Source organism: Homo sapiens, chromosome 4, assembly GCF_000001405.40.
Source record: "Homo sapiens chromosome 4, GRCh38.p14 Primary Assembly".
Lineage (NCBI taxonomy): Eukaryota > Metazoa > Chordata > Mammalia > Primates > Hominidae > Homo > Homo sapiens.
In genome coordinates, this window is record NC_000004.12 from 132,024,014 (window position 1) to 132,096,102 (window position 72,089).

The 72,089-nt window shown below is 35.0% G+C and overlaps 1 long non-coding RNA gene across 1 annotated transcript; it reads right to left on the reverse strand.

Annotated features, from left to right (window-relative positions):
- Window positions 1-1,988: 1,988 nt before the first annotated feature.
- On the reverse strand, window positions 1,989-36,477 carry LOC105377428 (uncharacterized). The gene is made up of 4 exons (XR_939203.4): window positions 36,402-36,477; window positions 9,344-9,943; window positions 4,333-4,468; window positions 1,989-3,419 (listed from the first exon to the last, which is right to left on the reverse strand). It is a non-coding gene; the product is annotated as an uncharacterized LOC105377428 (long non-coding RNA).
- Window positions 36,478-72,089: the final 35,612 nt, after the last annotated feature.

Sequence of the window (72,089 nt, forward strand, 5' to 3'; positions counted from 1 at the left end):
TTCATTCCAACCACCAAATGTCTAATAGTGCATGTTACAAAACCATGAGTAAATTGTTGTAATAATTTTTGTAGAGAAAACTATGATGTCTAATATGTACAGCACCAATTTAATATTAGTTTTTCTACAGGAAAAATCAGTGTCTATTGAACTTCTAAAATTACAGATTAGTGGGTGAGAAATGTATGCATTTATTTTTTCATTAAGGACATTAATATGTAAAAGTAGTGGATTAATCCATTTAAATAAATACATTTTGATAAAAGTAGAAATAATACTTTTATTATACTTTGATCTAAACAATTTGAATACACACAAATAAACATTTTATTGATTCTGAATGGGAATAATGAGATTCCCATTATGGGATTCATGAGATGATATTGGGAGACAGGACCATGTGGTGATTCAAAGTTTCTAGGCGCATACAATGTTTTCCTTTAGCTTCATTATTTTATTCCTAGCTGTGAGATCTTGAGTTCTAAGGTTTGGTTTTCTCATATATAAAAATGAAAATGCAATCAGCTCAAATGGAGTAGTAGTAAGATTCAAATTAAACAATCCAATAATAGCTTTGTGTCAGTGCCTAGCATAGAGACCTCAAAAAACTATCAACTATGGTGATTATATAAATAAGAATAATTAGAATTACTGTGGGTATGCAATCCATTTCCTTAAATACTATACATAAGCATGTATACTGAATGAGAGGTATACATATAATTAGCATACCGTCTCTTCTAGCTCCATATTCAAATATCTCAGGTTAATCTAAAAAAATACAGAGGTATTTTATATTCCACATATATTTAAGTTCCTACATATATTTTATATATCCTATAAAATATATCCTATGTATACTAATATCCTACATATATTTTATATCTCTATAAAATATATATATATTTTATATCCTACATATTTTTTTTAACAAAACTTACAGAAGAACCAAATGAATCCCAATTTTTTTAGGATTGGATATAAAACATCTCTTAATAAACATGCTTATTTTTAATTTGATGCACTCTCATTTAGCAAATGTTACTTTACAATGATTTTATGCTTAGTGTTGGTCATTTGAATAATATATATGCATACATATAGGGAGAGAGAAAGAGAGCAAGTGCACAGCTGCATACACATTTACTACCAGTCTGAATACATCTTTTTGTTATTCACTAAAAAAGAATTAAAGTAAATTTTAAAAGTTTGGGGAATCAAAGTTAACATTACACAAGCATGTTTGTTTCCTGTCCTTTATGATTTTATAATAATTATAATATTATAATATTTAGGCTTTTTATCATTTTTTATGGTAATTGATCTTCTAAGATGGCTAATTGTTTAGGCCTGGGCTCTTCACAATTCTGATAATGTATATTTAGGAAAGTTCTTAAGGTTCTGTTCATTGCTAGTCCATGTGAACTTAAGGAGAAAATGTAGAGTGGCTCATGCACCACAGAGGAAAAATGGTCATATCTGCAAGAAGGTAAACCTGCACAAGGTGTTGCAACTCAAGCAGAGTGAAGACGGTGATTCCCTGCAGGGGAAGTCTGACCTGAGATGTCAGCATATAAGCAAGACGTGGAAGACTTACACCAGAAACATGGTCCAGAACACAGTGTCAGAACCCAAATGACTTAATAAAGACCCTCTTAAAAGAGGAGAGTCCAGCTTGTGGTTTTGGAAACAAACAGAATTAAAAGTATCTATTTAAATTACAAGATTCCCTTGTTCTTGAGACTATATCTCTGCAAGGCACCCAGTCAGTTTCAGTATACTGTATTCCAAAGTTGTTAACGTTATTTCTTCATGGAGAAAAGTCACCAATTCGATATTAGTCTATGGTTTGATTTTCTATTATTTAATTTTAGCATATATTTATTTCAGGCTCTATAATTATTTTATTTTTATTGTACTAATATTTACTGGGTTCAAAGTTTTAACACTATGTGGAAATTTATACTTAGTGAAATCTTTCTGCCGTCTCATCACATTTTCACCTCTCTGAATTTCATTTCTCTGACAGATACAAAAATAGTTGTCAAATTTTGGTTTATTTTTCTTGTATCTTTGTGTAAGAACCAAGCCATCACTTCAAAGCTCTTTACATGCTGGAGCTGAAACAGGAAGTTGTAATTTGCTTTTAGCCAACAGAATGTGGCACAGTGATTGATAGAACGTTACTTCCATGATAACATGATATACAATTTTACCTTCTATCTTACTAATTAACTCCGTCTCTGCTGTGGCCACTCCCTTTGCTTGCACACTTTGATGAAGCTAGGGGCTATATTCGAGGGGTCCAAATGACAAAGAACTCAGGCCTTCAGCCAACAGCTGGCAGGAAACCAAGTCTCTCAATCCTACCAGCTGCCAGGAATTAAATCCTGCCAACAACCATGTTAGTTTGGAAGGGGTAAGAGTCTCTCAAGTCTAATTTCGCATAAAAACCCAGTACTGTTCTATCTCCTCATGATAGCCTTGTGATAGACCCTGAAGCAGAGGATACAGTTAAGCCATAACTGGATTTCTGATGCAGAGAAGCTATGAGAGAATCATGTGTGCTGGTTTTTAGCTGCTGAGTTTGTTCTACTATATTATGCAGCAATAGATCACTTACATAAATATCATTTGGTAGAATGTTCACTACTTATAAAGGTGTGTCACTTCTTTTCCAGATTTTAAGGAGTCCTCAGAGCTTAAAGATCAGCAGAAATCCAAATATATTCAAGAGAAAACTAATTTGGGGGTTTCTCCTATCAGCTATTAGTACAAATCATGTCTAAGAGATAAAACTAAGAGTTTTATTCTCTTGTGCTGAGGTGATGGCAGGAAAGAGCATAATTGCATCACACTCTGGGATCGACATCCATTTATGATCACCTTATTTATCTGATATGATATCTCACTATTTCCAGTAATTAGCTGTTTAAATCACACTGTCTTCTGTCTCCTCTTACCCCATGAGTGTGCTTTTATAGCTCAGCAAAGATGTTATCATCTACAGAACAGTTTATAATAGCAACCTTCGTAATACTTTTACTTTGCCCCACCTCAGACAGATGTCATGGGATTTGACTTGTAAAAAATCATGGGACATGCAAATGTACGAAAGACAATTATTAGAAAATCGATTGAGACCATAGTAATAGATTAAATTTTTCTATATTTTAAAATTTTAATAACACAAAAAGCTAAAGACTTAAGAATTATTTGAAAAAATCAACATCAACTACTGATTAAAAAATAAATCCTCAAATAAGTCTCCCTCTCCCTCTGCCTCTCTCTTTTCCTTCTTGTTTCCCTTCATTCGTCTTGTCCATCTTTTTCCTTTGGACTTTCCATTACTCTCACTTGCTCTCTTGTTCTCTAGCTCTCATTCCTCCATCTTTCCACGGATAAACCTAAACTGAAATCTAAACATTGAAAAAACAGAAGCATAAATCAGTATTAAATCAAATTTAAACAAGCAGGTTCAAAATCACTAACATTATTTAACATATTTTTCTGGAGTTAGTAAATTCAATCATTCAACAGAAAGAAATCAATTAAAAATTATAGAAATGATACAAATTTATCATCATTTTATATAATGCGATTTAGTAGTTGGAAAATCAATACTAAAATCAAATGAAAAAATTAATGCATGCAATAACAATGTGTGTATGACTAGTTATAGGAATTTATATATAAATAACAATAGCTTTTCTCTGTATTAACAATAATCATCTCCAGCATTTTACAAAAGAAAACAATCTTAGTTATAATAGCAGTAAAAATGATAAAATTAATTACACACACAAGAAAGTCCTCCAAGAAATAATAAGAACTTTAGCAGAAAAGCCTTACAATTCTATTTGTTTAAACAAATTAAAAGGATTTAAGTATGTTAAAGAATGTGAAATGATTCCCTACAGGAAAAAGTCAATACTGTAAATATGTCAATTCTCATACTGATCAATTTACTTACAAACTTTTTAGAATATGGAAAATCATATTAAGTAGCTCATATAAAAGAAAGTACAGAAAAAGATAATAAGATAAAAAAGTGATAATTTTGGTTACTGGCACTGAAATAGGAATTGTTTAAGGAAATAGGATGATGCATACAGCAATTCAAATAGATGTAAAAATCTAGTCTACTATAGAAGTGGCAATATGAGGAAAAAATAAAAAATTAAATCAGTCACATTTTGACAAATTACTATTTGAAAACTAAAGGTTTGGAAATCTTCCTCATTCTAAACATAAAAATTAATTCTAAATTTATCCAGTAGTTCATTAATTTTAAAGAAGTAAAATTAAATATTCAGGTGCAGTGGCACTTACCTGTAGTCCCAGTTACTTGGGACGCTGAGGCAGGAGAAGCTCTTGAGCCCAGGATGTAGAGGTTGTAGCGTGCTATGATCATTTGTCAGAATCACCATTACACTCCAGCCTAGGCAACAAAGTGAGACCCCCATATCTAAAAACAAACAACAACAACCAAAAAAAAACCCACCAAAAACAAAATTACTAAAAATGTAAAATTAACAAAAAGCATTGGAATTATTTTTGTGATTTTAATTTTAGAGTGGAGAATTTTATTAAACAGACAATTCACAAAAGAAACATCAGAAAATAGTTAAAAAAGACCCTCAGCTTAGTTACTCACAAGAAATTATAAGTTAAACAACTAAATATCATGTTGGTTAATCTTTGCAAATACCTCAAAAAAAATGGATGGCATGTACAATTGGGTTTGACTATAGATAGGCAGCCACCTTTAAACACTGCATATATAAACTTAAGGGACTTCAATTTAATATTTACCAAATTTTAAAAATTCTGTCTTTTGACTTATTTCCACTCAAAAAAACTATCCTAAAGTAATATTCACACACACACACACATACACACACACACAGACATATAAAATCCTGGTCTTTAGAAACAATCTAAATACTTATAAGTTGAGAGCTGTCAAGAAAGGGGTCACTGATGAGATGTTATTTAAGTAGAGTGTTATTAGAAGTGAAGGAATAGAGCACACAGGTAACTGCAAAGAGAATTACAAGTTCAAAGGCTGTGAAGCAGAAGTATGCTTGATAAGTTCGGAAAACATCTTGGAGTACAATATGGTTGGATCATACTCACCAGGGAAGAGATTATTAAGAAGAGGGGGGTGGTAGAGGGATTCTACATCATAAGAATCTTTTAAAGACTACTTTACTTTTTACTCTGAGAGAAAATACTAATGACCTAAGTGTTTTGATTAATAATGTTAAGATATACCATTAAATACTCTTTCATGTCACACAAAATTATGTTTTTGACTTTATTTTATGGGTTTAGATATCTGGAGAAAAAAATTTAAATAATTTTAAACAAATGGTTTAGGTTAGCATTATATTATTTTTGGTTATATACTTTTAAATTATATACTTTTAAATTGCTAACAAAGATTGTATATAAGCATTAGTCTGTGAAGACAGGATATATACAGGAAAAATTAATTTAATTACTTTAAATTTTAACACAATTACCTACTACTCAACTTATCCATTTCACTCTATAATCAAAACTTAATAAGTTAATGCAAAATTGTGACTGATACAGTGTTTTGGTGCCCTAATAAATAAGCACAATGTATGCTGGGCAACTGGTCAACTGTATCCCCCATAATCTGGCTGTGGATATACAGTAGATGCTCAATAAATGTTGATGAGCTATAATTTATGGAGTAATGTTAAGATACGTATGAGGAAAATAAAGTACTTCTCAGACAGGCGTACTTGGGCACAGTGATTTATCAATTTCAGTTATAAAGAGCCAATGTTGTTTGGATATGTTTTCCTTATCACTATTCACAGAGAAGAAACAGAAAACCAAGGAAAGACAAACCACTGAAATTTAAGTTCTTGATCAGATGATGATTTCCATGAGCAAGAAACATTATCCTACATAAAAAAACTCTCTTATGAAGTATTGGTATTTTTCATTGAAGACAAAACATTTCATCCAATAAGTGAAATCTTGAGATAACTGGGAGATTTAATAAACTGGTATAAATTAATGTCAATTAAGCAATAATTAAAGTCAGAGGATGGTTTTCTTGTTTTATTTATTAGAGATGAGTTCTCACTCTGTCATTCAGGCTGGAGTGCAGTAGCGTGATCATAGCTTATAGCAGCCTTGAACTCCTGGGTTCAAGGAACCTTCCTTATTCAATGTCCCAAGTAACTGGGATTTTTTGTTTGTTTGTTTTATCTCTGTAACAGCGTATAAGCTAAAAGGCAGTGTGTTACTGTGATGAACTGGAACATTTCTCTTGATAACTCTGTCACAGACAAGCCTTTTTTGTGATTACAACACTTTTTGTTTTATTTTTGGGATTTTACCGTATTATTTTTACTATGTTATCACACTGTGTGATAAATAAAATGTAATTGATTCATAAAATCAATATAATCAATGCATATTAACTATCAACATTTCTAAATCATGAGAATATAGCAAATAATTTTGAAATTGTTACGGTACATAGAGCAACCTAGAAGACTATGTAACTGGAAATATTTCTTTGCACTTAAACTCTATATGATCCTCTTAATGATGTTTATTGTTAATTTAAGAAACTTATAAAGTTCTTCTGATCCATGAACATAGAATATATTTCCATTTATTTGTATCTTCTTTGATTTCTTTTTCTTTCCTTTTATTCCTTTCTTTTTTTTTTTTTTTTTTAGACGAAGTTTTGCTCTTGTTGCCCAGGCTGGAGTGCAATGGCGTGATCTTGGCTCACTGCAACCTCTGCCTCCCGGTTTCAACTGATTCTCTTACCTCAGCCTCCCGAGTAGCTGGGATTACAGGCACCCACCAAAACGCCCAGCTTCTTTTTGTATTTTTAGTAGAGATAGGGTTTCACCATGTTGACCAGGCTCGTCTCAAACTGCTGACCTCAGGTGATCCACCCACCTCAGCCTCCCAAAGTGCTGGGATTACAGGTGTGAACCACCGCTCCTGGCCCAATATTTTTAAATAGTTTTAAGCACACAGACTTTTCACCTCCTTGGTTAAATTTATTCCTAAGTATTTTATTTTACTTTTTGGTGCTGTCATAAATGGGACTGTTATCTTGATTTCTCTTTTGGCTAAGTTGTTATTTGTGTATAAAAATGGCATGGGTTTGTTGTATGTTGGTTTTATATTCTGCAGCTTTGCCAAATTTATCTAGTAGGTCTAACAGTTTTTGTAAAGTCTTCGGGAACTTACTACATAAATTTGGCTCATATCATCTGCAAGTAGAGATTAATTTACTTTTTCTTTTCAGATTTGGATACCTTTTCTTTTTCTTTGTCTAAATGCCCTTGTTGGTACTCCCAGTACTGTTGTGAACAGAAGTGATGAGAGTGGTCATCTTTGCCTTGTGACATTTTTTAAATTATCATTATGAAAAAATTTTACCTATATCTTTAAAAATATTTTTGGTTATTATACAATGTTTTGAGCAGGATCTAAAACAGCTGTATGTTTAAACCTTTTCCTGCTGATAAATCAACAAAATGAAGAATTTTATTGTCACATTTGTTAATACTGCTTCATTTAATTTGATTTATTATTACTTTCTTTAAAGAGTTTATGTGTGTCTCAGTATTATTAACATCATGTTTGCTAATTGTTCTAGATTTCTTAGCCATTGCTATTTCATTTTGTTTAGTTCCAAATGATTCCTGTTGCAAATGGCCAAAAATATGGCCAATTACCAAATAACTCAAAAATCCTCATTTTAATGGCTACATAGTAACTACATTGTGACACCTCTACTAATATGTTAGATCTAGGTTTAATTTGGTGCATAATTTGATGTATGTTTCATGGAGCACACCTCTAACCGCATCTACTTTGGTGAGATAATCTTCTAATCACATCGATAATTTTAAAAACATAATATTCAAAATAAGAAAGTTATTGAAGTGAAATATCTGGTAAAAATATTCAGCTTATAATAACTAATGATTATTGTTGGACTGGTCAGATAACTTTGAAGTTTACAAGATCATAAGATAGCACAGAGTAAGTCCAAATGTGTTATTGTCTGAGGATGTATTTTTTAAAATCTGTGAACTCCACACAAATGGTAATCATGTATTTGACATATGGGTGTATGCAAGGACTATGACAACATATTCATTCCTATCTGAGCTTTTAATGATAAAAAATGATGTAAAAAGGAAAAGAGAAATGTGAATTCAGCAAAGCCAAATGATTTCTGAAACTCACTTGATACATGCACATGTAATCAGAAAATAAACATTAATCTAACAGGTATATATTTGCATAGAAACATGTATTTCTTAATTAAAATATAAAATTCATATCTTTATAGTGTTTTGAGACTACTCCCATTTTCTAAATAACATTTTTCTTATTTAGTGAAATACAACTTTATTATAGTAGCATGTTTGGCTCTTTAAATATGAATAACATTTGACTACAATCAAATGAAAACTTGTTTTACCTATTTTTATTATTTAAAGTATATAAAACTTGTTTTATCTACTTTTATCTACTAGAGCCCATTGTGTAGAGTAGATCTTGTGGGAAAATATGTTACTTAGTATTTTGGACTCTGGGTTTTTGTTTTATTTTCCTAACCTTTTATTGAGATCTTAAGAGGCATGCATAAAAATATACAAATTAAATATCTATTTTTTAAGAATTTTCCTCCAAAGTAAACACACCTATGTAATCAGAACACAGAAAACAAACAAACAAACAAACAAAAACTTCACAAGAATCGAGAGCCTCTCCAAAACACCCTTTCAGGTATTTCTCCCACCAGTGGTAACCACCATTTTGACTCTTAGCAGTATTGATGAACTTTTCTTATTTAGAAACTTTCTAGAAATGTAATCATATAGTATGTATTTTTTGCGTGTCTGATTCTCTAAGTATTGTTTATGATAATCATCCATGTTGCTATGTGCTGTAGTTGTCTATCATCATTATTATATGATATGGCATTATATAAATATGCCACAACACATTTATCGATTCTAGTCTTCATGGACATTTGGAATAGTTTCTAGTGGTGCTTTAAATACATGAATACTAAAGGAGTCTCATATTTACATCTGCAACTAAGTACTTGTCTATGGCAGTGAGGGTGTCAGACAAATTTCTGTAGGACCTATACTTGCTAAAGCCCACTAAACAAAGACCATTAGCAACATACCTGCAGTTGAACAAAGTTGGATATATTGGTTTTTTGTAGCAGTGGAGAATGAAAACCAGGAGATCCATGAGGTAGAGCATGGAGGAGTCAGTGAAAGATACTTACAGAATATGGAGGACTTACCTTGGTTACAAGATTTGTCAGAATATGTCAACCAAACAAGTTACTCAAAGAAGCAGTTTTCTTATTTTCAAAAATATACTTCTGTATAGAGTTAATGTTAGTTCACTGTATTAATGGTGTCTTCTTGATATATGTAAATCTAAATACACTGTTGTTGAGTTTGAACTTAGTTTGTGTCTTAGATATTGATTTAGTATAATGCTTTCTTATTTTGTAAGTAACAGTAGCATTTGGAAAATTGTGGTTTCTGTTTCAGTTTTTAGTTTTCTGCTCACAGCCTTGCTTCTAGTAGGTTTTTTTTGTTTTGTTTTTTGACAGTCTTGCTCCATCTCCCAGGTTGGAGTGCGGTGCCGCTGTCTTGGTCCAAGCGATTCTCCTGCCTCAGTCTCCTGGGTATCTGGGATTACAGGCACGCATCACCATGCCCGGCTAGTTTTTTGTATTTTTAGTAGAGGCAAGGTTTCGCCATGTTTCCCAGGCTAGTCTCAAACTCCTGAGCTCAGGAAATCCACCCGCCTCGGCCTCCCAGAGTGCCAGGATTACAGGCGTGAGCCACTGCGCCCGGCAGGTCAGTTTTTAACTTTGCTGATTTTTATATGCCTTGGGAAGAAAATTGAAGCAGAGGTCAGTAGGCCGTAACTACTCAGTAATTTCCTGCTGCTGTAACTATTTTATTTTAATTTAATTTTTTTATTAAATCAAATACTTCTATAGACATTACTCCCAATACACTTAATTATAATTTGTAACGATAAATCTGTAGATCCTATTCAGAGAAAATAGAAATAAAAACAGGTGAAACATTACCATTTTAAACTTTTTCAAATCATGTTTCAGTTCAAAAGTTTGGAAATAATTATTTCTGGGCCAACTAGTTTACCAAAAGAGTAATTACTACCACCTACAAGAGTATAGACTCCAAATGAAGTGATTGTAGAACAATTATATATAGTGCTTCTTTGGAACACCCTCTACTGCTTCTCCATAGAAATTCTGTTGGCTAATAGTACAGAGAAAGATATTTACCAAAAAAAAAACACTATTATATCTAATACAAGGTACTAAACAACGTGATGGTCTTCACCAACAATTGTACTTGGTGAAGATCTTTCCTTTCTGTATTAACCATAGACGTAGGGACAAATCTTTATTCTAATCAATATGGGAAAACTAGTATTTTCAGGCAGTCAAGGTGAAGAAATGTCCTGCTAATACAGCTCTAAAAATATAACAATGCTTCCAATTGTAGATATTAAATAGGAAAAACTGGTAAATAAGAGGATGTGATTAGTTATCAAGAGTTCAAACAAGTAGTGGCTAATATCCTCATTGGTTTCCAGAAGAATTTAATTATGTCCTACCTGAATGTTTCACAGTCTACAGTTGTGTTTCCACAATTCTCACAAGTGCTTGAGCCGAAAACCTTCAACAATGTTTTAACAACAATTACCACATCCTGTAATTAGTTCATATGAGGCAGTGGGCTTATTAGCAAAAAAAGGTGACAATTCAATTCTGAAGGGGTCTACCTGTCTAAGGGCTTAGCAGGCACTGAAGCCCCTGTGCAAATTAGAAACCTACAAATCAAAACCACAATGAGATATCAATGCACACACTTGGATTACTAATATAAACTTAAAAAGGTAAATGTTGGTGAGGATATGAAGAAGTAGAAACCCTGTACAGTTGTACACTGTTGCTAGAAATAAATTGTGTAGCCATCATAAAAAACAATGTGGTAGTTTCTCAAAAAACTAAAAATAAAATTGCCATAAATTCCACTTTTGGATCTATATCCAAAAGAAGTAGAAACAGATCTTGAAAAGATATCTGGACTCCCAAGGTCATTGCAGAATTATACATAATAGCCAATATACGGAAGCAACCTAAATGTCCATTGGCAAATGAATGGATAAAAAATGTGGTATACATACCATAGAATATTATTCAGCCTTTCAAAAAAAAAAGGAAATTCTTCCATTTATGAAAAGATGGATGAACCTGAAGGACAGTATCTTAAGTGAAATGAACCAGTAACCGAAGGAAAAATACTGCATGATTCACCTGTATGAGCTATCTAAAACAGTCAATCTCACAGAAGTGGAGATTAGAATGGTAGTTCCCAGGGGCTTAGGGAAGGGGAAAATAGATAGTTGCTATTTAGTATGTATAAAGTTTCAATTACATAAGATGAATAAGTTCTGCAGCTCTCCTGTGCAACATTGTGCTTTAGCTAATAATACTGTATTGTGCATTTAAAAAATAAGAGGTCTTAAGTGTCATTTTCACAACAAAAATAAACGGAGAAAAAAGTAAAGGCCTTCATTTCTCAAAGTATTCTTGCCTTTCACTAGCACTCATGGTTTGGAGAATGGAGAACTTTTCCCTCCACTGCTGGCCATTCATTGTACAAATGTCAAACTTCACAATCTAGGCAACAATACAGCATCCACTCTTGCAGCCAATCCTGTTGGTTTTGTCTTCAAAATCTATTAAAATTATGACTACTCCTTATCTTCTCCATTGCAATCATCATGTGTCAAGCAACTGACATCATCTTTCACCTAGATTTACACTATTCCTCACCACTTGTCTTCCTGCTCTTGCTGTTGTACTCTTACCTGTTCTTCACACAGCAATTTATTATCTCAGTTCTTTTTAAGACCCTCCATTATCTTTCTATATTCCTTAGAATGAAATGCAAACACTTATAGTAATCGAAAAGGGTTTAATTGAATCTCTTTAATAATCTTCAAAAATATCAACTATAATTTGATTCAGACTTGAATACTTAATATCATCACAGTTTTTAAATGGTAAACTGAGTTTCGAAAGTGTTGAGCTACTTGCCTAGGAGCACACTGTTTAAGGCAGAGTAGAAAGTCAACTCTGTCACTCTGAATTAACATGCTCATGAGGATTATAAAGAACCTTCTAGTAAACTAGTCAACATGTTCTATCCTGATTAGTCCTTACATGTTATTTGACATGGTAGATGCTGCCTTTCTTCTTGAAACACATCCATCTCATCAGCATATAATTAGGAGCTGAAAATGAAAGATCCTAAAACTGCTTAATTTTCCAAATACTCTCTTACTTTCTCTGGCATTCTAATTATGAACACTATCTAATATTTTATGGATAATAGATTCACACTCTCTTTTGAATTTAAAATATCCTAATGTGTTTTCTGGTCCAATTTCCAAATTATATAAATACAGATGAAACTGGAACATACTTTTCCCTAGATCTCCACATTTCCTCTCCTTTCCTTAGTGGATGGAGGTGTTTCAACCCAGCCAATGCTGGTGCTCCCCTTAGGAAGCCCTTTCCTAGTGAGACTCTCCACTTCTGGATGTAGGAATGGAAGGTTATAGGATCAAAGGGCCCTTCCCCTTTACGTGTTTAGAAGAGGAAAGAAGATCTTAAGTCTTCAGAAACCTGCACTGTCCTGCACTGTCTTTAATGTTCCTTGTGTCTTACAATCAAATAATGATTCACAAATGGACGGTTCTGACTTCTCATTCAAGTACAAATATATATCTTCAATTGCACATTTAGTCTTGGATTACTAGCATATATTCTATTTCAATATGTGAATGCAGCTTCATAGTTCTCATTAGTCATTTATAGAAATTTCCCTTCCTAGTTTTCATTTGCCTTTTAATAGGAAAAAAAAATACTTTCCTGAAGGTACACACTAGACACCTCAGAGGATTTTTTTAAATCTCTTTAATTTTTACCCATCCACCATTCAATAACTTCTTTTCAGATAAGATTTATACTTTTATTTAACTTTTATTTACTCACTAATGCTTTTCTTGAAATGCAATGTACTAGTACTCTTTTTTTTCAATAATATTTACAGGTAATAATAAAAGATAGATAATTTAAAAAATGCTATTTAAGACATGCAAAGTAGATTTGATAGAAATAAAAATATTTAACCCATCCAAAAAAAGACAAGCAGAAGGTAATTGATCTCAAATAATAGCTATCATGATTCGCAGATTTCTTGCCCATCTGTTTCAAAGCCTTAGGGAAGACAGAGGAAAACCGGATAACCAGGAGAATTGGAAAGAATAGATTCAGGTAAGTGAGTTGACTCCCATGATACCTGACCTAGGATAAAGGTCATATCCCCCTTTTTGGGTATATAGAGTGGTAATGCCATATATAGCTAATGATATTCAGGTTGGATATTATTGATAAATTAATTACCCTGCTGCTTTTTATAGGATCTAGGAGAAAGAAAAAAACAGTTTGCAGAAGCTATATGCATTCTAAACAGAAGATATAAGTCTAAATCAGGGCAAGCAACAACCTACATTATTCTAGTTACAACTGAATTTTCAGCTTAGCATGCCTCAAAAACAACTTTCAAGTATATATGTATCAACTGTCAATTTTTCTCATTAGTTTCTCTCAAGTCAGTGTATAATCTGTCATATTACACGTTTAACTTTATTTTATGTTTTTAAAATGTAGCTTATTCTATTGTCAGCCTTCTTACACTGCCTGCTATTCTTCCTTTAAACAGGAATATCCTTTGTAATATAATGTTTATAATCTAAACCACTAATTTTACCTGTTAATTATACAATATATTACATTGTTAGTTGATTATTTCATATACACTTATGCTTTTTACTATAATAAGAGGACTGGTGATAGAAAATATCTCTTATTCTTATTTTATAACTCTTCATCTTAAAATTAAAGTGAATTAAAAGATAAGTTATTTTAATTGTTTGGTAGTTTTTCAAATTCCACAGTCCATTTCAGCATACAAAAGAAATATCTGAGTACTCATTTTTCTAACCTTCTGTGCACTTGAGTGCACAATTAATGTGTATTCTAAGAAGAAAACTTAAAAGTATTACAGATGCATCTTCTCTCAAGTAGACCTGTAACACTAAGAAAGTGATTTAATATTCTTTTTTCTTTTTCTTTTTCTTAATCGGAGTCTCGCTCTGTCGCCCAGGCTGGAGTGCAGTGGCGCAATCTCGGCTCACTGCCAGCTCCGCTTCCCGGGATCACGCCATTCTCCCTCCTCAGCCTCCCGAGTAGCTAGGACTACAGGCGCCCGCCACCACGCTAGCTAATTTTTTTGTACTTTTAGTAGAGACTGGGTTTCACCGTGTTAGCCACGATGGTCTCGATCTCCTGACATCGTGATCCACCCTCCTCGGCCTCCCAAAGTGCTGGGATTACAGGCTTGAGCCACCGCGCCCGGCCGGTATTCTTAACACATGACAGTTTTAGAATTCAATGACTCATTTTTATGTAGCTAGATACTATTTTAAAGCATAGTCCTGAAAGCAGAATAAATTAGGTGGTGATTTTATTCATATGTAAAACGAGCATCAGATTTCACAAGAAATAAAAAACTGTTTTCTTTTCTCTTTAGTTATATACCATTCATAATTTTTTAATTGTGTAATTTGAGCTTCTATAAATATGTATTTGATAGCTTATTTTACATAAAAACATTTTTGGATCATTGAAGGTATAGCCACTTTGCTTGGATAAATATCCTGGCTATTTTTCAGGAAAAAATAAATCTAATAAAATGTATAAACATGACTATTTCATTAGATGCTTAGTGTGCAGCTGTAGTAAAATTGTTGCATAAGAGTGCATGCATTGTTCATTTTCATAAATCATCAACCTAGTTAAATCAATGTTTGCCAACTATAAAAGGTGACTTTTATGCACTGTTAGGTGAAGGGATTATAAAAATTTAGCACTAAATTAAGTTGAGCTATGTACTTCACAGGTGAAGATCCAACTATTATCCTCTTATTTAAAGAAAGCAACATTTTAATATTAATTTATGTTCAATTTTATAATACTAAATATTATAGTAAAGTGTCACAACATTGTAAAAGCAGAAAATTTTATTAACCATTATGAAAATAAAAGCTCTAGAAAAAAGAGATTTAGATATATAGAGAGTGAGAGGCAGAGAAACAAGGAACAATGATTGAAAGAATTCATGCAGAAGTCAGTCTGCCTTTTCTGGACATATAATTGAGACTTAAAACATCCAAGTTTGATGTAGCTACCAGTAGTCAGTTTCTATAAAAGCATTCAGGAGCTACCAACTCTACGTATTTACTTTTATTCTACTATTAAACTCTGACTATGTTGAGGACGCAGTCAAATTGGAGTCTTGTGGAGCAATCATCACTACAATTAGATGTTTCATGTTGCATCTTATTTCAAATCAAATCAAATATTTTCCGAAGGATTCATAAAGTTGGTCTATTTTATATGTCTGTGGAAAATAGCTAAGTACAAACTATAATTTAAATGACAACATTAGTACAAGATACTGTTATTTGAATGTGTTTTACCTGATACATATATACATATATTTCATTACAAATACGTAACGTCGAATGCTTTTCATGTTGGCCAACTGTTTAATGGATGATCTGCATCCTTTGGATAATGAAAGGATAGAAGCTTTAACTTGTCATGCTGTAAATTTTGTTCCCTGCATAATTAATTCAGATATGGATATTAAGTATATTTCAGTAGCCAGGCATTGAATATAAGCACAGATGGAATTTCTTCTTCTAATAGAGAACACACTTCAGTTAATACTCAATTTGACATTGTGTACACCTGAGGACCTTCAATAGACAACTAATTTAGAAAGCTGATTTTCTGAAGACAAACTAGAGAGTAAATTATTAAAGCAATTATCTGTAAATGAGAAGAGAGAAATCTTAAATCCCTTTTATCTAAATCTCAAGTGGTTAATACATGACTCTGCATGAATCAAAAAAGATTCTTTGGATTTCCAAGCTGACTTCATCTGGAAAACTGAATTTGCCCTTCAAACATATGTTTTGGAATACAGAGAACAACAACAAAACCCAAAATATCTTTTGCACTTTTTACATTTAGTGAATATTATTGCTTTGATAGTAAAAGTACATAAAAGTACATAGAAAAATAACAGTTTGAAAAATGACGCAAAGCAAGTTAGAATACAAAGGTATTATGAATTTTGCACCTGTTCTAATTTGCTCTATAACATACAACTGATAACTTTTAATTGATTTAATACTGACTTTCTTTTGAATACGGTCCAGATTTGATTTTTAAAGCTTTAATGAAAATTGTTAAATGACTGTAATTATGTTTCAGATTACCTGGTTAGCTCATGGCTTTTATAAGCCTAAATATGACCTGAAGTCTCAAAGAAATTACATAATTTCCCCTAAAGTATAATTTTTTGACACCAATACATGTATTTGTAGTAAGTATTTTTGTGTGCATTTCTAAGAGAGACAAGATTAATACATGTGGATTTTCTTGCCACATGAGGGTGAAATGGGGAAAGATTTAGAGAGGAGTTGAAGTTGGGGAAGAAGGGATGAAAATGATTTAAGAAGGGCTTTATCTTTTAACGTGCAAGGGTTTTCAAGATTTTATTGAGTGTTGGATAAGCAATCATTGTTGATGGACTTTTAAAAATAAGAGCACTAAGGTGAGATTAAAGTAAAAGTAGTTCCTCCTAGATTGACACTAAATGGTGCCCCTGGCAACATAGCCAACAACTTGTAGAACAACATACAAAAGAGAAATTGTTGCCATTTTAAATTATTTTACTGGGATTCTCCTAGAGATAACATTTCCATACATATTTCCCATATTTAGAAATAGTAACAATAATATAATAAATTATCTTGGGCTTAATAATATTGATGGGTAACATACACATAATGAAGTACATAAACTATAAGGGTACAACTTAATGAATGTAAGAAAATGACCAGACTCATTAAACAAGACATTACCATCAAACTAGAAACTGCCTTACTTTTTCCCACTTACCATCTCAATTTTCCTCTTGAGAAGTGAACTCAATCCTGACTTGCAAAATCAGATTAGTTTTGCTCACCTCGTAAATTTATGTAATGGAAATGGCTATGGTTTAAACGTTTGTCTTCTCCAAACCTCATGTTGAATCTTAATCCCCTATATGGTAGTATTGACAGGTGAGGCCTTTAAGAGATGAGTGGATAATAAGGGTCCTTGCCCACATAAATGGATTAATTCATTTGTGAATAAATGGATTAACAGGTTACTGTGGAAGTAGAAGTAGTGGCTTTATAAGAAGAGCAAGGGAGACTTAAGCTATAGTATTATGCTCATCCCCTTAGGAATATGATGCCGCACACTGAATAGGGACACTGCAGAGGGTCTCTGCCAGTAAGAAGGCCCTGGCCAGATGCAGCCTGTCCACCCTAGACTTCTCTGCTTTTATGCTAGTAAGAAAAATACTCTTTTCTAAAATAAATTACCCAGTTTTAGGTATTCCAGTATAAGCAACAGAAAAGGGATTAATTATGAAAATATGTTTGTTTATGTTAGCTTACTATTCTCTGTATAATTTATCATACATTTTGGAAATTATCCATCATTATTTCTTCAAGTAGTTTCTGTCTCATATCTTTTTCATTTAATCTGGGACCTTGATATCATTGTTCCTTCACTTACTAGATCCTATTTACTGTGTATGCTATTTTTAAAATTGATTTTATTGTTGTTTTGCTAATCCCCAGAATGTATTTTTTCTTGTCATCTATCTTCCAGTCCACTAATTTTCTGTTCAGCTTTTAAAAATCTGCCATAAAACTCACCCATTGAATCTGGATTTTAGTTATTTTATTTTCAGTTTTGGAGTTTCCATGTAACTATTGTTTTATACTCTCTGTTGAAAAATTTACCTTGACATTTATCAAATTGAACACACCAATACAATTCTTTCAAATTTTATTTCTGTTAAACACATATATGAATATATCTTTGGGGTGTTTTTTTCACTTGCTTTAGTGTCAAGTCCTATGTATTCATATATGTTTTATATAAATTACCAGATATTTTGTGTGAAAATATAGTGATAATTTGAGGTTTTGATTAATGTTATTTTATACAAAGATGGTAAAGATTCATTAATTTTAGATTCATAGGCTAGGAACATATGACCTCAATCTAGGAATTGAACTAGTTTTGCATCTTTGTTTAACTCTTCATGAAGTATTGTCTCATTCTAGTATACCTTTATGCTAGTGTGATTTTCTTTATATTTCCCACTTTAAACATTGTTTTATGGCCTCTCCTCTTTGAAAGATACTAAACTTTGGTTTTGTTCATTGCTTGGTAAGACTTCTAAGAGGCCTCTGTAGCTCTGTAGACTTTTACTAACAGGTTTTTTTATTTGGCATACCAACCTTTTAGCTACTTTTCAAAAATTTAATCATGTCACAAGGAGTTAGCAGTGCCAAATATTGGATTTACCTCTCTTGACTTCCTATTTTCCGTTATCTTGGTCATTCGAGTTTTCATTATTTCAAAGTTCTCTCACAATGAAACAGATATTTTTTGCTACTCTTTTCAGATGTTAAATTTGTTCTTATAGGTGGTCTTAGTTCTAAACAATATTTATTAAAAACAGAACTGCCACATTATAATATTTTGATCAGTAAGGAAGTGAGATTGGTGATTTGCATGCTTTATATTGCATTATCTTCCAAAGAACCCTCCTAGTTATGTAATATTCAATATTATTGATTGTCATTTTTACGTTATCTAGGATTTCTTAAATTAGAGCAAATCGTGGTTTTACATAATTGAATGGAACCCTACAGACATGACTACATGCAAATGCATGGCACCGCTTCACTCTGGGTTTCAATTGAATGCAGTTTAGTCAATATTTATCATCAAAATAGACTTTAACAGAAACCAACTAAGAATTGACTTTATAAAGATATCGGTAATATTTTTAAATTTTACTTTCAGTTAAGTAATCACAATGCCAAAACTTACATTTCAAAGAAAGTTTGATATATTTCTAACTAGAAATTATGAAAAGTAATTAGAAGGTACCAATTTTCTTAAGCAGAGCAAGAGAGAAGTAAAAAATTAAGGAGATAACAAAATATTGTCATAAAAAAAGACAGGGTTAGGAGTACCAAACCAATACAAAAATTGGACAGTTACTAAAAACATTTAGTTTTGTATTAAATTATAATGATTCCCAGGTAACACTTTTTAAGCAACAGTACTATAGATATAGACAGTGATGCTTGAAACTAAGGATTAAAGATAGTTATGTATAGAAACTCTCTTTGTTTATAAATTCAGTGTGACTAGGGTTTGTGTGTGTGCATGTGTTTTGCAAAAGGCTATATAAACATTACCAACTGCTTACACGCTCCCATTTGTAGAACTTGTCTTACTATCTGTATCACATAAGACTGTAAAGACTGTATTAAGTCAGAGTTTTCCAGAGAAAAAGGACCAATAGCATGTATACATAAGGAGGGATTTATTTTAAGGGATTGTCTTATGTGATTGTGGAGGATGGCAAGTCTGAAATCTGAAGGACATCTAGCATTCTGTAGACCCAGAGAATAGTTTATGTTGTAACTCAAGTCTAAAAGCAATCTCAAGGCAGAATTCCCTCTTCCTTAGATGACTTCAGTCTTTTCTCTTTAGGCTTTAAATTGATTGGAGGAGGCACATTAATATTATGGAGGGCAATCTGCTTTACTCAAAGTCTCTTGGTTTAAGTGTTAGTCTCAGCTAAAAACAAAACAAAAAACAAAACCTTCATAGCTACTTCTAGACTCGTGTTTGACCAGTGAGAATCATGGCTTAGCCAAATTGACATATACAATTAACCTTCACAATGAGCTAGCATTTACTAATTCAGTACATTACATATACAAAATGTTGAGCTTTTTTTTCTTTATTAAGTAATGGAAGTCATGATAGCAAGTTCAGACTGTCCAATAAAATTATAATGTCTAGTATTCAGAGTAGTTTGAGAAATAGGAATATATTCAAATTTATGATCATGATGTTCCTAGATCTCAGTTGAGTGGAAAAAATAGAAGGGACCTGATATGTCTCTACCACCACAGTAAAGATAACATAGAAACCATTCAAAGTGTATAATTTTCTATTTGATGCTGAAAGGTGACAAACAGGGTTTCAGGAAGATAAACAGGGTTTCAGGAAGATAAACATGCCCAGTCAGATACTGATTATTTTAAGACATTTGCTCCCATGAAGGAAATCTAATTTTTAAAATCGCAATTATTCAGTTTAAAAAGCATATTAACAAATAAAAATGTACAGAATCAAATTTTTTATTCAAATATTCCATACTGAAATTTCCCCTACTCATGAAAATTTATTTGTAATTTTCAAATCAATACTTTCCAGGACATTTGCAGTCATTTGCAAACATGTGAAGAGAGAGAACTATTTGAGTCACCTGACATGCATGTTCCCAGTTGAATTTGAACCGTGATGGCACTGCCTTCTTGTTTCAGCTGTCATACTATAAACAAGTATCGCTACCATTGCCTATTTAATTTCATGTTTTTCAAATTTTTGTCCTTTTGTTGGTAAGGTTTTTGTCGTTTTACTACTGAAAATGATCCCCAAGTATGATAAAGTGCTGTCAATTGTTTCTACACACAATTGGGAGAAATTGGGGAGGTCTTCACTCTATGCTAATTCTTGGTTTCTAAGGTTTTCCATAATAATTTTAAATTTATTTACAACCTGTATTGGTTTGGGTTTTCCAGAGGAAAAAACAAATCAATTGTGTGTGTGTGTGTGTGTGTGTGTGTGTGTGTGTGTGTGTAAGATTTATTAAAAAAAATTGGCTCACGCAAATATAGAGGCTGAGAAATCCCACTGGCTTCTATCTGAAAGCTGGAGACCCAGGAAAGCTGATGGTGCAGCTTTAGTTGGAATCTAAAGGTCTGAGAAACAGGAGAACCAATGGTACAAGCTCTAATCCAACTTGAAGGCCTGAGTGCCAGTTGTTTAAGTCCCAGTCTGAAATCAGGAGAAGACTGATGTCACAGCTGAAGCAGTGAGGCTGAGAAAAATTACTCTTCCTCCCTCTGCCTTTTTGTTCTATTTAGGCCCTCATTGGATTGAAAGATGCCCACCCACATTGGATAGTTTGATCATCACTCAATCTATTGATTCAAATGCTAATCTTTTCTGGAAACATCCTCACAGATACATCCAGAAATAATGTGTAACTAAATATCTGGGTGCCCTGCGACCCCGTCCAGTTGATACACAAAATTAACTATATATACTCCATAGAACAATTCGTGGGTTTGTCCATTCCCCTTTTTAAGTTGGGTTCTCTTTGAAAACAGATTTAGACATACAACATACTATTGGAGAGTTAATGCCTGTGAAAAGGAAAGGGAGAGAGAAGAATCAGACAGGGCTAAGCATATAACTTTGACATAGATAGGACCGTTAATCCACAGGGGAGCTTTGGAGCAAAAATTGCCCATGTGAAGTGTGCCAAGTAGAATGGGAAGGAATAGACCATTATACCATTGCTCTGCTTAGTCACTGGCTGGGAGCCTTCCTGAAAAGAGAGTGTTCTCAGTTATCACCACCTTGTCATTCATTGGCTGGGGGGCACCTTGAGAATAGCATAACCTTGGCTTAAAAGTTGAGAAAATACTAACAAAGAGAAGAAAGCTGCCAACTAACCACACTGTAGGCAATGGAAAAATAAAGATTTCTTGGAGGATGTGAGGGACACATAACATATCTGCCACAACCCATTGCAGGACATTACTTCAAGTTATTATTAGGAGAATCAAAATAAATAAAGTATGTGATGGTATTTATAAACTGTGAGCCACTCTAGAGGTAATATTATTAACAACACCTCTTCTCCTTACCAATTCCTGCCTTCGTGCCTTTTTCTTTATTACGTTTATATTACAGAATTAACTCTATAGTATTTCCAAATCAATGTAAAGCTTAATTTAGTTATGTTGTATTTTTACTTCTGTTCTTTGAGTTTCTATGATTTTGATATAGTAACTTACTCAAACTTTACTTAGTGGACAGGAAAAGTTAATTCAGTTTCTATAAGGTATTTCATTTACTATCAGGAGCTATTTTAGGCCCTGGGAGAATCTGCTTCATCTTTGTTATTTTCATTCTTTTCTAAGTAAACAGAGGCAAGTATTGTTATCACATCTTGGAAACAGGAAAATTGAGCCCTGAAAGGGTATTGGCTTGCCAAGGTCACTTTAACTTAAAAACACTGCTGAATCCATATTTCATGTGTAAAATAAAGATTATTTTTGGAAAAATAATTCAATATAATCATATAGTTGGGTATTTGCAAAAGGTTACAATCTTTAAAAATCAACAGGAGCATAAGCTATTTCACGGCACCTAGGCAATCAATGATAATGAGTATTATGTAGATTTATGTGCAACAATGAGCCAGCCAGGCAAGGTTTTGAATACATGAACGTATATTATAATTTCTTATTTCCATTTTTACCACAAACTCTTTGGTAAAGATAAGAACCTCCTCCCTTATTGTAACTCAGTCCTACTTTAATGGCATAAATTACATTGCTTAGACAAAACTCTAAAAAATATAACTACTAACTGTAATATTGAGAATCAAGCTCCATTAGCCAATTTCATAAAAGAGGAATCTATCTAACATTTTCCAGAAGAAAATTATTTTTATTTCCAAGCAAATTATACTAGTTTGTAAATTATGTTGCATTCATGATTGCCCTATCTTTAGCATAATTTGTAGTATTTATATCTTAAAGTTTATGTTTTATGTAGACATTTAGATAAGCTAAAATAATCACAAACAAATATAGCATTTTTCTGATGTTTCATATTATTTAAACATATCCTTTTGGAAATTATTTTTTCCATTAATTTTTTAAGTATTTCTCGCTATAACATATGTGAAGTTTGAAAAATATTCACATTATTTTTTAATTGATTTATACCTGCTAAGGAGACATATGAAATAATTTCTGGTCTTGAAATACATGTATTTTGTGGAAAATTGTTAACTGTAGAGAATTAAAGCTATTTAATGTTGTGTTTCTATGTAATGGCTATGTGATGTTACTAAAAGCAAAGTATCTCTTTTTATGCCAGCTTTATTGACTTTGCAAATGTAATGCACTGATTTTTACTGCCTCATGTGGAAGCACTTAAAGGGCACACTGGGTCATTTACAATACACTTTACAAGAATATATTATTTTAATGATCAAGCAGTTATCCTCCTTTAACAGTATTCTTTCTTACTTTATTTCAAGATTCTTAAGAATTACATTATTAGAATTAGAATAAAGGGACAGTTTATTATACTTTATTTCAAGATTCTTAAGAATTACATTATTAGAATTAGAATAAAGGGACAGTTTATTATAAGAAAAAAACTGAATATTTTCCCTTCAAGAGGCATTAAGTTAAAAAAAATCAAATATACTAGTAAACAAAGAAACTAATTCAAATTTTTATTTTAATGTAATTGCACATTTTTCCCCTATATCATGTAGGTGTCTTTAATATTTTATAAATCTTTGCAAGTGTAATCTCTAGTGCTCTTTCATGAATTGTGGTGAGTTAATATGATCTAATATAAAATAGAATTTATTAATTTTAGCTTCAATACAAGTGGTTTACTTTAGTTCCAACACTTCCATTGTGACCAAAACACTGAAGTATTAATGTATGGCTTTTTAAAACTTCACTTGTTGAAAGCAGGTAGTTTACAACAATGCTAAATGTTAAATTATGTTTTTTAAACAAGAAAAAAAAAATAGTTGAGGTGATGGATATCTCATTTACCCTAAGATGATTATTATCCATTGTATGCCTGTATCAAAAACAGCTCATGTATCACATAAATATATATATCTACTATGTACCCACACAAATTGAAAATTAAAACTTAAAAAAAACAAATTACAAATGTCCTGTATTTCAAAACTTATATAATATAGATTGTAGTTCAAACTTCTTTAGATAGTGTATTCTGCATGTAGCTAAATGCTGTCTACATGGTCTATGCAAAAATATTTTTAAATTTAATGTATAAGAAGACAACTGCATTAACAAGACATTCAATCAAAAACTTTAGTATAAAATAAACGTTGACCTTAAAACTGAGGAAATCTTAGCATTCTGAATTTGCCCAATTATGTGAATTATGAGTGGAAAGTGTGGTTCACATAAATATGCCTTCTACAGAGCCAGCAAACAAAGCCTAATCATAGTAACAAATAGATTTGCTGACCTTAGTGGCCTAATTAACAGCTGACCCTGTGCCTTATTAAGTGTTGTCAGAAAATTAAGGGCTTTTTTTTCCCTAGATAAGTGAAATTGAGGATGATAAATTTTATTCTTACATAATAAAATGTCTAATTTAGTAACATTGCCTTGAATAGGTATAAATTTATTTAATTTCAAAACAAAACCAATTAAATGGAAACTTTGTAAGCGTGCATTTTCCCTCGTTTCTAATACAGTATCCTTTTTCTCTTATTTAATTAATTTCTTATGGTTTCAAATAAAATCCTTCTTTGCTTTCTTTCCCACTAATCAGAGAGCTTGAAATTCAAATGCATTTTGGAAGTACAACGGACAACTCTGCTGGGGCAAACCTTGTGCTTCAGGCTTATTTTTCTGCTCCTCCCAAGAATTTAATTAACTAATTAGCTTACTCAGGTGTAAGCAACAGATGCGTCACATCTGCCCATAATTTGTGACTAGCCGGGAACACTTTCTTACCCCACTTCAGACTGAAGAACTGCACTTGAATTGGCTATTTTGTGCCCACATGTTTCCCAACCCGTATAGAAGCTAATATATTGATCCTTACATTATTTCCTCCCAAGGAAATCAATGTATTGTGCCTCTTTTGATTATGCTGTATGATCAATTATCGTACCTCTCTTTCTCTTTCTGTCTGGCTTCTTAGCTTCCCCCATGTCTACATAATACTTGCATTTAAAGAACAAGTCATTTTTGTTCTAGAGTAGTTTGGCTTTTATAGCCCAGATATTTTCTCCATAGTTATTAGAATATGTGTTGAATGTTTTCTCCTACCACAAAGAAATACCTATTTATTATTTACACTACTTAGTGTCTTAGCAGCAAGCAACAAAATGACTGGCTGATTTTAATTTAGAAAATATCTTATGAAATTTGATTAGCTTAGAGAATTATCCAGAAGATTGGAGGAAACTTTTGGGAAATAAAAAAACAAAAAGAAGGTCACAACGTTAGAAAAGACAAAATACATCAGAAAATATTGTGAGGAAAATTGAATGCGTATATACACACACACAGAGGTCAATAAAAAGCATGTGGTCTGGGAATAATTTCATTGTAGTTAGAATTTCTTCTCCATAAGACACTTTAACATACACTGCTATGTATATTTCATGTTGCAGTGCTAATATATGCAGTTAATATATAGCTAATATATAGAAATACATAATATAATTCACATTTATACACACATGCTTACATACACACACAAAGATATACATCCATGAAACTAAGATCCAGTAGAAAGCAAAAATAATAATTTTCAGTTGTCTTATTTAAATGAATAGGAATATACTGTTCACTGTGATCCACATATACACTTTAAGTACAGATTTATACTGTACTTAATTTTTAAAAATTTTTTAAATTTTTTAAAAATTAAGCTGGTCTCAAACTCTTGATCTCAGGTGATCCACCCACCTCAGCCTCCCAAAGTGCTGGGATTACAATATGTTTTAGAGTCAACTGCATAGTTCATATTAACATCATCTTTTTGTTGAGCTCAAATCTCTTTATTATTTGTAAATTGTATTCTAGCTTTTTAAGTGAAAACTCTAAACCCTTTGTCAGCAACTTCTTCTTTTTTTTTTTTTTTTTTTTGAGATGGAATCTCACTCTGTTGCCCAGGCTGGAGTGCAGTGGCACGATCTCAGCTCACTGCAACCTCTGGCTATCATGTTCAAGCAATTCTCCTGCCCCAGCCTCCCGAGTACCTGGGATTACAGGTGTTCACCACCACGCCTGGCTAATTTTTGTATTTTTATTAGAGTCGAGGCTTCACCATGTTTGCCAGGCTGGTCTCAAACTCTTGATCTCAGGTGATCCACCCGCCTCAGCCTCCCAAAGTGCTGGGATTACAGGCGTGAGCCACCACGCCCAGACGTAAGCAGCTTCTTAAAGATGAAAGGAGCAATAATTAGACCCATTCAAGCTTTATAATGCCACATTTGGACCACTGTAACTAAGGGTCTTCAAGCTTTTCAGTTATGCTTTTGTTAAGTATTTTGTTTGTTATATTTCAAAAATATTGCTTTTCAGTTTTTTAAATTGAGAAAAAATTCAAAATTATTTTTGAGCTGGAATAGTTAAATTTTGTTAAGAATTAAATAATTCTTATTCAAGCACTAAGAATATTCCTCTTTCCTACAGTATCAGCTTAGTTAGTATTTTGTTTGACGGTACTAGAATATAAACAATTTCCACATATTGTACAAAAACTGTATCAACTAAATAACTTGTGAATTTTGCTACACATTTGGGGATTAAATATAAAACATTTATTTATGCAGATATGAAACAATTTAATAATTTGAAAGTAGAAAAATTATCTGTGCTAGTTAATCTTATGTGTCAACTTGACCAGACTAAGCAATACCCAGATAGCTGGTAAACATTATTTCTGTGTGTGTCTGTTAGGGTGTTTCCAGAAGAGATTAACATTCGAATCAGTATACTGAGTAAAGAAGATCTGCCTTCACTAATGTGGACAGGCATCATCCAATTTGTTGAGGGCTTTCATAGAACAAATAAGCAGAGGATGAGCTTTTTCTTTCTCTCTTCTTAAGCTAGAACATGCATCTTCCCCTACCCTTGGATATTGGAGTTTCTGATTCTTGAGCCTTCCACTAAATCACATAAGAATATATACCTATATTTATCCTATTGGTTTTTTTTTCCTCTGGACAATCCTAACCAATACATCATCTGAAAATAATATGATTTTAATTGTGTCATATATTGTGTAGTACAAATATGTATGTTTGTACATATATTTATGTTGTATTCACTTATTTTTGCTTTTAAAATACATATTGAAATTGCATAAATACTGAAAAATATTCAGGAATAGTTTCTTAAAAGAGAGATGCCAAACTTTAATACTAAATTAATACTGACAAGGATAAATAGGGTATATATGAAACAGTAAGAATCTTCCTCAGACTGAGCTCCTCCTCCCTCCACTCTTGTGTTTATATTCCAGCCTGTGTAGTTTTTCCATTCTTTATCCAAACATTTTCTGTTCCTTATGCTTGAGTCTGAGTGGGAAGGCTAGCTGTTTTACTAGTTCAATATACACATTAGCTTATAAAATATATACTTCTCCCTATCTCTTATAAATGAAATGGAGCTATAAACCTGAATTAGGAAAAGATTTAAAGCTTCATCATCTGAGTAGTGCAGACAATTTTGTGATGTGATTTGCAGATTTCTTTTCTGTGTAAGAAAATGTGTGCTGAGATCTTAAGATGCTGATGAAAACCTTCTTCATTGACTTTGTGCATCAAAGCTGAACATTGTTACAGCAGCAATATTATGTAGTTATCAACTATTGCTCTTCAGAAATTTCTATCTTTGAAGCAGTATTTTTTAAGTCTCTAAAAATGTCAGGTTGAGATAACATGTTTAAATGTCTGTTTTCTAATTTAAAAAGTTCTAAGATACGATTTTTAATATATCAATAGTTTCAAGTATGTGTACTGGCTTACCAGACTGTAATTTTATGAAGAACAGCAACCAGTCTTAAATAATTTTTCTCCATTACAGATTGCTCACTGTAATAATTCAAATGCATACAAATCAATATATAATTAATTAGGTTTTAAATATTTCCAAATGTAACTAAACTAAAAGAATGAATTTTTGAAATTAGTGAAACATTTTTTGTGTGAAAAACTGACTAAATTTTTGCTTTCCCAAAACTGATTACAGTATTTGTAGTTATACCTTAGATATTTATCTTTGTGATGCGTCAGCTTTTGTAAAGCTAAATGTACTTAATACATATAAAACTTAATAAAAATTACTGTTTTGTTCACTAACATTTTATAACTAATTTATATAAAGTAGAGCAACATAAAATTTTTATTTTACATAATCCAATTTTAAAGATAAATTTACACTTTTATTCTGAGCACAGTTTTGAAAATAATCATATATTAATAATATGATTAATATGTTATTGATATGTTTTAATAATGTCTGCAAAGTAAAACTGTTTTACTTTCCTGTTTTACTATCAAATTTTATTTGACAGAGCATCTTTTAAATAATCTTTTTTACTATGCATTAAAGTGTGAATGTTGTGACATAATTCTAACACTTTTGGACATTAATACAAAAAGAAAACCATAACTGAAAGTATGCAATGATAAACACAAACAGACACATACACACCCCTCAACAACAAAATTGAGGATGCTGAGAACTTACTGTATGTATTTCTTTCTGAGATACTAATAGTCTAATTGTAAAGATTAAAAATATACTTTAAAAAGACTTACAATAAATGTTATATTTTTTCATGAACTTTGATCTATTTACTGATAGTAATATTCTTAAAAATTATAATTCTGGGCATAGAGCATAGACTTGCTAATTCTAAGCAGAAAACCAGCAATAAAACAAAATATGAAAGTCTGAAATTACCACTCCCCCATTGTTCCTTGCATTGTTTTAAGTAAACAGTTATTTAATTTCCATAAAAAAAGTTGATATCTTCCAGGAAGCTAAAGTAGAAATCAGAAAATAAAATAATCCTGTATGCTACAATAAATATTACAATTATTAAGAGTTTTTTTGTGCCAAAGCCATTTGTTTAGTGTAAATATATATGCAAATATATCTATGTAGGTCTTCAGTAATAATAATAAATAAATATTACCAATGGTAAATGAACATTGATTATGATCCTTTCTACCTAAAGATTACATATGGACAAACTGTATCATCATACAATTTTTTGTTATTTTTAAAAGATTTTGTTTTGTTATCTTTTGTTAAAAGATAATGGTATCTGTGCAAAATTACAATTTTATTGTTTACAGGTAAGATAGCTTAATGTTCAGAAGATTAAATAATTATAAATCTGTGACAATTCCACTAAATGAAATGAAGTCATCATTAAAATACCACAGGCTTCTGATGCCACAAAATTTGAATTCATAGATTCAATTCCTCTGCATTGGACATACTCTCATTTTATAGAAAAGTTAATTCTTTCTGCCAGGACCATTGGGATAACTCAAAATTTCACTGACTTTGCATTACCTGTATATAACCCTAAGGAGTTTTTCCAGAGTGTTCTCTTTTCTTAAAACTGAGACAAGCATATTTGTATTACAAATCACACAACACAAAACGTACAATAACATACCTCAATATTTTATTAAAAATATTAAATTTCCCATCGGCACCTGAGTTACAGTAAGTCTTTTGTGGCTGGGTAATTCCCTTTGCTTATTTAAAGAATACAAGTGCGGAATTTGAAAATATTCCAATGGAAGAAGCATAAAAAGTTTGTTTTAGTAAGTATTAAAATAATAACTATTCAACCAAAGATTTCAGGATGAAATAAATCCTCCTTTAGATAAAAATATATATTTCTTTATGATCTCATAAACTGATATATTGTGTAGGAAGAGGGAAAAGAGAAATAACTTTTCTCTTAATAGGAAAATTGAAAATTGTTTTAAAGAAAACATCCTATAACCTTTAATATTAATCTACTTTACCTATTTTTCCAAAAGTTCAGATAAAAAAAACTATTTCATTATGTATTAATGAATTTAACATTTATTGTGTCAGCAGATATGAATTCTTAGGAGTTTTTTAGGTAAAGGAAACAGCCAATTAAATCAGCAATTTCTGCTTTTTAGAAATTTCATCCAGAGAAAATAGAATATTGTTAATGAATAAATATGTAACATAATGTCAATTTTTAATAGGTTTGATGAAGAAAAACATTCACTAAGTGGATTGAGTGCTGGTTTAGACAGAAAAAGAGTTATCTGACCTAATTGAATCAAACACAGGATCAAGCCATGTACCTCTGGCATATTCCAGGAAGCTGGGACCTACGAGGCATTTCAAGATTCCTGGGCATCATATTTGCCTGGAGAATTTAAAGGCCAATGTGTCAGGGGATAATGAGTGGAAGAGCGGTAATACACCAAATTAGAGAGGCAGCCAAAGGACAGGTCTTGCAGCAACTTCCAGGCCAAAAACAACAACAACAAAAAATAGAGTTTCAGTCAAAGTGGAAGAAAAAGACATTTAAAAAATGAAAGCAGATAAGTGACACTATAATTAAGGAAAAAAATATTTTCTTTATTCTATGAATATATGATTTGGAGGTCAGATGGGAAAATAGGCAAAAGTAGAAGCAAGGAATCATGGATAATTATTTTGGTAGCCCAGGTGGGAGATCTTAGTTTGGGTGGGGATTATTAACTGCGTTTAGAATGAGGTTATAGCTGTAAGATACATCTTTAAAATAATTTTTAAATGATGGAGCATGAGTTTGAGAAGGAGAGAGGATCAACAGGTGATGACTGGAAAATAAGAGTATACTATGCTTTTGAAAGTTTCCCTAAAATATTTTTAAGACAGTAATTCTCAAGACATAAGTGTGGGGGAAGAAGCATGTTCTGGTTTGAGTGAGTCACACATAATGAAGAATTATCTTTTGCCTTGGATAAATTACTAGAGCCAAAAATTTAACTCTATCTCTGGATCAAAATGTATTTTTAAGCAGTTTAAATATTTACTGGAAATTCCAGGGTTATAACTAACATGCAAATTATTTTAAAAATATTTAATAATAATTGTTCACTATTTTGGAAAAAGCATACCATCGAAAACAATACTACTTACGGCCAATTAGGGTCGCAGATACAATAGATGTGTATCAGTCTGTATTTGAATGCATGCTTACAAAAATGTACTAGAAGGTTTGAAACTACAACAGATTCAAAACTAAATATTATAATATTTGACACACAAAATGAAGATCTTCTTGAATTTTCCAAAAGAGGTTATATTTTATAATATATGTCATTTCACATAATTTACAATTTTAGTAATGTCAAATATGTTCTAAAGTTATATATTGAAATTATTTAATTTTTTATTATCGTGATAAATAAATCTTTGCCTTCCCCAATGGAAGATACTTTCCAATATCTTCCTCTCAAAACATCACCATTTTTTCTAATACATTCAGAACTGTTTTACTAGATTTGACTTTTACCATTTGCCACCTATGTTTACTTTCTAAACTGGTTTCTTTATTCTCTGTCCTTCCATTTGTATATTTTCTATTATCTACCTTCAATTTCAATAATTTAATATTTATTCTCTAATATTCCATTTACTGAATTTTGATCTTCAAATATGTATTTTTTTACATCTAGAACTTTTGATACTTTCAACACATTCTTATACTCAATGATTTTCTCCCTACTTTTATCTGGTTTTGTAAGTGATATCAATTTTTATAATATATTAATTGCATTTTAAAGTATTTGGTGCTGACTTACATAATTGGATCATGTGCAGATCTATTTTCAGGTTTTTTTTTTTAAGTCCTGTTAGTTTATCATTATATGACCCTGTTTGTTGGCATGTTGAGTGATTCTTTTGTTTTCCATTTGTTTTTTGTTTGTTTGTTTGTTTGTTTTTTGTCTTAGAGACAGAGTCTCAGTCTGTCACCCAGGCTGCAGTGCATTGGCACAATCATAGCATACTGTAGTCTCAACTTCTAGGGGCTCATGTGATCCTCCCAACCTGGTCTCCTTAGTAGCTGGGACTACTGGCGCAATCCACCATATCCAGCTAATTTTTGTACTTCTTGTAGAGTCAGGGATGGAGGGTGCTGGGGGTGAGGGGCGTGGGTCTCGATATATTGCTCAGACTAGTCTTGAACTCCCTGACCTCAAGCAGTTCTGCTGCTTCAGTCATCCAAAGTGCTGGGATTACAGGCATGAGCCACCACACCTAACCATGTTGAGCAATTTTTATTTTTATTTTGTGTCAGTCTGTTTTTGTTTTGTTTTGTTTCTATAAATCTATAGGTTTCAGGTGAAATGATCCTCCTCCAGAGATGCTTCTTTATATTCTTTACTAAAGAGAAATATTCGTGAGCTCATTTCCTTAAGCTAATTAGTCACAGAAATGAGGGAAGTCTGGATTAATCTCAGCCTTCCAGCTGAAATCCTAGTGTATTAACATGGGCCAGTCTTCTGGAGATGTACTGAATTCTAATCTTTATCTCTTAAGTGCTGCAAGACTGCCAAAATTCTACTCAGCTTAGCTTTTAGACATCTATGCTGCACAGAATTCAGAATTCAGAATGTTTTGAATATAAAGTACTTTAACTCTGCAGGACTTCAAAAATTTCTTTTTTCTGTGCTGCTACAGGAGTGAGTCACTGCCTAGATAAAGTCCAAAATCTTAGCCTCTTGTGAACACCCAAAATTGAAAAAGCAAAGCAAGCAGCGACCATCAGGTTGCAGATAATTAGCTCACCACTCTAATGTTCTTCCTTATTCAGCATCCTAAACCTTTTCACTTTTTACTTTTATGATTTTGCTGTTTCTAATGCCCATAAGCAATTTATATATTTATATTGGTATTGCGTATTTTATCTGTTTTTTTTTTTGTTTTTCTTTTTTTTTTTTTTTTTTTTTTTTTGCTTTTTTGGATGTTTTGATTGTTTGTTTAAGCATTTTTTTGGTCAGAGGTACAATGATATGGTTTGGCTCTGTGTGCCCACCAAAGTATCATTGTTGAATTATAATCCCCAATGCTGGGGAAGAAACCTGGTGGGAGGTGATTGGATCACGGGGGCGGATTTCTCCCTTGCTGTTTTGCTGATAGAGTTTGCATGAGATCTGACTGTTTAAAATTGTATAGCACTTTCCCCTTCACTCTCTCTCTCCTGGTCTACCATGGTAAGATGTGCTTGCTTCCCCTTTGCCCTTCCTCCATGATTGTAAGTTTCCTGAGGCCTCCCCAACCATGCTTCCTCTACAGCCTGTGGAACTGTGAGTCAGTTAAACCACTTTTCTTAATAAATTACTTAGTCATAAGTAGTTATTTATAGCAATGTGAGAATAGATTAATAGAGAAAATTGGTACCAGAGAAGAGGGGCATTACTATGAAGATATCTTAAGATATGGAAGCAGCTTTGGAACTGGCTAACAGACAGAAGTTGGAATAGTTTTGAGGGCTCAGAAGAAGACAGAAAGATAAGGAAAAGTTTGGAACTTCCTAGAGACTTAATTGTTTTAACCAAAATGCTGATAGTGATATGGACAGTGAAATTCAGGCTGAGGTGGTCTCAGATGGAGATGAGGAACTTATTGGAAACTTGAGTAATGTTTTTTCAAAGAGACTGGTGGCATCATGCCCCTGCCCTAGAGATCTGTGGAACTTTGAACTTGAAAGAAATGATTTATGGTGTCTGGTGAAAGAAATTTCTAAGCAGCAAAACATTCAAGAAGTGACCTGGCTTCTTCTAAGAGCACATACTTATATGTATGAACAAAAAGATTATCTGAAACTGGAACTTATATTTAAAAGGGAATCAGAGCACAAAAGTTTGGAAAATTTACAACCTGACCATGTGGTAAAAAATAAAAACCCATTTACTGGGGAGAAATTCAAGCCAGCTGCACACATTTGCATAAGTAAAGAGGAACTGAATGTTAATGGACAAGACAATGGGGTAAAGGCCTCCAATATATTTCAGAGACCTTTGTAGCAGTCCCTCCCATCACAGGCCCAGAGGCCTAGTGGGGAAAAATAGTTCCATGGGCCAGGCCCAGGGCCCCACTGGTGCAGCCTTGGGACATTGTGCTCTGCATCTCAGTGCTCCAGCTGTAGCCATGGCTAAAAGGAGCCAAGGTGCAGCTGGGGCTGTTGCTTCAGAGGGTGCAAGCCCTAAGCCTTGGCAACTTCCATGTGATGTTGGGCCTGCAAGTGTGCAGAAGAGTTGAGGTTTGGGAGCCTCTGCCTAGATTTTAGAAGATGTATGGAAATACCTGAATGTCCAGGCAGAAGTCTACTGCAGGGGCAGAGCCCTCATAGAGAAGCTCAACTAGCAAAGTGCAAAGGGGAAATGTGGGGTTGCAGCCCCCACACAGAGTCCCCACTGGGGCACTGCCTAGTGGTCATGCAAGAAGAGGTCCACCACCCTCCAGACCTGAGAATGGTAGATACACTGACAGCTTTCTTGCAGACACTCAATGCCAACCCATGAAAGCAGCTGCAGGGGCTGTACCCTGCAGAGCCACAGAGGCTGAGCTCTCCAAGGCCTTGGGAGCCCACCTCTTGTATCAGTGTGTCCTGGATGTGAAACATGGAGTCAAAGGAGATTATTTTGAAGCTTTAAGATTTAATGACTTCCCTGCTGGGTTTCAGACTTGCATGGGGCCTGTAGCCCCTTTGTTTTGTATTATTTCTGCATTTGGAATGGGAGCATTTGCCCAATGCTGTACCTCCATTGCATCTTGTAAGTAATTAATTTGCTTTTTTATTTTACAGACTCATAGACGGAAGATACTTGACTTTTCTCAGATGAGACTTTGGACTGTGAATTAATGCTGAAATGTGTTAACACTCTAGGGGACTTTTGGGAAGGCATGATTGATTTTGAAAATTGAGAAGGACATGAGATTTGGGAAAGGCCAGGGGCAAAACAGTGTGATTTGGCTCTGTGTTCCCACCCAAATCTCATGTTGAATTGTAATCCCCAGTGTTGAGGAGAAACCTGGTGGGAAGTAATTGGATCATGGGTGTAGATTTCCCTCTTGCTGCTCTGTGATGGAGTTCTCACATGATCTGGTTGTTTAAATGTGCGTAGCATTTCCCCCTTCACTATCTCTCTCCTGGTCCACCAGGGTAATGTGTCCTTGTTTCCTCTTTGCCCTTCTGCCATGATTATAAGTTTTCTGAGGGCTCCCCAACCATGCTTCCTGTACAGCCTGTGCAACTGTGAATGAATTAAACCTGTTGTCTTCATAAAGTATCCAGTCTCAGGTAGTTCTTTATAGCAGTGTAAAAATGAATTAATACAGGCCCTCTCCTGGCAGGGAAGAATTAAACATGCCCAGGCGTAGTTCTTCAAGTTACAACATAAATTTGCTACATTACAAGAATGTATTTCTCAGTAGACCAAAATTTGTCATGAAAACATATAAATATTGCACTGTATTTTATGAAATGACTCTTCAATTTAAACATAAAGAGGGATACTTAGCCAAAATTTTGTGTAAAATTAACATTCCAGGAAAGTGAACTTTTTTTGTTCTACCTATCTCTACTCACCAAACCATTGACCAGTAACTAGAATATACACTATTTTAAAGAGCCCAAAATGTTAATAGACATTGAACATAATTTAATATGTATAAAAATGGGGTAAACATTTGTATTTTAAATATACTAAGATGGTAAAATAATAAAGTAAAATTCTGACTAGAAAATCCCAAGCAGATATCTCATCTGTGATCAAAACAGGTTTTACCCATTTTTCCTAGGAAACAAATCTGTCCTTTTTTCTTTTTCTTTTAGTTATTTTGCTCAAAAAATAATTACATGTTTAATTACATATTATAATTTTTTCAGTGAAAGGGAATATTAATAGATAATGTATAGTTGGAGTAAATTATAAGATAAATACATTAATTGTACCATAATAAACATATATCAGAGAGACAGTTTAATTTAAGGTCTGCAACTTTAGTTGATACTAACCTTTAGCTTCTATATGTGTCAAATGTATCATTTTACAAACACTCATAATAAATACTGTGCTTCAAAAAGACGTTTCTCACTATCTTTTGGAATGCAAAATGAAAAGTAGAATTGATTTTTTAAATGACATAACTATCATATAATGGAATTACTATTATCAGAATCATAAAAACACTCTCCCTCTCTCTCTCTCTTTCTAATGGCTCTCCAAAGATGTTTATCTCCTAATTCTTAGAACCTTAGAATAAATTAGGTTAAGATGGCAAAAAAAAAGATGTTGTTACTGAAGGAATTAAAATTGCTAATCAGTAGATCTTAAAATATGATTATTTTGGGTTACCTGTGTAGGCCCATTTTCATCACAAATGTCTTTACATGTTCAAGAGGGAGGCAGAAGAAGTCAGAAGCAGATGTGTCTATGGAAAAAAGACACAGAAAAATGCATCATTGCTGCCTTTGAAGAGGGAAGAAGGCAATCATAAGCCAAAAAAATCTGGACGGCCTCTAGAAGCTGAAAAAAAAAAAAAAAAAACAAGGAAAGGAATTCTCCCCTGGAGCCTCCAGAATGGTTATAGCCCTTCTGACATCTTGATATTAGTCCAATGAGGCTCATGTTGCGCTTCTAACCTACAAAACTATAAGGTTAAAAAAAGTATGGTATTTTAAGGCACCAATTTTGTGGAAATTTATAGTAGGAGCAATAGAAAAGGAATACATTATAAAATACCAGCGTAATCATTAAAACATCTCTATTGTTCACCCTTGTAAAAAGATTTGTACAAAAAGTTGCTTTGTTTCTTAAACTAATTTATGTAAACGTTCTTTCTGTCAGAAAAAGTAATTTTGAATTTGTATATACATAGAGGAGTATAAATGATATAAAAATATGTAAATAATAGTATTACTAATATTTATTAAGTCATTGATATATGTTACACTGTTTATTTAAAGTTAATTATTATCTAATGTAAACCTCACAACAACTCTCTGAAAAGGATACTCTTTTTATCTCTATTTTATAGGTAAGGAAATAGAGTCTGAGAAGAGATAAACTGCCCAAGTGACTTGTCCAGTGTCACAGAATTGCCAATTACAGAGTCACTACTGGAAGCTAATGTATACTAGCCTGTACATTCTTGGGTCTATACTAGAAGTTACAAGTAAGTCATAACCACTTTTTAGAGTCAGAATTGAATATTTTTAGAATATGAAATGACTCTACAAATGTTAACGTGTGGAACTCATAAAATTTTCTTTTGTGGAAGAATCCTGATAAATTATATTTGAGAGCCATTGTTGAATATCTACTCTTTCTAAAAACTCAGTCAGGCTTGGTGGCTCATGCCTGTAATTCCAGCAGTTTGGGAGGCCAAGGCCGGTGGATCACAAGGTCAGGAGATCGAGACCACCCCGGCTAACACGGTGAAACCCTGTCTCTACTAAAAATACAAAAAATAAGCCAGGCATGGTGGCAGGTCAGGAGGCTGAGGCAGGAGAATGGCGTGAACACAGGAGACGGAGCTTGCAGTGAGCCGAGATTGCATCACTGCACTCCAACCTGGGCAACAGAGCGAGACTCCACAAAAAAAAAAAAAAAAAAAAAAAAAAAACTCTTCTGCAATGTTGTAATAGCTCCTTCTAAGAAGCCCAACTCTTCAATTTTATTGGTTATTCAGAGGAAGAAAAATCAGAATTGGAAACAAGTCTGAAGGACAGTGTACTATTCTGTTCTTGTATTGCTATAAATAAATACCTAAGACTGGGTAATTAATAAAAGAGATTTAATTGGCTCACAGTTCTGCAGGCTGTACAAGAGCATGATGCTAGTATGTCCAGAATTGGTGGGTTCCTGGTCTCACTAACTTCAAGAATGAAGCCGCGGACCCTCGTGGTGAGTGTTACAGTTCTTGAAGATGATGTGTCCGGAGTTTGTTCCTTCTGATGTTCAGACATGTTCAGAGTTTCTTCCTTCTGCTGGGTTCATGGTTTTGCTGGCTTCAGGAGTGAAGCTGCAGACCTTCACAGCGACTGTTACAGCTCATACAGGCAGTGCGGACCCAAAGAGTGAGCAACAGCAAGATTTACTGCAAAGAGCAAAAGAACAAAGCTCCCACAGTGTGGAAAGGGACCCGAGTGGGTTACCACTGCTGGCTCGGGCAGCCTGCTTTTATTCCCTTATCTGACCCCACCCACATCCTGCCGATTGGCCCATTTTACAGAGAGCTGATTGGTCCGTTTTGACAGGGTGCTGACTGGTGCATTTACAATCCCTCAGCTAGACACAGAGTGTTGATTGGTGTATTTACAATCCTCTAGCTAGAGGTAAAAGTTCTCCAAGTCCCCACCAGATTAGCTAGACACAGAGCACTGATTGGTGCATTTACAAACCTTGAGCTAGACACAGAGTACTGATTGGTGCATTTACAATCCTCTAGCTAGATGTAAAAGTTCTCCAAGTCCCCACAAGATTAGCTAGATACAGAGTGCTGACTGGTGCATCCACGAACCCCAGGCTAGACCCAGAGTGCTGATTGGTGCATATACAATCCTCCAACTAGGCATATAAGTTCTCCAAGTCCCCACCCAACTCAGGAGCCCAGCTGGTTTCGCCTAGTCGATCCCATGCCAGGGTCGTGGCCAGAGCTGCCTGCCGGCGGAGCTGCCAGCCAGTCTCGCGCCGCGCACCTGCACTCCTCAGCCCTCGGGTGGTTGATGGGACTGGTCCCACGGAGCAGGAGGTGGCAACCCTTGGGGAGGCTCAGGCCATGCAGGAGCCTCCCGCGGGTGTGGGGGTCTCAGGTATGGCAGGCTGCAGGTCCTGAGCCCTGCCCCATGGGGAGGCGGCTGAGGCCTGGGAAGAATTCGAGTGTGGCGTGGGCAGGCCAGCAGTGCTGGGGGACCCAGCGCCCCCTCCACAGCTACCGGCCCTGTGCTAAGTCCCTCACTGCCTGGGGCCAGCGGCATTGGCCGCCACTCAGAGTGCCCGGCCCGCCGGGAGCTCACATTCCACACTCAGCTCCACGCCAGCCAGCCCAGAGAGGGGCTCCTACAGTGCAGCGGCGGGCTGAAGGGCTTCTCAAGCGTGGCCAGAGTGGACGCCGAGGCCGAGGAGGCTCTGAGAGCCAGGGAGGGATGCTAGCACGTTGTCACCTCTCACTGGCATCTGCTCAGGTTCGGAGGAGGCCTCGAGAAGGCAGAAATCAATCATGGCAGAAGGCAAAGGAGGAGCTGGGCATCTCTCATGATGGGAGAAGAAACAAGAGAAAGGGGAAAGCTGTTATACACTTTTAAATGACCAGATCTCACAAGAACTCACTGACTATCATGAGAACAGTACCATGTGGTTGATGCTAAACTATTCATGAGAAACTACTCACCTGATCCAGTCACCTCCTACCAGGTCCCACCTCCAACACTGGAGATTACAATTTGACATGAGATTTGGTGGAGACACAGATCTCGACTATAACAGACAGGTGTTTCTCATTATAGCTAAAAAGTATCTTTTTTTTTTTTTTTTGGTAGGTTATTGGGGTTGGTGGCTCAATTTTTAGATATACCAATATCAAGTTTATATCTTCTCAAATAGGCTGCCAGTTGAGTTTTTAATCAACAAAAACAAATGGTGTTTCTCATTATTTTACTTGTTCTTTCACCTGAACACTGCAAGAGCCTCTTAACTGGCCTCCCTCCTTACCTCCTCACTGATAATCCCCTCCACACACAAACACCTCAGACCCTCTCACAGGTTGTCACAGAAGTTTTCTTAAAATGTAAATTAAATCAAGTAATGGACTTCCTTAAAAGCTTCTCCTCGTGACTTCCTTGTGTAATTTGAGCACAAATGTAACATGCCTTTCTGAGGCTATATAAACTGGTCCACAGCAGTCTTCCTGAGCTCTTCACAAACCATTATCTCCCTCCCTGGCTATGTTCCAGCCCAAATACACCCCATTAGCTTGATTTTCCTTGTTTCTTTTCTGGCCAGTGTGTGGCTCTTATCTCTTCCTGCAAAGTGGTTTCCTGAATCTCCCTTACATTCCCTTTTATTCTATTTATGCTCATTACACAATGTATTGAGAAGTGACATTATTTTCTTTATTTTCCTTCTCCTCTAATTTGAGTATTAGAATGATTTTTATTAACCACAACAATAGGTTTGTCTAACATGTGTTTAAAAAAATATTTGTCAAATTAATGATTACTCCCTCTTGATTCATTTCAGTGGCCTAGGGGAGCAATGCCTCAAGCTCTTTCTTAAGAGATGCACATTAAACACAAGTTATTTACTCGAAAACTTGTACCTATATAAATAAAACAAAACAAAGAAACACATTCATAGCTAGATCTAATCTATATTCTTCATATTTTCATTCAGTCTTATTAATTTAGTGTTATGAACTATGCTCTTAGAAAATACAATAATAGTTGAATGACATGATTATACATTGCGTATAAATATATTATGCTATCATGCAAAAAATGCACATTATCATTTAAATATCCATGAAAGGAATAGACAAATAAGTATTGCCCTAGCATTATTTTCATGTCTGCAGAAAAAATGTTACATTTTTGTCATTAGAGTTTTAAAAATCTGATTTACCAAAGCAATATCTTGTATTCTATTATCGTTATTATAAACTTGAGCATTAAAATGAAAATGAAGTTTATCAGAAAAATATAGTACTACATATATAATATATTATTTCATTTGGAAAATCTGAATTTTGCACCGTCTCAATGTCAGTATTTCTATACTGATAGTCCTCCTATTTTACTGGCTAAGCAGTGTAAAAATAATTCTCATTTGAAATCCATGAGGGCTTAAATTCAAACCCTGGCTATGAAATTGCTTCAATATTAAGACAAGCTCCAGGGATGGGTTTTAAATTTCAATCTTTTAAGAAATTTTATGCGTCTTCGATGAGCAATTTCTCATGTTCATTCCAATGAACAATAATGTCAGGGTGATCAAAAACAAGAATTTCAATTCCAAACATATCCCTAGAGGTGGCATCAATATAAAAGCAATTTTTATCTGGACATGTTTTGAATTTTCACTACTTCGAGGGATTTTTGGTATTGCTTTATTGATGGTGAAGAGCACAGCAATAGTTATTTTGATAGTAAGGCAGATTAATGTATTATGCCACATTGTATTTATATGCCATTCTCATTCAGAAAACATGATTTTCAGATTTGTCTTATCTGTTCATCATCAGTTTATCACTACATAATCTAATACCTGTTCCAGCTGCTGTTTTACATTATTTGTCGCCTATAGTTCATGATGCTTTTTTATTGTGTATTTATACTGTTGTGATGACTTAATGTATATTAACTTACTTAATTCTCCCAGGAACTCAATAAAGAACCAAGATATGGAGAGAACACACAGAAACTTCCCCTTGACCAAAGAGCCAGTCAGAGTTAGAACCAAGGTTTTAAGCTAATAGCCTCCATCTGGAGTTTGTGCTCCTAATGATTAATGGACACTTTCTAAAAAATGTTCCTTGGTAACTAATTTGGTGAATGAATATGAGTAACTTTATATTATGTTTATAAAATAAAGCAAGACATTATGAGCTTTGTTATTTACAAATTTTAAAGAATATTATTGAATATTTAAGTACTTTTTATCGCATTTGTTTTCTGTGTCTATGATATACTTAATGTTAGTATACTGAGTTAAAGAGTACAAAAAAGTTAAGTTTTTCTTTTTGCTTGAATACGCAAAAATTAATGGAAAAAATCAAAGATAGTTCCAAATTTGCTTCTAGGGGCTTAAAATAATTTATTTTGCTTACTTTTAAAATTCTATGCAGACTAATTCTGATAGAGTTTTAAATGAGAATAAAGTCTCAGTTAGATGATAGATGTTAGATAGACAGCTTAATAGATTGGACAAGAAGTGGGAGAAGCATAGGACTTTCAAAAGAGAAGACATGCATGCAAAGATCAAAACCAGAAACGAGCAAGCAAAAGAGAGCTAGTCACTTTTTGCTTGATTACAGTCAACATTTGTAAATCATGAGATCACATGATGATGAACAAGAATGTAGTCAGCTTTGTTTACCTTTGAGTTTAGTCATATTTAGCTATAATTTTATTAGAGAAAATAAATTACATTACAGTCACCTATTTTAGGAAACTGAAACTTAAGAAGGGGGAGCAGATACAAGGTAGGTGAAAGAGACAGAACTGTGATTTACCAATACGTGTAGGACATGTTATAAATGACAGCAAATGAGAGTGTTGAAACTGGAAAGTCCCCCAGTTTTGGCATAACTTGTTTCAGTTAAAACTTGGATAGATTCTTATCTTCAAAATTTTACAGGCATCCAGATATCATCAGATTGTTGATAGAAATGGATGGAGACAGAGAGATGAGATGAAAAAGAAAGAGAGAGGGGAGAGAGGGAGGTGAGAAAGAAGGAGGAGAGGAGTAAAGAGAGAGAAAGAGACAGGAGAAACAGAGATAAGAGAGATAGAGAGAAAGGAGAGAGGAGAGGTAGAGAGATATACAGATATAAAGAGGGAAATAGAGAGAGCTAGAGAGGGATTAGTGAGATAGATGAGTGATTGATAAGAGAGAGAGATTTCGTGAACATTACCAGGAAAATTTATGGAAAAAATTGCCATGCATTTTACTGTCTGTTATGCAAAAACTGGAAGACTATTTTCTCAACGCTTACATCCAACTTACATGCTGACCCTTCTCCAAGTACAGATGCTAAAAATTTCATGAGACGTTGTTATAGTCGTATGACATAGAAAGCTGAAGTAATGCTTATGATTTAAAGATCATAACATGAAAGGAACCAGACTATGTTTAATTTTTTATTAGTGTGAAAAAATCTGTATTATCATTGCAGATGTATTAGATTTTTATTACTGTGCTAACAAATTACTACGAACTTATTAGTTTAAACACATACAAATGTATTGTTTTGTATTTCTACAGCTCAGAAATCTCATGAGGTTTTCATTGAGCTGAAGTCAAAGTATCAGCTGGGCTGCATTTCTTTTAGAGTCTGTAGGGAAAAATCTGTTCCCTGGCCCTTTTCAAATTCTAGTGGCCACCCACATTTCTTGACTCTATCTCCTTGGATCCTCAAAGCCTGCAACTTTGCTTCTCTCTGACCATTCTTTCCTTCTGACCACAGCCAGGAAAGAGTCTCAGCTTTTACTGATCTATGCGATTGGATTTGTCTATCCAGATAATCCAGGATTAAATTAGAATCTCAAGGTGTTAACTGAATCATTCATAAAAAGTCCTTTTTCACTTATAAGATAACATATTGAAAAGTACTGAGAATTAGTATGCGGACATCCTTGAAAACTATTATTCTGCCACCACAAGAGTACCCACATTTTGAGAAATTTTTGACAATTTTTTTATGATAAATCATTTTATCAAAAGCCTTAAGAACAGACTTTCTTTATACCTTTTAGATATCTTGGGCATGTCAAGTCACACTAACGACTTTTTAAATACATTTTTTTTGAAAACCTACTGTGGGCAATACACTTAGTATTTAACCAAAAATACAGACAGATTAAGACAAAGGAGTGCTAAAATTTAAAATAGGCAGTTATTTTAAACTGTAATTACATAAGAAAATATGTTATTACTTAGCACAAATCAAAATTACACTATTATAGGAATTCTGACAAAAAATATACAATTAGATTGTGATAATATGAGAACTTAAGGTACAAGTATGATTCAAAATAGGTCTTGAAGTGTAAGTAAGGACTAGGGAGGAGTGACCAAAAAAATTGGAAAAATATAAGGCAGCATCCAACAATGGAGTTTTATACACAGAGAGGTCTTCCAAATAAGATGAATGAAAGGCAGACCTGAAAGTGTGCACCCAGTATGAGAGGGTGTCACCTTAATGACACTTAACCAGTCAAGCTATAGGACTTAAATGTGAGCCACTCCCCTTTTATTATTGTGTTTGAATATTTCTTCTGCTGTTACTTTTCTCTTCATGTAATACTTGAGTTTATAGATTTACCTGATCAAGTTATCTCTAACTTAGAGGTATAATAAGAGAACCTATTAATTTTAGAGCAAATTTCATCTCTTCCTTTTCAATACAATGTGCCTAAACTCTTGTTAAGGCTACATCATTTTAATCTCTTAAGTAATGGCACGATATTTTAGTTTACATTTTAGCACCATCTAGCAATCTCTTCTTTGTTATGAAGTCACAACTATTTGCAAAAGGAATCATAAATGTTGCCTTTAACCCTTAGTCTTTCAGAACTTTGTATAACTGTAGTACCTGTATATGCTTACAGCATCACTGCATCTCCTTGGTGCCCTGGTTTGTTTGTTTATTTATTTATTTATTTATGTATTTATGTATTTATTGAGACGGAGTCTCACTCTATTGCCCAGGCTGGAGTGCAGTGGCGTGATCTTGGCTCACTGCAACCACTGCCTCCCGGGTTCGAGCGATTCCCCTGTCTCATTCTCCTGAGTGGCTGGGATTACAGACACACACCACCATGACTGGCTAATTTTTGTATTTTTAGTAGAGACGGGTTTCACCATATTGGCCAGGCTGGTCTCGAACTCCTGACCTCCTGATCCATCCACCTCTGCCTCCCAAAGTGCTGGGATTACAGGCATGAGCCACCATGCCTGGTCGCCATTATTTGTTTTTAAACAAACCAGCAGGTGTCAGTTGTGGTTAGCATGTGCTCCTTCAGGATGAAGGCAATTAATGGGAGTTTGCATTGCATTGTGGGTGAGCCTGTGTACTCTGTAGTCAGCCCGCCCAGGTTTGATGTTAGTTACATGATCCAGAGGTCAACTTGTGTGACCTCTCAGTGCTGCATTTTCCTCAGCTATAAAAAGTGTATAGTAATAATAATGAATGACCTCTTATATTTGTCATGCGGAATATATGAGTTAATATTTATCAAGCACTAGTTTCTGATACATAACAGATTCTACATAATTTAAATAAAACAAACCTGACAATGTTATTCAATGAGAAGTTTCTTTCCAATTTGTCAATTTAACATTTGCATAATTAATTTTTTAATGTATTATAAAGATGTAATTAGTATATCTAATATAACATCTGATTCATAGAAGGTATTCAATACATTGGATGTGTTATTATTCTTGATATTATTATGAGACACTTTAATTTTCATTTCTGTAAATCAATAAATTTCATGCAAGAAAACTTAATCAAATATGACACAAATGAATAATATATATTTAAAATAATCACACCTTCAAAGAGAAAAATGTGCACAATGCTTCAGAAAGAAGGAAGAGAAAAAAGCATGTGCAAAAGGGGTTGTAATAAAGAAGAAAGTTGGGATGTCTGAAAAGAACGACATACTCATTTCATGCTCACCCAATATTGAACAAAGGAAGTCAAATGACTGAGCAACATACACAAAATGATCATTTTGACTATGGCACAATGACAAAACATTTAATGCTTTGAATAATGGGAATTGTTTTTTATCTCAAAGTTAATTAGGAAAGAATCCCTTGCATAATGGAAAAGAGTATCTATCTTTTTTTTTTTTTTTTTTTTTGAGACAGTCTTGCTCTGAACCCCGGACTGGAGTGCAGTGGCACAATCTCAGCTCACCGCAACCTCCGTCTCCTGGATTCAAGTGATTTGCCTTCTTCAGCCTCCCGAGTAGGTGGGATTACAGGCACCCGCCACCACGTCTGGCTAATTTTTGTATTTTCAGTAGAGACATGGTTTCCCCATTTTGGCCAGGCTGGTCTTAAACCCCTGACCTCAGGTGATCTGCCTGCCTTGGTCTCCCAAAGTGCTGGGATTACAGGCGTGAGCCACACTATCTCTTTCTATCAAAGCATGAGTCAGGAAGTTTTCAGAATGAAAAATGTAGAAAATCCTGGAGGGTCCAACCATAGCAGTAGTTCGAGTCTGGTGGGCAGCGAGGACACGAATTACACAGAGACCATCAGAAGAAAGGCATTTTTTTTAAAAAAGATTATGTTAATAGGCAACATATTTAAAGAAACACTATGCAGCAAATAACTAATAACATGCTATGGTATAAGTAAGATACCCTGTGATATATGTTGCAACTGTTTAACACTGGGACATGGCATCTTTCTGTTCGAAAAACCACACTTTCATGTATAAACGTCTTCGGAACTAGAGGCCAAAATACTTAAACAAATTGACATATCTACTTGCTAAAAACCTGACAAAGAGATTATAATGATAAATCTAATTAACTTGTTATTATTTTTAAAAAAGTAATAGTAACAACAACTAAGCAAGTTCAATAGGGGATACATTCTCTCAGAAAAGTTTTGAAATTTCCATTCATATTTAGAATGAATGCGTCATAGGAGTCTTTCAATGCTTCAGGAAGAAACTTTACTAAATTCCTAAATTCAAAATCTCAGTGATTTCCAGTGTATACTTTTTTATGAAAAAGTATACCTTTTTTATGAGAAAGTATACAGTGATTTCCAGTGTATACTAATTTATGAAAATCAAGTATTTCTATCATTTAGTAATAAAATGGTTTCTCGTGTAAATGGACAACATACAAAAAATGTTTGAGAATTACTTTCCTAGATGTTCAAAAAAATTATGTAGTGAACACTTGATTGTAATTTTATCTCCTTCCATTCTACTTTAATCAAGAAAGGGACAAAACAGGTGCGATTTACCAGCTCTGAGAAAGTTTTTAAACCTAGTTGGAGTGACCGATCTTTATAATATGATGCCTGGCTAAATGACATTGAGTTTCATTATATTCTTATATTCCTGAGTACAGGAAGGAAGTAATTTGTCTTTGATGCAGAATAGAAAGCAAAGAGCTCATTTGGGCATTGTAGAGAAAATCAAAAAAGAAGGGGCTGACCTGGTGAAAATTATATATTCATGGAATATATTACGCTAAATGGTTCTGTTTCTAAATGCAATCCTATGATCTTTAAATTGAGTATCTAATTTGGCAATAGTGAATTTTTTCTGCACATTGCATCTTTACTTGCTTTGTTAATAATATACGTTATTCACTTTTCAAACGCAAGCCATTTGGGAAAATAAAAAATAATAATTAAAATGGAAACAAAAACCTAGGCAATATTTTCTTCAGATAGTTATTTATATAAGTAGACTTTTATCAGACTTTTTTCCTTACAAAATTACAATGCCTCCACCAGGTGAGACAAGCCTGGGCAACATGGCGAAACCCTGTCTCTACAAAAAGTACAAAAATTAGCTGGGTGTGGTGGTGCCTGCCTCTAGTCCCAGCTACTCAGGAGGCTGAGGTGGGAGGATGGCTTGAGCCCGGAAGGCAGAGGTTGCAGTGAGCTGAGATCATGCCACTGCACTCCCGTCTGGGTGATAGAGACAGACCTTCTCTCAAAAAAAAAAAAAAGAAAGAAAAGAAAATGCCCAAAGACCACTGTTGTTTTTGTCATGGTATCCTTAATAGCTAAGCAGGCTGAATCTTTTAATTGTTTTTTTTTTTTTAGTGCCAGTAGAAAAATTATAATTGCTATTTTTTTAATTTCATCTTTTAAATTCAATTAAAGGTTATTTAAAATGTATATGCCAAGTAATATTTAAAATTGTGTCCTATAATAGAATTATATATTAGTATAGTTTGTGTTAAAAATCATATATATTATTTCATATATTATTTGTGGGTGCACATATTTAGAGACAAATACATGGATTGATACAGCTTATACATACATATTTGTATACACACATACACACAAAGTTGTATGCATATATACAAATATATGCATATGTACAAACACATATACACACTGATACATTTTAACACAATTACTGCTACATGTGAATAGGTGGGAATAAGAATTCCTCTTGACTAGATCATGATGAATATAATTTACAATTTTACTTGCACTAAATACATTCCATATGCTATGATTAGTGCAAAAGGAAGTGATGAGTAATGCGAACCCATTCCTAACAAAATATAAATAATCAGTGAATTCTCTACTCATAATGTCTCATCAGCTTCATGTGAATTAATAAGATAAAGCAAAATTATTGTCATATACTTTTACTGATAATATAGAATTTTAAATAACACTTCTTGAGGTATAAAAGTTTATACTTCCTCTGATTATCACAAAATAAATGTGTGAGTATATTTTTACATTTCTGGATATGTTCCTGAGAGAAGATAGTGCTAAGAAAAATTGCTGCCAACCACTATGTGCATGATTTGCAAACCTACCTGGAGAAATCAGTGAAAACAATCCTTTGTATTATGTATAAAGCCAAGCTAAGGTTGGAGACTTATTTCTGAAGTCAGAAAGTATGTGTGGCCTAAATCCTCATCATCTTAAACCCCTCTTTCTTAGTAATTATTTTTCTATACATTAAAATGCTGGACAAAAAAAAAATAGATACTGCTTTCTTTCTCCTCAAAACTGAAAACCCTGTTTCCAAAGACAGCGGTATAATCATTCCTCTTGCTAAGAATAAAGTAGTTTTAAATACAAATTTATAAATATCACAAAAAAGTGAGAGAAAATATGCCCATAAAATGTTTTTTATATTTTTAAGTAATAGATAATTATCTATTGCATTGGAATGGATTCTATGGAAAGAGAAACAGTCATTTAGAATGTATGACATGCTCATTTATTCAGGAAATGTTATTAAGTGGAGCGTATGTTAAGTTTTGGGGAAATAACATCAAACAAAACACACATAATCTCTACTTACATGGATATCAAATTTGAGAAGAGATGAAGATAAATAAAATCACTATTATATTTGAAGCAGATTATATATGTGTGTGTATACACTCACACACACACACACACACACACACACACGTACACATATAAATGTATGCATACACACATCATACCAGACTTCTGGATCAGATATAACTTTTATGATCAAAATTGTCAAGGGTCTGAATATATATCTACATATAGACATTTGGTGTTTATAGGCACACACACACACACACACAAATACACATATATGCAAATACATGACTTCTAGATAAAAAATATTTACTTAGAAAGCATCTTGTATTTATTTTGCTTTGAGCCTTAACTAAAAAGAAAAATAATTAGATTATTTTAAATATAAATAATATCTTCATTCTAACATATATTATTCTAATATGTTAATTCTCTCTTAAGATTCTTATTCATTTTGCAAAATATTGTATTACAATACTAGTAAAATGGTAATTACAAGAGGTTGGGGTGGGGGATATAGGTAGCTGTTCAATAGGTATAATGTTACCATTATATAAGATAAGCAAGTTCCAGGGATCTGCTATAAAACATAATGCCTATAGTTTAACAATAAGGTATTGTGTACTTCAAAATTTATTAAGAGGGTAGATCTTATGTTAACTGTTCTTACCCCAAAAAAACAAAAACAAACAAATGAACAAAGGAACACAAAGAAACTTTAAAAAGTGATGTGTTTATTATGTGGACAGTGGTGATGGTAATACAAGCGCATACATATGTCCAAACTCACCAAGCTGCATACATTAAATATGTACAGTCTTTTGTATACCAATTTTACCTCAGTGAAGCTGGATAAAAACAAAATACAATTAAAATGTAAATTGCATAGCAAGTAAACTTTGGCAAAAACATCTTAAAATCACATATGCTCTTGAAAACATTAATTTTTCCAAAAACCTCTCTGTCTCCTCAAATAATTCATTTATATTGTAAAATAGCAAAATAGCAACATTTTTTTATGAGTAGACACCCACTTTTAAAAGTTAGCATCAGATAAACTTACAATGTTCTCTATTTCAATATTTTCTAGTTTCTGGTATTACTTAGTCCTCATATAACCTATTGACCTTTACCTATCATAGACATTCAGAAATAAAATAAATGTCTAATATTTTTCTTTTTTTTTTTTTTTTTTTGAGACAGTACAGTTCTGTCACCCAATCTGGAGTGCAGCGGCATGATCTTGGCTCACTGCAACCTCTGCCTCCCAGGTTCAAGCAATTCTCCTGTCTCAGTCTCCTGAGTAGCTGAGACAGCGGGCACACACCACCGTGCCCGGCTAATGTTTCTATTTTTAGTAGAGATGGGGTTTCGTCATATTGGTCAGGCTGGTCTTGAACTCCTGACCTCAGGTGATCCACTCGCCTTGGCCTCCCAAAGTACTGAGATTACAGGCACGAGCCACCACGCCTGGCTCATAAACTTCTAATCTTCTTTAGCTACATTAATGAAGGTACAAGTAAGCTATCAGATTTAGTACTTTTAAATAACTTAACATCTCTTTAATAAGCATAGTCTTATGCTATTTGATGCTGTAATCGAATTTTTAAAATTACATGGGATTCTTAAAACGCTGGGCATTATAATTATAACATGTTTTGATGAGATTATGACAGTATCTATATAAAAATTATCCCTCTTTTATATATCCTGGCACTCTGAAATATAACAGTAAAATTTTCCAGTAAAGATGATATGAAATTCACACATGTACTTATAATTTAAAATGCAAATAATATAAATAGTTTTGCAGGATTCATAGAAATATTTGTTTAATTTATTATAATCAAGACATTGTGCTTGAAGTTCTGCTTTCAGAATTATCCAGTGAAAGCCTCCCAAAAAATTGATAAAATTTGAAAATTAGATTATGGAGTACATCATGTATAAGAGCTTTCTCTATCACTCTATGTTTTCGTCCATACCAAATAAAACAATTTATGCATGTACAATTTAAATTTAGATTGAAATCTAATTCAAGCATATTTTAGGTTCATTATAAATAAAATCCTAATTAAAATCGCAAAAAGCCAGACCTTCTGTTAAAAACGTAGTCACAAAATAAATTTTTTATTTGTAAACTCCTGTCTTTCTATGTAAATGTACTTTATATTATGCTTTTTCCCACATTCTAATTTCTGTTAAAATTACATTACAAAAATTACTTCATGTTTTTGAATTCTTGTATATATCTACATCTCCAATTTATGGGGTAAATTCGCTGAGTTAGACAACATCTTCTGTTTCCCCTGAAAACTCAATAGTGTTCTAAAAGGTTTGCAATGTTAATTAATTCTGTAAGGTAAAATTTAGCTCCCAATTATCTGTACTAATGTAGGAAGCAGATATGAATAACCCTGAATCAATTTGTGTTCATCCACAGAGAGTGTTTGAATTTATATTTGAATGTGGAAGTGTCGAAGATCTGAAAACTCATTTAATATACAGTAACAACACGAACAAGAACATGATTAGAAGTTGCTAAAAAGTTGTCAAATGTCATCATGTTTCGCCCATACACAACTACTTGTTGAAATCGGCTCTCAGCAGGAAACACTTTGTTCTCTCAATTTTTGTTGTAATGTTTTCTTGAAGCAGAGGGTCTCTTAAGTAGTTGTGATTTCTACTTCCTCTTTGCATCCAAAGAAAACTTTTTTTTTTTGAGATGGAGTTTCGCTGTTGTTGCCCAGGCTGAAGTGCAATGGCACGATCTCTGCTCACTGCAACCTCCACCTCCTGGGTTCAAGCAATTCTCCTGCCTCAGCCTCCCGTGTAGCTGGGATTACAGGCATGCGCCACCATGCCCAGCTAATTTAGTATTTTTAGTAGAGACAGGGTTTCTCCATGTTGGTCAGGCTGGTCCCAAGCTCCCAACCTCTGGTGATCTGCCTGCCTCGGCCTCCCAAAGTGCTGGGATTACAGGCATGAGCCACCACACTTGGCCCCAAAGAAAACTTTTAAACTGCATATATTCAAAAGCAAATAGAGGAATTTGAGGTGTCTACAAATGAAGTATTAATTAGAATAGAACCCTGGAAGCAATTGCAATGGAGAAATAAACAATGCACTATAACAAACCATTTTTATAAAACCTGGGGTGACAATATCTAGAGTAGTAACAAATGTGAAAGTATAAAAAGGTTTCCAGGAAAGCATATCCCGCAACTTTAGAGACATGGAAGTACATACCAATTAACATTAAGAATATACATGTTAATTAAGAAAAGCAGAAAAATACAGGGAAGGGATATAAATACTCATTTCTATAATAAATTTACCTAGTAGAACATAATGCCTTAAAATGCTTCAGAATGCAAATCAAACCTAAAATGTTAAATAAGAAAAAATAAAACTAATTACAGCAATAAAATCCAATCCAGACTAGAATCAGAAAGACAAGATTCTTAGCAAGTTTACATGGCAAATAGTCAAGTACTTAATTATCCAAATAGTACTAACTCTTATTTATTTAAAAAATATATATATTATAAATGTATGAATCTTAAATATACAATATTCATAATGTATTAATGTAAAAATATTAGAACCATAACTCACTAACCACAAGTTAGGAATCATCAAGATCTCAATTATTTTTGTTCTCTTTTGACTTGTTTAAAATTTCCATTCCATGGAATCTCTTCTGTCTCCTGTTCTCTCATTTTCTCCTTCATTTATTGTCTGTGGAATAGGTGGTTTCTCCCAAGGCTAAACCCATTGCATTTATTTTAGGTGGCCATCTTTAGTGTTTCAGAGAAGCTTTAGCTATCCTTTCTAATGTCTTCTTCGAAGCAATCTCTACAATGGAAATCATCAATTAATTTTTTAAATTACTGAAGTTATGTAAATGATTGGCTCTTCCTTTTTGGTATTCTCTTACATTTCTAGTGCTCAGAAATCCCCTGCCACACACTAAAAAAGTGACCAAAAATGTTCATGGATTTGAATGTTCTTATTCCATTGCATTTTTAGGAACTTTTACCATTGTGTTGGTCACTTTAAAAAAGGTAATCTATAGGAGATCTCTGGAGGTTACTAGAGTCCAATAGAAACATAATTCTTACAACGAGTTACCTTAAAAGTTAAAGTAAAGCCACAGGCACAATCAGATTTGGATTAACCTTGGGGCTGAAAAACATGCAGCAGCATCTCTGCCAGCAGGGGTCTTCACTTCAGTTGCTTTTTCTGCTTTGAAAATACATGGAATGCTGATTTCTCAAGGAAGATGGTTGGCCATAACAATCAAACTGTAAGCAGAGTATAAAATGCTCCCCTACTAAAAACACTATTCAATCTGAGCTGTTAGTATAGCTTAGTTACCCTTTAATATTTCTTGAGCGAACCCAGTTTTTCATTTTTCAGTGGCCAGATTTTTCATTAATAATTTGAATAATTTTATTATTTTAAATTTTTGAATTTCTAAGAGGCTTTCTGAGAGTAATATAGATAGCAGGACCTCAAAATAATAGAGACATTGTCTAGTATTTAATTGTAAGCTGCAATTGGGTGCAGTCATTACAATGAGTGGCAAGTTCAGAGCGGTAGTCATGCAGCTACGGGTGTCTAATACACTAGACATATAGAAATGCTTAATATGAAATGGATTGATTTGTGGCAACATAGATGTTCACACAACAAGGTGTAGAACTAAAAGCAATTAAAGGTAGATGATCAAGAGGTTAAAAGCAGCTACTCCAACAAAAAGTCATGATTCTGTGCATATGTTCTGAACCTGAGCCAGTTTTCAGATGTGAAATATTTTGTCTGAAAAAGAAGACAGATTCCCATGAAAATGAATGCTGGGTTTCTATGGCAATAATGAGTTCCCAAGTCCTTTTTTAAATGGACCTATGGTCATTTACTCAATTACACAGAGAAGATGATATATGAAAATAAAGACCTCTTGATGCAGAGTTTGGGTTCACACTGATACCTGACGTCTGAGCACTCTGATGAGTCCCCTTTCAGAAGGAGCATGTGTTCAAAAGGTTTAAAAAAAAAAAAGAGAAGATTTCCTAGCCCAAGTCTGCTTCATAGATAGCCCACTTAGACTATAGGACAAATGCTATTATAAGGTGGAGGAGACGAAGAAAAGGCCCTAGAAAGTATTCTACCTTGGCCAAAAAAGTAAATAAAAAATTAATACTACATTCTTGGAAAGGTGGTAGAGATTAATACCATCCCTAGAAACTTAAAAGAGGGTTCCCATCTTTTTTCCCATTTATTTTTACCGCTTAGCTGTAAAAAAAAAAAAAAAAAAAAAAAGAAGTATATCTTGGAGTATTACAGTAGACGGTAGACTACTGGAAACTCAATGAAGTAGTAGCCCTAGTTGCAGCTGTTTGTCATGTGTTATCTTTGTTAAATTAACATTGCTTCAATCTTTTGCGTGTCCTTTCGTGAGCAGATATGTTCTTTTCCATCTCTATTAGAAATGAGGACCAGAAATAGCTTATACTCACATGGTTTGGTTAACAGTATATATACTTAGTTTTTCTGCAAGGATTTTGTTTAGAGTTTTTCTGCAAGGCTTTTGACTCCCCACATCCTCTGTCGCTATGTATTCTGGAGGAACTTGAACCACCTGGGCATTATACAGAACATCATACTATATTGTTATATCCTCCAGTATAACTACTCCATCATGTTATTTGGACTTAACAAACAATGTCAAGGACATTGGAGACTATGATAAGACACATATGCTCCAGAAGGTGGGAGATAAAAACCAAAAATACATTAGGTGCCCACCACATCAGCGAATGTTGTGGAGAATGATCTACAAAATATAGACGTATTGGGACAACCCATGGAAAGCACAAATTATTGCATTGTACATTTTCTGTCACTAGGAACAAAGCAAAATGACTCTTTGGGTTCGGAAGACAGCATGCTCTATCTACACTTGTAAGCCAATTTACCGATTAAGAAGAAACTCAGGTAGCTTTGATTTTTGGTCTAGAGTAGGAAATTTTTCTTATGCATTCCTAGGCTGCAGGGCCAAATTGGCAGAAATCTCATGAATTTTATGTCAATCTTCAATAAGAGAATATCAATCATATCTAGGATTTTGAAGTAAAGGCCTGTTACCTGGAACAGTTAATTGTACAGCATTGCAAAAACAGCTCCTTGTGTACTTCTGCACTCTGACAGCGATGAAGAACCTAGCCATGGGACATCAAGTAACCTTGCAGCCACAACTACCCAGAGTGAGCTGGGTCTTGTCATACCTACTAAATAGGAATATTGGGTGGCCCCTACAGTAATCTATCATAAAGCAGGCAGGGTACAAATGAGTTCAGGCACAAATAAGCCCAAATAACAGAAATATGTGATAAACTTTTTATTTTTGTGTGTGTTAAACATTCAGTTATCTTTTAAGGGATTTAAATAAAAAAATTTATATATTCCATCATTTATTAATAGTTATTATTCTCCATGTTCTTTATTTCTATGTGGAGATACAGATTTCCATATGATATCTTTTTCCTTCCACCCAAATCATTTTCTTTAAAATTTCTAGAGCTAATTTCTCATCATTGAGGCAATACTCTGTTTTATACTCTATGCACAACGAAAAGTGAGGTTTTTCAGTCAAACTCTGGAGGATAGCCACTATTCCTGGCCCTTTGAACGTCAAGCACTGGCATTTGGGTAGTTCTTTTCCTGCTGCCAGGCCGTTTCCTCACAGCATTTGCTGAACAGAACTCAGCTGAATACTTAAGGGGATCCTTTGCATATACCTGAATTTCTCTCTCACTGTGCAGCTTTCTCCTCCCTGTTTTGTAAGTAGCCGCCTTGGTCTCTGCACTCTCAGCTCAGTCTGCTCTATTCAGGCAGTCTGCCTGGTTGCCCATTCCTGCTCCATGGCCTGAAAACCATCACAAGGCAGTAAACTGAAGCAGTGGAAGGGTTATTCTCATGTGTTGCCTGCCTCTCAGGATAATTGCTCTTCGTTAGCTTATATACAATGTCATGAAACATTGCTTCACATATTTTGTATTTTTTTTTCAGGTGAGAGGGCAAATCCTGCCCGTTTTTCCATCCATCATAGCTGAAAGTAAAAGTACATATGCTAGAATTTTGAACTGAATTGCTTTTGCTTTTAAACTATAGAACAATTTATGAAGAATTCTTAAATTAACAATTAAAACTCTTCCTCATGATAGAAGTTGCTTTCTTTATTTTGTTTTTTTAACTTCTCTTTCATCAATGTTTATAATTTCCAGTATACAGATATCATATGGGATATTATATGCTATTATTGCATTAGTTAGGACTTCAAGTATGATGTTGAAAACCAGCAGTGAGGAACTTGATTTTTTTTTTTTTTTTTCTGAGAAGAAATAGAGAAGATCAAACTAGGGAAAGTGCTCAAAAGACAGTCTACTGGACACAACCTATGACATGTCTTATTTAATTCTACTTTCCTTGCTTCTTCATGCTAAAAAACAAAACAAAACAAGCAACGAAAACAGAAATAAGGATGTTTTTACTACTGTACGGCATTGCTTTTTTGCCTTTCAGGTTGCATGAAATACTTTAAGCACTGATTTACTCTTTATATTTGATATAGCAAGGTATTCCTGGTTGGCATCTTCTAACATCCTTTCGGACTTTTACTTCATTTAGTTGCATTTACACATTGTTTTGAGATAACCTCTGCTACTAGTTTTGTTGAGGATAGGCTTTGTGTTTTTGTTTGTTTTGTTCCTCATTCTTCTAGTGTTTATTCTGAGAAGAGAGAAAGTACTGATATTTATAATCCGGATTTTAAAACTGAAGTCAAAGTGAATATTACAAAATATTGAATTTTCTTCAACATCTAGTTTTTTCTTCCTTGTTCTTGTTAGGTAAGAATCAGAGAATAAATGCTTCCATTTTCCATACCAATTATGTTACCTGTATTTCCATTACACCTTTATTTATTGTGTAATAATCACAATATAATCAGTATATACTATGCTATCCACTACTTCAACCACAGTCTTCTCAATACTTTCAACTTCCTTAGGACACTGTCCTACCTTTTGCTTTGGCCTTATTATATCAATCCTTGGATGATTCAACTACTCTCACTCTGCATCCTCCTCACCACAGAACACTAAACATTCTTGAATTTGGACTGAAAGTAAGCTAGCATTTTACATCACAACGGATTTATTCAACATGTGCATCAATCCTTTGATATTTGCTTGGTCTTATCTGTCCTAGACCGAGTAGGAACAATGACAAACTTCAATACTTTTGTTTTAACCCTTTGGTGCTATTATTTCACCTGTCACTTTCGGCATCCAATCTTCTCTTTCTCTTTCCTCTCTCTCTCTCTCTCTCTCACACACACACACACACATAGCAGATTGTAGTTGAAATCCTACTATTCCATTAAAACTATAAACTCAATTGCATTTACATCCTCCCTCTTGTTAGGAAGGAATAAATGCGGCTTCTAATTTTATACCTTTGCCCATGTTCTGAATCATCACACCACACTGTTATGAACTAGGCTCTCAATTAAGTTTCCATTATTTTTAATGTGATTTCTCGTGTATATATTCATTTTTGATTTTAAGGAAATTCTCAAACATACACAAATTAGGGAGATTAGTACACTGAACTCCAGTATTTAATTTCTTAAGATATTTGCCATATTTTCTTTATCGTTTTTCTTTTTTTCTTAGCTGAATTTTTAATATAAATATCAGACATCATGTCATTAAATACTTATGCAGTCCTTCAGTATATATATCTAAAAATATGAATTTTCTACAAAGCTACAATAATATCATACTTAATAAAATTAATAATAATGTGGTTTCCTCTCTTATTTATGTTCAAATATCTTCCACTTTATTAAAAATGCCTTTTAGGCTATTTTTTTTTCCTCTTTAAGATCAAAACAAAGACTGCATATTGCAGTTGTTTGTTAGATCCCATACCTCCTTTTAACTGGGAGAGCTCTTTCTCTCCGCTATTTTGCTATTGAAAAGACGTGCTCCTTCAAAACGTATTTTCAAATCTGTATTAAATAAATATATTGTAGAGTATAATTTTAAATTTTTTTTATGACTTTAATTTTGGCTGGCAGTGACTTCTGTTATATGCGTATTGGATCTCCTTTGGCTGACTCCTATATCACTTTATCTTGAATACTTTTGTAGTGATTTTGATTCCTTTTGTTTTACTATTCCATCTGACATCATATACTTTTTATAGGTTGTATTCTGTGTTGTCGAGTTGCTGTTGTATACCTGCCAATTTAAGGGATTTTTTTTTCACTACTGTTTTCAGAGATTTGGTTAAGGGAAATTTTAACTGACTTGTGTCATGAATTTAGGATAATTATATGCCGACCTGATTATATATTAGAGATTTTTATATTCTGTTCCTTGAAATTATTCAAATGCAAAATAATATCATTTTTCTGTGACATTACATAGCAAAAATTTGCCAATTCTCTTGAAAGTTCTGCTATGTCACTTATTATCCTTACTAGACTGCAAATATTATGAGGAAAGGAACTGTGTCTGCTACATCTTTGTATACCAACACGCTCATGGCCCAATGTATTGAATTGAAAATTGTTTGTTAAATAAAGCTATAGTGGGTTAGTGAATAGCTTAAGAGTGACAATATTACTGTACATGCCCCAAATTTACTAAACAAATAACTTTATATAACAACAGTTTCAAAAGTTATTTATTTGAAATTTAGTACTTTACCATAGATTTGTATTATCTGTGGTCATTAGAGCCTCAGGTTAGTCAGCTCTCCTAGTTAAAAATCTCCAACGACATACAAGAAAGTACAAATTTATTAACCTGGCTTGTAAAGTTCTAAAGGATTTGGCCACAAACCACCTGTCTGATATCTTTTTATACTGCTCTCCCACTTGCTTATTACTTTTATTGCTCTGTTTGTTGAATCTGCCAAATTCTTTGCTGATGTAGCCAAATATACATTCTACTATATGGATTGTTCTTTCCTCTACTGCTATGTTACTAGACCTTTTTTGTCATTTTTTTTCATTTGTCACATCCTGAGGGAGAACTTCTTTAATCACTAAAGGAAAACCAACCACCAGGCCACTATGGCTCACATCTCCCTATATTAATCCTCTGCTTAACACTAATCATTTCCTGCAACTTGTCTGTTTGCTTATTTGATGTTTTCATTCACACATCCATTTTAATATGAAATGTTTGAAAGCAGAAACTTATCTTTGAGGTTCAATACTGACTGTAGCATAAGGAACAATTTTTAGATATGTAGTAGGTATGTAAAAGAAATTTCTTGAATGACTGATTTTTAAAATCTTGTTTGAGAAAATAGTATTCATGGAATCTTGATGAAAGGCTATTTAATCCATTAATTTCTCTGGATATTCATAATCTATCTCCAACCTAAGCAAATCCCTCAGTCAACTCCATGATCATAATTATACTGATGCTATATAGAAGTGCTTTAATTAAACCACACATTGCACTTTCCCTTTAGTTAAGAAATATAGTCCAGGCTCAGTGGCTCAAGCCTGTAATCCAAGCAATTTAGGGGGCCAAGTTGACTGGATCACTTGAGCCTAGGAGTTTGAGACCAGCCTGGGAAATATGGCAAAACCCTATCTCAACTGAAAGTATAAAAATTAGCTGGAGAGGATGGCACGTGCCTGAAGTCCCAGCTATTCAGGTAGTTGTGGTAGGAGGATAGCTTAAGCCCAGGAGGTTGAGGCTGCAGTGATCCATGATCATACCACTGCACTCCAGCCTGGACAGCACAGCAAGACCCTGTCTCAAAAGAAAAAAAGAAAAAAGTATATAGGAAGCCCTCCATATATGTGGGTTTCAAGTCTATGGATTTAATAAACCATGGATTGAAAATATTAGGGAGAAAAAAATGAAAGTTGCATCTGTACTGAACACGTACAGACAGATTTCTATAGCATTATTCTCTAAACAATACAGTACAACAACTTTTTACATTGTATTAGTTATTATAAGTAATCTAGAGATATTTTACAGTATACATGAGGATTCGCATAGGTTATATACACACACTACACTATTTTATACAAAGGACTTCAGCATCTGTGGGTTTTCGTATTTGCAGGGTTGTCTGAAACCAATCCCTCACAGATACTGAAAGGTGACTATATTATGAGAAATACTCCATGGAGTTTTATTTATTGAAAGGATGCGGTTGAGAATATAATTTACTGCATTGTACAATTTCTTTTTTATAGAGGCTCTGAGGATTTTTTCACCCTCATATTTTAATACCAAAAGTAGTTGTTTTCTCCAGGAAAAAAAAAATAGTTATAGTAACTGTTTGTATTAGGTGGGGTTCTCTAGAGGGACAGAACAAATAGGACATATGTATATATGAAAGGGAGTTTATTAAGGAGAAGTGATTTGCAAGGTAAAGTCCCATGATAGGCCATCTGCAAGTTGAGGAGCAAGGAAGCCAGTAGTGGATCAGTTTGAATTCCAAAACCTAAGAAGTAGGGAAGCCAACAGTGCAGCATTCAGTCTGTGGCCAAAGGCCCAAGAGCCACAGGCAAACCAGTAGTGTAAGTACAGGAGTCCAAAAGCCAAAGAATTTGGAGTCTGATGATGGAGGGTAGGAAGTATCCAGCACAGGAGAAAGAGGAAGACTAGAAGACTCAGTAAGTCTGCTCATTCCAGCTTCTTCTGCCTGCTTTTGCTACTCGTGCTGGCAGCTGAGGGGATAATGCCCACCAAGATTAAAGATGGGTCTACCTCTCCCAATCCACTGACTCAAATGTTAATCTCCTCTAGTAACATTCTTGCAGACACACCAAGAAAAAACACTTTTCATCCTTCATTGCAATCAAGTTGACACTTAACCATCACAAGTCTACCACTTGTCAACTTATACCCACATACATCTCCAAATAAAGACAATAATAAGGTCATAATTACATCTAACAATAAAGCTGTCCTTTGTACAACTGGAAGCACACTAATTTTTAACCTAAATGCTATTACATAAAGTTAACAACACTTAAATGCTGATATGGAGTCAATAAATCTTATGTCACATAATAAAGAGAAAGGAAAGGAAATAAAATGAAGATATTTTCTTAGTACAAGTGTATACATGCACAAACATACTGTTAATAAAATCAGGCGGAGGTATTTATGACATTCTTCATTTCTGCAACTGGTCAGGTGATCATAGTTGGCATTGATAACTACCTTCTTCTATTACCCATTCTGCATTCCCTTTACCTTCAGCAAACATCTCAGATGATCATGTTTTTTTACCTGGTGAATTGACTCAAACCTTATTCCTGAGGGGGCTGAACCATTTGCAGTCCTGCCTGGACTGGGTTGTTGTAGTTTCCCATTGACCTTAATCACGGGGCATGGTAATACTAAGAGACGCCCTGAGGGATCTCTTGTGTTTCACACATACACTTCCTTACCTCTACTGTGGAGTCATAGACTGATTTCATCTTGATAGTACAGGTCAATCACTCCAGACAACACTGTAACTCCCTTCTTGGCCTGTTGACTCAGAGGTAGGAGAAGCCCAAAGTGGCCAGGTGGCATCTTAACTTCCAGTTTACTGGAATTATTGTTGCGTCTCCTGGTGGCAGCATTCCTCGCTCTGGAACTAAGACCTCTAAACCAGGAGAACATAATGTCACAGGAACAGAAGCAAAAATTTTGTTGGTGGGGGCAGTCATTTGGGGTGATGGTGAGTGGTGCCATTTGTACTTCCACCCCTTGATTTCTGGACCCATGAATCCTAGCTATGGGAGAAACAGTACCATATATTGGGCACTGAATCAGAGTATACATGGCCTTCTGGAGAACTTTACCGCAGCCCTTCAAAGTATTGTCACCTAGTTGGTACTGTAATTGTGACTTCAAAAGCCCATTCCATCATTCTATCAATCCAGCTTCTTCAGGATGATGGGGAACGTTGATAAGACCAGTGAATTTCATTGGCATGAGTTCACTCCCTCACTTCTTTAGCCATAAAATGAGTGCCTTTTTCAGAGGCAATTCAGTGTGGAATATTATGATAGTGGATAAGGCATTCTGTGAGTCCACAGACGATAGTCTTGGCCGAAGAACTGCAATGCAGGATAGGCAAATCCATATCTGGAGTAAGTGTCTATTCCAGTGAGAACAAAGTGCTGCCCTTTTCATGATGGAAGAGGTCCAATATAGTCAACCTACCACCAAGTAGCTGGGTGATCACCCTGAGAAATGGTGCCATATCGAGTGCTCAGTGTTGATCTCTGCTGTTGGCAAATTGGGCACTCATTAGTAGCCTTAGCCAGGTCAGCCTTGGTGAGTGAAAGTCCATGTTGCTGAACCCATGCCTAACCTCCATCCCTGCCACCATGGCCACTTTTTTCATAGCCCCATTGTGTAATGACAGGAGTGGCTGGGAAAAGAGTCTGAGTGGTATCCACAGAATGAGACACCTTATCCACTTGATTATTAAAATCTTCCTCTGATGAGGTAACTCTTTGGTAAGCACTCTCTTTGGACCACTCAGAGAGATCCATCCACATACCTCTTCCTCAAATTTCTTTGACATTAATTTTCCAATCATGCTTCTTCCAAGTCCTTGAACTTCCAGCCAAACCATTGGCTACAGCCCATTAATATATAGTCACACCTCTGGCCATTTCTCCTTCCATGCAAAGTGCACAGCCAAGTGCACTGCTCAAAGTTCTGCCCACTGGAAGATTTCCCTTCACCACTGTCCTTCAGGGATGTCCTGGAAAAGGGCTATAGTGCTACAGCTGTCCACTTTTGGGTGGCACCTGCATATCATGCAGAACCACCTGTAAACCAGGCCCTAGTCTTCCCTTCCTCTGCCAAGTGTTTATAGGGCACTCCCCAGGAGGCCATCTGTATAGGCTAGGGGAGTGAATGCAGAGTGGCAAGAGTGGAGACCATGGGCATTTGAGCCACTTCCTCATGTAACTTACTTGTGCCTTCAGGACCTGCTCAAGCCTGTCACGTATATGCCACTTCCATTTAATGATGGAATGCTGTTGTGCATGCCCCACTTTATGGCTATATGGGTCAGAAAGCACCCAGTTCATGATAGGCAATTCAGGTCACATGGTGACTTGATGACCCATAGTCAAATGTTCAGTTTCTACCAAAGCCCAATAACAAACAGAGAGCTGTCTCTCAAAAGAAGAGTAGTTATCTGCAGAAGATGGCAGGGCCTTGTTCCAAAATCCTAGAGGCCTCCGCTGTGATTTACCAGTTGGGGCCTGCCAAAGGCTCCAAACAGCATCCCTATCTGCCACTGACACCTCAACCACCATTGGTTCTTGTATTAGTTCATTCTCACACTGCAAATAAAGACATACCCTAGGTGATTTATAAAGGAAAGTTTAATTGAATCACAGTTCATCAGGACTGGGAAGGTCTCAGGAAACTTGCAAGCATAGTAAAAGTGGAAGCAAACACATCCTTGTTCACATGGTGGCAGCAAGGAGAAGAATGAGTAAAAAGGAGAAAAGCCCCTTATAAAACCATCAGATCTCATGAGTTCTCACTCACTAACATGAGAACAGCATGAGGGTTACTGCCTTCCTGATTCAATTACCTCCCACCAGGTCCCTCCCATGACATGTGGGGATTATGGGAACTACAATTTAAGATGAGATTTGGGTGTGGGCACAGCAAAACAATATCAGATCTGCTGGGTCACATAGTCAAGGTAGTAGAGCACCTTGCATGGCAGCCTGGACCTCTTGTAGAGCCTTCTCCTGTTCTGGACCCAACGCAAAACTGGCAGCCTTTTGGGACACTCAATAAATGGGCTGGAGTAACACACCCAAATTAGGAATGTGTTGCCGCCAAAAACCAAATAGGCCCACTAGGGGTTGTGCTTTTTTTTTTTTTGGTTGTAGGAGGTGCCAAATGCAGTAACTTTTCCTTCACCTTAGAAGGAATGTCTCAACAGACCCCACACCACTAGAAATTTCACTTAGGTAGAATTTTAGTAAGATTTTTTTCCCATCCTCTAGCATGCAAATGTCTCAGCGATAAGTTTACTGTGTTTGCTACTTCTTGCTCACTGGGTCCAGTCAGCATAATGTTATCGATATGGTTTCGCTGTGTTCCCACCTAAATCTCATCTTGAATTGTAGTTCCCATAATCCCCACGTGTCGTGGGAGGGACCTGGCAGGGGGTAATTGAATCGTGGGGGTGGATATTCTTATGCTGTTCTTGTGATGTGAGTGAGCTCTCATTAGATCTGAGGGATTATAAGGGGCTTTCCCCCTTTTTACTCCTTCTTCTCCTTGCTGCCGCCATGTGAAAAAGGATGGTTGCCTTCCCTTTCACCATGATGGTAAGTTTCCTGAGGCCTCCTCAGCCATGATGAACTGTGAGTCAATTAAACCTTTTTCCTTTATAAAGTACCCAGTCTCACGTATGTCTTTATTAGCAGCATGAGAACAAACTAGTACAGTAAATTGGTCCACAGAGAGCGAGGTGCTGCTATAAAGATCCCTGAAAATGTGGAAGTGACTTTAGAACTGGGTAACAAGCAGAGACTGGAACAATTTGGAGGGCTCAGAAAAAGACAGGAAAACAGATGAAAGTTTGGAACTTCCTAGAGGCTTGGAGGGCTCAGAAGGCATGAAGATGTGAGAAAGTATGGAACTTCCTTGAGACTTGTTGAATGGCTTTGACCAAATTGTTGATAGTGATATGGACAATGAAGTCCAGGCTGAGGAAGTCTCAGAGGGAGAAGGGGAAATTGTTGAGAACTGGAGTTAAGGTCACTCATGCTATGCAAAGAGACTGGTAGCATTTGGTCCCCGTCCCAGAGATTTGAGGAAATTTGCTCTTCAGAGAGATGATTTAGGGTATCTGGTGAAATAAATTTCTAAGCAGAAAAGCATTCAAGAAGAAGCAGGGCATAAAAGTTTGGAAAATTTGCAGCCTGACAATGTGATAGGAAAGAAAACCTCATTTTCTGGGTAGAAATCCAAGCCCACTGCAGAAATTTCATAATTAACAAAGAGTTGGATCTTAATCACCAAGACAATGGGGAAAATATCTCCAGGGAATGTCAGAGACCTTTGTGGCAACCCCTCCCATCAGCGGCCCAGAGTCCTAGGAGGGAAAAATAGTTTGCTGGGCCAGATCCAGTGCCCCCCTGCTGTGTGCAGACTTGGGACATGGTGCTCTTTGTCCCAGCTGCTCCAGCCATGGCTAAAAGGGGCTAAGGTACAACTCAGGCCATTGCTTCAGAGGGTACAAGCCCCAAGCCTTGGCAGCTTACACGTGATGTTGGGCCTGTAGGTGCACCAAAGCCAAGAATTAAGGTTTGGGAATCTCCGCCTACATTTAGAAGGATGTATGGAAACACCTGGGTGTCCAGTCAGAAGTTTGCTGCAGGTGCAGAGCCTTCATGGATAACCTCTGCTAGGATAGTAAGGAAGGGAAATGTGGGGTTGGAGCCCCTACACAGAGTCCCCACTGGGGAACTGCCTAGTGGAGTTGTGAAAAGAGGGCCACTGTCCTTCAGACCCCAAAATTGTAGATCCACTGACAGCTTGCCCCTGGAAAAGCCACAGAGACTCAACATTAGTCCATGAAAGCAGCCAGGAAGGGGGATGTACTCTGCAAAGCCACAGAGGTGGAGCTGCCCAAGGCCCTGGAAGCCCACCTCTTGCATCAGTGTGACCTGGATATGAGACATGGAGTCAAAGAGGATTATTTTGGAACTTCAAGGTTTAATTACTTCCCTTTTGGATTTTGGACTTGCGTGGGGCCTGCAGCCCCTTTGTTTTATCCAATTTCTACCATTTGAAGTGGGTGTATTTATCCAATGCCTGTGCCCTCATGGTATCTCAGAAGTAACTAAATTGCTTTTGATTTTATAGACTCATAGGCAGAAGGGACTTGCCTCGTCTCAGATGAGATCTTGAACTTGGACTTGGACATTTAGGTTAAAGCTGGAATGAGTTAACACTTTGGGGGACTGTTGGAGAGGCATGATTGTGTTTTGAAATGTGAGGACATAAGATTTGGGAGCAGCCAAGGAACTGAATAATATGGTTTATCTGTGTCCCTACCAAATTTCATCTTAAATTGAAATTCCCATAATCCCATGTTTCATGGGAGGGACCCAGTAGGGGGGTAATTGAATCATGGGGGCAGTTACCCTCATGCTGTTCTCATGATAGTGAGTAAGTTCTCATGAGATCTGATGGTTTTATAAGGAGCTTTTCCCCTTTTACTCAGCACTTCTTCCTGCCACCATGTGAAGAAGGACATGTTTGCTTCTCCTTCCACAATAATTGTAAGTTTGCCTCCCCAGCCATGCTGAGCTGTGAGTCAATTAAACCTCTTTCCTATATAAATTACTCAGTTTTGGGTATGTTTGTATTGGCAGCATGAGAAGGGACTAATATTGTTATCAATGTAATGGACAAGTGTGATATCTTGTGGAAGAGAAAAGCAATCAAGGTCTCTTCGAATACAATTATGACACAAAGCTGGAGAGGTCATATACCCGTGAGGTAGTGTAACCGGGGGGTCCTTGCTCCCAGAGCTCCCAAGATGGTGGTGGCCACTTCCAAGATGGTGGTAAGCCTCATATTCTCTGACCTGGGGTTCTTCGCCTCACAGATTCCAAGGAATGGAATCTTGGGCCATGTGGTGAGTGTTATAGCTCTATTAGAAGCCGTGGATCATAGAAGAGAACTGTGGAACCCAGTGACTAGTGTTCAGCTCAATTAGGAGGAACCCAGGCACTTAGCCAATCAGGAACAATGGCAACAAGCCTTTAGCCCTATCGGGAGTGGCAATGGGTGCCTCGCTGGATGAGGAGCACAGCAGACACACTGCCGGATCCAGAGGGATGGAAGTCAGAGGCGAGTCTGCGATGGCAGCAAACAGCAGTGATGGATGGCGAGCAAAAGCTCAGCTTGAGCCGTAACAAACACAGACCAGAAGAGTGCAGTTGCAAGATTTAATAAAGTGAAAACGGAGCTCCCATACAAAGGGACGGGACCCAAAGAGGGTAGCCATTGCTGGCTCGAATGCCTTGGTTTATATCCCTATCATTGTCCCTCCTGCTGTGCTCTCAGGCAATAGATGATTGGTTATTTCTTTATCTCCTGTTTTTGCCTAATTAGATTTTTAGTGAGCTCTCTTTACTGATTGGTCGGGTGTGAGCTAAGTTGCAAGCCCCGTGTTTAAAGGTAGATGCTGTCACCTTCCCAGCTAGGCTTAGGGATTCTTAGTCGGCCTAGGAAATCCAGCTAGTCCTGTCTCTCAGTAGGACAGTGAAGGTATATTGCTGGCCTTACCAGCTGAAGGCAAATTGCTTCTGGTGGGCCTTTTGGACAGGAATTGAGAAAAAGCCATTTGCCAAATCAATGGCTGCATACCAGGTACCAGGAGATGTGTTAATTTGCTCAAGCAATGAAACCATATCTGGTACAGCAGCTGCAATTGGAGTCACCACTTTGTTAGGCTTATAATAATCCGCTGTCATTCTCCAAAATCCATCTGTCTTCTGCACAGGCCACATAGGAGAGTTTAATAAGGATGTAGTGGGAATCAGCACCCCTGTGTCCTTCAAGTCCTTGATGGTTGCACTAATCTCTGCAATGCCTCCAGGGATGTGATATTATTTTCGATTCATGATATTTCTATGTAGAGGCAGTGCTAATGGTTTCTATTTGGCCTTTCCCGCCATTATAGCCATCATTCTACCAGTTAGGGAGCCAATGTGGGGGCTCTGTCAGCTGCTAAGTATGTCTACGCCAATTATGGATTCTGGCACTGGGGAAATGACCACAGAATGAGTCTGGGGACACACTAGACCCACTGTTAAGTCAGTCCTGAGCTAAAACTCCATTAATTACTTGACCTCCATGAACTCCTACTTTAAGTGGATGACCACAATGACATTTTGTGTCCCCTGGAATCAATGTCAGCTCAGAGCCAGTGTCCAGTAGTCCCTGAAAGGTCTGATCATTTCCCTTTCCCCAATGCACAGTTACCCTGGTAAAAGGCCAGAGGTCTCTTTGGGGAAGGATGGGAGAAATATTAACAATAAATTGTAGGCAGTATAGTGTGGTCGTTCCTCAAGGGGACCTGGCCATCCCTTCATTCAAGGGGTTCTGGTTTTGTAAACTGGTTCAAGTCTGGAAATTATTGAGGAGCTATGACTCTCTATTTTTATAATTCAAATTAGTCTTTTGTCCAAAGACCTGGAAGTTTTCTGATTATATAAATTGAGTAAGAATGCAGTAGACTTTCTATCAAGTAACACTGTGATTAATTAGCCAATGCCAGAGCTCTACACGAGTCAAACTATTCTGATTACTGCTTTGCCTTTGCTGTTTACCATAGTAACTATGCCCACCTTGCCTTTGACGATCGAGTGCTGCCACTAGGCCTCTGCCAACTTGGGATCTAACTATTCCCGTTGCATTTAAATTTTGTGATTGAGTGACTGTGGTTCCCACTGTAAGATCTGGCATACAGAGAACAGCAATCACAGAACCCTTTAAGGATGCATGTGCTACCCTCATAAATCTATTTTTCAAGGTATTGGTGAAACATATGCCTTCTGGACCTTCCCAGTTGGGATGAGTAGGTCTAAAGTGACTAAGCCTCTCCACCATCCCAGTGTCCCTAAGCCTTTCGATTCCTTCCTCTACATTAAACCAAGGGAGATCAGGCATTTTGAGCTCACTCACAGTGGGTCATCTTTTGATCCATATTGTAGCTAACCAAGCAAATGAACTATTAAAAGATTTGTTAAGTCCCTGAGCTACAGTATTAAGTACAGAATCCCTGCTAAGTGGGTCCATATCAATTAATTCAACCTGATTTAACTTTATGTTCCTTCCACTATTACCCCACACCCTTAATATCCATTTCCATACCTGTTCTCTAGATTTCTGCTTACATAAATTTGAAAACTCAAACAGTTCTTTTAGAGTGTAGTGCTTCTCCTCATGAGTCACACTCTGACCCTCACCTCTAGGGGCCTGCCAAAACTTGAGTCTAGTTATAGGTCTAGAAGCAAACAGTGGTGTTGGGGGTGGATTCTGAAGAGAATCAGCATTGTCTTGCATGGCAACTGCCTCAAGAGAGGCCATCTCTGTTGCCTCAAGCAGTGCATAGTTAATCTCCTCACACAAAAATGGAAAGGCCAATGGCAATGGCAGCGTGGTGGGAGAGGGGATGTTGCCACCATTGGGGGTGGGGAGTCTGTTTCCTCTGACAAAAAAGCCTCATCAGAATTTAAGAGCTTAGTGCCCCCGGCTTCATTAGGGTCCTCCCACACATCCCCATTCCAAGATTCAGGGTCCCATTCTTTTCCAATCAATGCCCTCAGTTTAACAGTAGACACCGGTGAGGCTGTGTCTGCACCTTTCATTGCAGGCCAGCCACTCACATAATAAGAGCTTGTGTCTGATTTTTCACAATTTCAGCTCTTTCTCTACACGAGATAAGACTTTCACTTGGGCCATCTTAGAATATTTGAGGCTCAGTGTGTGCTTCTGGAGCCAAGAGTTAGAATCGCTGAGTTTATCGTTTTCTTCCATCACTTTTTCCAGTGAACTTAGGAGCAACTAGCCAACTTCATTATATTCCTTGGTTCTTCATATATGGTCAAAGATATTATGTATAGAGTCACTAAACTCCTTGCCTTTCAAGAGCAGTCAATCAGGAGTATCACGTGCATTTATTTGGCAAAACTTTCTCAACCATTCACATCAAGGACTATCAGTGTTCTCCATACCATTAATAGAGTTCTTAGCATTTTGGGGCCTAACCAGATTGAGCAACCAACTCCAAAAAGCCCAAAACCAACTAAAGAAATCCATCCTTAAAATTCTGTTCCTCTAGAATCACTCTCAGTACAAAAATCTGTATTATTCAGGGTTTTCTAGAGGGACAGAACAAATAGGTCATATGTATATATGAAAGGGAGTTTTTTAAGGAGAAGTCACTCACACAATCACAAGGGAGAGTCCCACGATAGACTGTCTGCAAACTCAGAAGCAAAGAAGCCTGTTGTGGATAAGTCCAAGTCCCAAAACCTCCAAAGTAGGGAAGCCAACCATGCATTCTTCAATCTGTGGCCAAAGGCCAGAGAGCCCATGGCAAACGACTAGTGTGAGTCCAAGAGTCCAAAAGCCGAAGAAGCCTGATAATGGAGGGTGGGAAGTATCTAGCACGGGAGAAAGGTGAAGGCCAGAAGACTCAGCAAGTCTGCTCATTCCACCTTCTTCTGCTTGTTTTCTCTAGCCATGCTGGTAGTTGAGAGGATGGTGTTCACCCAGATTAATGGTGGGCCTGCCTCTCCCAGTTCACTGACTCAAATGTTAATCTACTCTAGCAACGCTCTCACAGACACACCCAGAAACAATACTTTGCATTCTTCAATCCAAACAAGTTGACAATATTAACCATCACATTATTTATCACATAATATTTTTCTCAGAATATGATATCTAAAATCATAATTCTAAAGCATCAAGTGTGTATTATGTATATTTTTTGTAAAATAATCTTACTGCTTGGTAATTCCTTTTTATCTTTTCCAGTTATTTTAAAAAATATTTTCAACGATTTTAATGAAATCTTCCAAATATCCTGTTTCAGGATAGTCCATGTACATATTTTAACAATGCTGAGGACACAATTAACTTGAATATATGCATGGCCCTGGTCATGTGCCTATTTAAAGTAAGTGTAAGTAGCATTGAAATAAAAAAAAAATAGATAACATAAGGGTGAACAGATATTTTTAGTATATGTAGTACTTAAATTAGTTGAAATTGTCATGTGTTACTTATCTTAAAATACTGCAATATTACATTGTTATTTTTCCATTATAACTCTGAATATTTTGCTTCTATTGTCAAGGTAAGCAAAATCATAATCGCTACCAGGTTGACAGATTGCACATTAGCCTGTAGAGGAAATTTAAGTTTCTTTCAGTTATGAAATTTAGAAATTCTATTATCACTCTGTTAGTTTATATACTTAATTTAAAGACAGTTAAGACTTTATATATGTTATAATAATGCCATTTTAAATTCAGCAATTTTACTAGAAAAAAATATCATTATTAACAGACCTACTAAGGCATGCTCTTGCCTTTCATTAACAACAACACAAATGGTGTTTTAAAATGACCTTCTACAATTGAGGCAATATCTGATCATAAATATTTTAGAACTCATGAATAATGGTATATTGTTCATTTATTTGCTTTCTAAAAGCATCCATGAGGTTTACTTCTAATCAGTCTTTCATCAGAACAGTTCTATTCACTTAATAAAATCACTTAAAATTATCAAATTTTGGATGTAAAATGGGAATATTTTGTAAAAAATCTGTATCTAAAAATCCTTATTTTTTATGGCCCTTTGGTTTACTATTATGTTATGTATATCACATTTACTTTGAGAATAACGATGAACTGTCTCTTACACATATTTAACCTCTGTGGCTAACAAATTGTACCACTCAATCTTAGAAAAACAGTGATTTCAAGGGATTACGCTATACTCCACATACAAAATAGGATTTCTCATAAGGATGATTTTCTAGGGTGTGTTTTAAAAGAATAAAACAAATAAACCAGAAAACACAACATTTTCCTTCTGTGGTCATGTGGTTATTCAAGAAGTCAATAAAAACAAATATTAAATTTGTCTCTCTTGTGAATTGCAGTATGTCATTTCTATCACAGCCCTTGAAATGTTTGCTAAAGTGCCCAGTATTTTCTTAAATGAAGAATATTAAAAATACAAATGTAAGATATTGTCTTTAAAGACAATCTTCTCTCACATAATTCTAAGTGTCTAAACTAGATTGGGCTTTAGTTCATGAATGGACAAAATTTTATGTTTTGCCTGGTATACCACTTGGTAGGTATAAATGAAGATGTGAAGTTTATTATCATTGTTGTTCACATAAATTGTGTGTAATTTACATGTTTTTTTTTTTCTTTGTAGCTATCAGCTAGTCCTTGAAAATAAGAAGCTGAGTTGTTCTGATTATGAGCTGCCAGGCTATTTGATTTCTTTTCAGTAATTTCAAAATTGATGTTTAACTTCCTATGAAGCAATCTTCAAAATTTGTTCTCTATTAATCCACATACTTTAAACTTTTAAAATTGGTTTGAATATTTTCAGCACTGATTTTCTTATAAAAAATTTTCTGGTTTTATTATTACAATGA